Source organism: Ostrea edulis, chromosome 5 (genome assembly GCF_947568905.1).
Source record: "Ostrea edulis chromosome 5, xbOstEdul1.1, whole genome shotgun sequence".
In the NCBI taxonomy this organism is placed as follows: Eukaryota; Metazoa; Mollusca; class Bivalvia; order Ostreida; family Ostreidae; genus Ostrea; species Ostrea edulis.
In genome coordinates, this window is record NC_079168.1 from 80,110,404 (window position 1) to 80,171,351 (window position 60,948).

The following is a 60,948-nucleotide window of genomic DNA, read 5'->3' on the forward strand; positions in this document are numbered from 1 at the left end:
TTTATGACTACAAGTATATGTTTAATTTATTTAGTACTACATGTATATGTATGGTTTATTTAGGGCTATATGTATGGGTTTTTTTACGACTACATATATATATATGATTTATTTAGGACTAGATGTATATGTATGATTTATTTAGGACTACATGTATATGTATGGTTTATTTAGGACTACATGTATATGTATGGTTTACTTAGGGCTACATGTATATGTATGATTTATTTGGTTTATTTAGGACTACATGTATATGTATGATTTATTTAGGACTATATGTATATGTATGGTTCATTTAGGACTACATGTATATGTATGGTTTATTTAGGACTACATGTATATGTATGATTTATTTAGGACTACATGTATATGTATGATTTATTTGGTTTATTTAGGACTACATGTATATGTATGATTTATTTAGGACTACATGTATATGTATGATTTATTTGGTTTATTTAGGACTACATGTATATGTATGGTTTATTTAGGAGTACATGTATATGTATGATTTATTTCGTTTATTTAGGACTACATTATATGTATGGTTTATTTAAGACTATATGTATATGTATGATTTATTTTCGACTACATGTATATGTATGATTTATTTGGTTTATTTAGGACTACATGTATATGTATGATTTATTTGGTTTATTTAGGAGTAAACGTATATGTATGGTTTATTTAGGAGTACATGTATATGTATGATTTATTTAGGACTACATGTATATGTATGATTTATTTAGGACTACATGTATATGTATGATTTATTTGGTTTATTTAGGACTACATGTATATGTATGGTTTATTTAGGAGTACATGTATATGTATGATTTATTTGGTTTATTAAGGAGTACATGTATATGTATGATTTATTTGGTTTATTTAGGACTACATGTATATGTATGGTTTATTTAGGACTACATGTATATGTATGATTTATTTGGTTATTTAGGACTACATGTATATGTATGATTTATTTAGGACTACATGTATATTATGATTTATTTATGACTACATGTACATGTATGTGTATGATTTATTTAGGACTACATGTATGTGTATGATTTATTTAGGACTACACGTATATGTATGGTTTATTTAGGACTACATGTATATGTATGATTTATTTAGGACTACATGTATATGTATGGTTTATTTAGGACTACATGTATATGTATGATTTATTTAGGACTACATGTATATGTATGGTTTATTTAGGACTACATGTATATGTATGATTTATTTAGGACTGCATGTATATGTATGATTTATTTAGAACTATATGTATGTGTATGATTTATTTAGGACTACACGTATATGTATGGTTTATTTAGGACTACATGTATATGTATGATTTATTTAGGACTACATGTATATGTATGGTTTATTTAGGACTACATGTATATGTATGGTTTATTTAGGACTACATGTATATGTATGGTTTATTTAGGACTACATGTATATGTATGATTTATTTAGGACTGCATGTATATGTATGGTTTATTTAGGACTACATGTATATGTATGATTTATTTGGTTTATTTAGGACTACATGTATATGTATGATTTATTTCGTTTATTTAGGACTACATGTATATGTATGGTTTATTTAGGACTACATGTATATGTATGATTTATTTAGGACTACATGTATATGTATGGTTTATTTAGGACTACATGTATATGTATGGTTTACTTAGGGCTACATGTATATGTATGATTTATTTGGTTTATTTCGGACTACATGTAGATGTATGGTTTATTTATGACTACAAGTATATGTTTCATTTATTTAGGACTACATGTATATGTATGGTTTATTTAGGGCTATATGTATATGTATGGTTTTTTTTACGACTACATATATATGTATGGTTTATTTAGGACTACATGTATATCTATGGTTTATTTAGGACTACATGTATATGTATGGTTTATTTAGGACTACATGTATATGTATGATTTATTTAGGACTACATGTATATGTATGGTTTATTTAGGACTACATGTATATGTATGATTTATTTAGGACTGCATGTATATGTATGGTTTATTTAGGACTACATGTATATGTATGATTTATTTGGTTTATTTAGGACTACATGTATATGTATGATTTATTTCGTTTATTTAGGACTACATGTATATGTATGGTTTATTTAGGAGTAGATGTATATGTATGATTTATTTGGTTTATTTAGGACTACATGTATATGTATGGTTTATTTAGGGCTATATGTATATGTATGGTTTTTTTTACGACTACATATATATGTATGGTTTATTTAGGACTACATGTATATGTATGGTTTATTTAGGACTACATGTATATGTATGGTTTATTTAGGACTACATGTATATGTATGATTTATTTAGGACTACATGTATATGTATGGTTTATTTAGGACTACATGTATATGTATGGTTTATTTAGGGCTATATGTATATGTATGGGTTTTTTTACGACTACATATATATGTATGGTTTATTTAGGACTACATGTATATGTATGGTTTATTTAGGACTACATGTATATGTATGGTTTATTTAGGACTACATGTATATGTATGGTTTATTTAGGACTACATATATATCTAGGGTTTATTTAGGACTACATGTATATGTATGATTTATTTAGGACTACATGTATATGTATGGTTTATTTAGGACTACATGTATATGTATGATTTATTTAGGACTGCATGTATATGTATGGTTTATTTAGGACTACATGTATATGTATGATTTATTTGGTTTATTTAGGACTACATGTATATGTATGATTTATTTCGTTTATTTAGGACTACATGTATATGTATGATTTATTTGGTTTATTTAGGACTACATGTATATGTATGGTTTATTTAGGACTACATGTATATGTATGGTTTACTTAGGGCTACATGTATATGTATGATTTATTTGGTTTATTTCGGACTACATGTATATGTATGATTTATTTGGTTTATTTAGGACTACATGTATATGTATGATTTATTTAGGACAACATGTAAATGTATTATTTATTTAGGACTACATGTATTTCGGATTTCAAACATTTTGGTTGAGCATCACTGAAGAGACATTATTTGTCGAAATGCGCATCTGGTGCATCAAAATTGGTACCGTATAAGTTCTACATGTATATGTATGATTTATTTGGTTTATTTAGGACTACATGTATATGTATGATTTATTTAGGACTACATGTATATGAAAGATTTATTTAGGACTACATGTATATCTATGGTTTATTTAGGACTATATGTATATGTATGGTTTATTTAGGAGTACATGTATATGTATGATTTATTTAGGACTACATGTATATGTATGGTTTATTTAGGACTACATGTATATCTATGGTTTATTTAGGACTACATGTATATGTATGGTTGATTTTGGACAACATGTATATGTATGATTTATTTTTGACTACATGTATATGTATGATTTATTTAGAACTACATGTATATCTATGGTGCATTTAGGACTTCATGTATATGTATGGTTTATTTAGGACTACATGTATATGTATGGTTTATTTAGGACTACATGTATATGTATGGTGCATTTAGGAGTACATGTATATGTATGATTTATTTAGAACTATATGTATATGTATGATTTATTTAGGACTACATGTATATGTATGGTTTATTGAGGACTACCTGTATATGTATGATATATTTGGTTTATTTAGGACTACATGTATATGTATGGTTTATTTAGGACTACATGTACATGTATGATTTATTTGGTTTATTTAGGACTACATGTATATGTATGATTTATTTAGGACTACATGTATATGTATGATTTATTTAGGACTACATGTATATGTATGATTTATTTCGGACTACATGTATATGTATGATTTATTTAGGACTACATGTATATGTATGGTTTATTTAGGACTACATGTATATGTATGATTTATTTGGTTTATTTAGGACTACATGTATATGTATGATTTATTTAGGACTACATGTATATGTATGATTTATTTGGTTTATTTAGGACTACATGTATATGTATGATTTATTTAGGTCTACATGTATATGTATGATTTATTTAGGACTACATGTATATGTATGATTTATTTAGGACTACATGTATATGTATGATTTATTTGGTTTATTTAGGACTACATCTATATGTATGGTTTATTTAGGACTACATGTATATGTATGGTTTATTTAGGACTACATGTATATGTATGGTTTATTTAGGACTACATGTATATGTATGGTTTACTTAGGGCTACATGTCTATGTATGATTTATTTGGTTTATTTAGGACTACATGTAGATGTATGGTTTATTTATGACTACAAGTATATGTTTCATTTATTTAGGACTACATGTATATGTATGGTTTATTTAGGGCTATATGTATATGTATGGGTTTTTTTACGACTACATATATATGTATGATTAATTTAGGACTACATGTATATGTATGGTTTATTTAGGACTATATGTATATATATGGTTTATTTAGGACTACATGTATATGTATGGTTTATTTAGGACTACATGTATATGTATGATTTATTTAGGACTACATGTATATGTATGATTTATTTGGTTTATTTAGGACTACATGTGTATGTATGGTTTATTTAGGACTACATATATATCTATGATTTATTTGGTTTAATTAGGACTACATGTATATGTATGATTTATTTAGGACTACATGTATATTATGATTTATTTATGACTACATGTACATGTATGCTTTATTTAGGACTACATGTATATGTATGATTTATTTAGGACTACATGTATATGTATGGTTTATTTAGGACTACATGTATATGTATGATTTATTTAGGACTACATGTATATGTATGATTTATTTGGTTTATTTAGGACTACATGTAGATGTATGATTTATTTAGGACTACATGTATATGTATGATTTATTTAGGACTACATGTATATGTATGGTTTATTTAGGACTACATGTATATGTATGATTTATTTGGTTTATTTAGGACTACATGTAGATGTATGATTTATTTAGGACTACATGTATATGTATGGTTTATTTAGGACTACATGTATATGTATGATTTATTTGGTTTATTTAGGACTACATGTATATGTACGATTTATTTAGGACTACATGTATATGTATGATTTATTTAGGACTACATGTATATATATGGTTTATTTAGGAGTACATGTATATGTATGATTTATTTAGGACTACATGTATATGTATGATTTATTTGGTTTATTTAGGACTACATGTATATGTATGATTTATTTATGACTACAAGTATATGTTTAATTTATTTAGTACTACATGTATATGTATGGTTTATTTAGGGCTATATGTATGGGTTTTTTTACGACTACATATATATATATGATTTATTTAGGACTAGATGTATATGTATGATTTATTTAGGACTACATGTATATGTATGGTTTATTTAGGACTACATGTATATGTATGGTTTACTTAGGGCTACATGTATATGTATGATTTATTTGGTTTATTTAGGACTACATGTATATGTATGATTTATTTAGGACTATATGTATATGTATGGTTCATTTAGGACTACATGTATATGTATGGTTTATTTAGGACTACATGTATATGTATGATTTATTTAGGACTACATGTATATGTATGATTTATTTGGTTTATTTAGGACTACATGTATATGTATGATTTATTTAGGACTACATGTATATGTATGATTTATTTGGTTTATTTAGGACTACATGTATATGTATGGTTTATTTAGGAGTACATGTATATGTATGATTTATTTCGTTTATTTAGGACTACATTATATGTATGGTTTATTTAAGACTATATGTATATGTATGATTTATTTTCGACTACATGTATATGTATGATTTATTTAGGACTACATGTATATGTATGGTTTATTTAGGACTACATGTATATATATGGGGCATTTAGGAGTACATGTATATGTATGATTTATTTAGGACTACATGTATCTGAATGGTTTATTTAGGACTACATGTATATGTATGGTTTATTTGGTTTATTTAGGAGTAGATGTATATGTATGATTTATTTGGTTTATTTAGGACTACATGTATATGTATGATTTATTTAGGACTACATGTAAATGTATTATTTATTTAGGACTACATGTATTTTGGATTTCAAACATTTTGGTTGAGCATCACTGAAGAGACATTATTTGTCGAAATGAGCATCTGGTGCATCAAAATTGGTACCCTATAAGTTCTACATGTATATGTATGATTTATTTGGTTTATTTAGGACTACATGTATATCTATGGTTTATTTAGGACTATATGTATATGTATGGTTTATTTAGGACTATATGTATATGTATGGTTTATTTAGGACAACATGTATATGTATGATTTATTTGGTTTATTTAGGAGTAAATGTATATGTATGGTTTATTTAGGAGTACATGTATATGTATGATTTATTTAGGACAACATGTATATGTATGATTTATTTAGGACTACATGTATATGTATGATTTATTTGGTTTATTTAGGACTACATGTATATGTATGGTTTATTTAGGAGTACATGTATATGTATGATTTATTTGGTTTATTTAGGACTACATGTATATATATGATTTATTTGGTTTATTTAGGACTACATGTATATGTATGATTTATTTGGTTTATTTAGGACTACATGTATATGTATGATTTATTTGGTTTATTTAGGAGTAAACGTATATGTATGGTTTATTTAGGAGTACATGTATATGTATGATTTATTTAGGACTACATGTATATGTATGATTTATTTAGGACTACATGTATATGTATGATTTATTTGGTTTATTTAGGACTACATGTATATGTATGGTTTATTTAGGAGTACATGTATATGTATGATTTATTTGGTTTATTTAGGACTACATGTATATATATGATTTATTTGGTTTATTTAGGACTACATGTATATGTATGATTTATTTGGTTTATTTAGGACTACATGTATATGTATGATTTATTTGGTTTATTTAGGAGTAAACGTATATGTATGGTTTATTTAGGAGTACATGTATATGTATGATTTATTTAGGACTACATGTATATGTATGATTTATTTAGGACTACATGTATATGTATGATTTATTTGGTTTATTTAGGACTACATGTATATGTATGGTTTATTTAGGAGTACATGTATATGTATGATTTATTTGGTTTATTAAGGAGTACATGTATATGTATGATTTATTTGGTTTATTTAGGACTACATGTATATGTATGGTTTATTTAGGACTACATGTATATGTATGATTTATTTGGTTATTTAGGACTACATGTATATGTATGATTTATTTAGGACTACATGTATATTATGATTTATTTATGACTACATGTACATGTATGTGTATGATTTATTTAGGACTACATGTATGTGTATGATTTATTTAGGACTACACGTATATGTATGGTTTATTTAGGACTACATGTATATGTATGATTTATTTAGGACTACATGTATATGTATGGTTTATTTAGGACTACATGTATATGTATGATTTATTTAGGACTACATGTATATGTATGGTTTATTTAGGACTACATGTATATGTATGATTTATTTAGGACTGCATGTATATGTATGATTTATTTAGAACTATATGTATGTGTATGATTTATTTAGGACTACACGTATATGTATGGTTTATTTAGGACTACATGTATATGTATGATTTATTTAGGACTACATGTATATGTATGGTTTATTTAGGACTACATGTATATGTATGGTTTATTTAGGACTACATGTATATGTATGGTTTATTTAGGACTACATGTATATGTATGATTTATTTAGGACTGCATGTATATGTATGGTTTATTTAGGACTACATGTATATGTATGATTTATTTGGTTTATTTAGGACTACATGTATATGTATGATTTATTTCGTTTATTTAGGACTACATGTATATGTATGGTTTATTTAGGACTACATGTATATGTATGATTTATTTAGGACTACATGTATATGTATGGTTTATTTAGGACTACATGTATATGTATGGTTTACTTAGGGCTACATGTATATGTATGATTTATTTGGTTTATTTCGGACTACATGTAGATGTATGGTTTATTTATGACTACAAGTATATGTTTCATTTATTTAGGACTACATGTATATGTATGGTTTATTTAGGGCTATATGTATATGTATGGTTTTTTTTACGACTACATATATATGTATGGTTTATTTAGGACTACATGTATATCTATGGTTTATTTAGGACTACATGTATATGTATGGTTTATTTAGGACTACATGTATATGTATGATTTATTTAGGACTACATGTATATGTATGGTTTATTTAGGACTACATGTATATGTATGATTTATTTAGGACTGCATGTATATGTATGGTTTATTTAGGACTACATGTATATGTATGATTTATTTGGTTTATTTAGGACTACATGTATATGTATGATTTATTTCGTTTATTTAGGACTACATGTATATGTATGGTTTATTTAGGAGTAGATGTATATGTATGATTTATTTGGTTTATTTAGGACTACATGTATATGTATGGTTTATTTAGGGCTATATGTATATGTATGGTTTTTTTTACGACTACATATATATGTATGGTTTATTTAGGACTACATGTATATGTATGGTTTATTTAGGACTACATGTATATGTATGGTTTATTTAGGACTACATGTATATGTATGATTTATTTAGGACTACATGTATATGTATGGTTTATTTAGGACTACATGTATATGTATGGTTTATTTAGGGCTATATGTATATGTATGGGTTTTTTTACGACTACATATATATGTATGGTTTATTTAGGACTACATGTATATGTATGGTTTATTTAGGACTACATGTATATGTATGGTTTATTTAGGACTACATGTATATGTATGGTTTATTTAGGACTACATATATATCTAGGGTTTATTTAGGACTACATGTATATGTATGATTTATTTAGGACTACATGTATATGTATGGTTTATTTAGGACTACATGTATATGTATGATTTATTTAGGACTGCATGTATATGTATGGTTTATTTAGGACTACATGTATATGTATGATTTATTTGGTTTATTTAGGACTACATGTATATGTATGATTTATTTCGTTTATTTAGGACTACATGTATATGTATGGTTTATTTAGGAGTAGATGTATATGTATGATTTATTTGGTTTATTTAGGACTACATGTATATGTATGGTGTATTTAGGACTACATGTATATGTATGATTTATTTAAGACTACATGTATGTGTATGGTTTATTTAGGACTACATGTATCTGAATGGTTTATTTAGGACTACATGTATATGAATGGTTTATTTAGGACTACATGTATATGTATGATATATTTAGGACTGCATGTATATGTATGGTTTATTTAGGACTACATGTATATGTATGATTTATTTGGTTTATTTAGGACTACATGTATCTGAATGGTTTATTTAGGACTACATGTATATGTATGATTTATTTAGGACTACATGTATATGTATGGTTTATTTAGGACTACATGTATATGTATGGTGTATTTTGGACTACATGTATATGTATGATTTATTTAGGACTACATGTATATGTATGGTTTATTTAGGACTACATGAATATGTATGATTTATTTAGGACTACATGTATATGTATGATTTATTTAGGACTACATGTATATGTATGGTTACTGTTTACATATGGAGCTATGTGTTTCCTCACTAACTTTACAAATGAAAAGTTGAATATAACGTAGTGATCAATCTCATAACTCCTATAAAGGTGAATAGAACCAACGGTGATCAATCTCTTAACTCTATAAAGAACTCATAATCTAGAGTAGGGCAAACATGTACCCCTGGATATACCAGATGTGAGTTCAGGTACCTCGGATGAAAAAGCATCCCCTGTCGACGGTCACATCCCTCGTGAGCCCTGTGTCTTGATCAGGTAAACGAAGCAATCCGTATTCAAGATCATTGTGTAAAGAATTACCTAACAATATGGTATGAGACACGTCAGACAGCAGTTGACCCAATGACAGGTTACATTGTTAAACTAGATCGTTGTAACGACCATAAAATTTGCGAAATCCTGATATTAAACGAGACTGTTGAAACCCCTGTAACATCTGCTTGTTTGTCAGTAGTCTGCTTCAATTGAAAAACTAATCATACACAGTGCAAGCTCTGTTGTATTGAATACATAAACATGGGAAGTTGACGATGGAGATGCTGAAATCATCCCGTTTGTCATACAAAGTTGAGTTGTTACTTTGCTATTAAAATCTATGTTCAATAAAGTATCGAAGTGCGAAGCAGATGTGATATATCTAAATGTTGAGTTGAAGGCCAAAGGATGATTTTTATCTGATGTAGAAACGTTTGAATGGATTCTGCTTTATAGGAATATAAAACAGGTCAGCTAATAAAGGAGCACTATTCGTGCCCATGGGAATTCGAAGAGAATGTTTGAAGATCTGATCACCAAAGATTACGAAAATATTGTCAATGAGGAACTCCAGCATATTTTCAATATCAACTTCAGAGTACCTGTGCACAGAATCAGAGTGGTGTTTAAGAAAGTAATTTTTGAAAGATATATTTTTTTCCCATTTCTATTGACGAAGCAAAATTCTAAGATGTCATAAAGTATATGGTTTGATGCATAGTGAGGAATGGTGGTAGAAATAGTTGAAAAATCATACATTTTAAAACGTTGATTTGAGAAAAGCAATTACTAAGAATAATTAGAATTCCCATTTGATTTACACTACTCCTGGCATATGTCGTTGCACCGTACGTTTGAAGTTTCTCTTTCACAGCAGTTATTTTCGTGAGGAGAAAAATATGGACTTGATAAAACATTTATTGTATCCAGCAATGTATCTATGTTTGTAAATTAGGATTCAAGTATAAATTCGGTAACTCATATTCACCCGTCCCATTGACTGGGATGTTAAACGTGTTGAAAACTGAAACAAGAATTTCATCTTTTGAGAGGGAAGTTGGAGTATAATCAGGCTTATCAAATGTGGAATTAATGCCAAGATCGTTTAATTTGAGTGGTTTGATTGTTCTGGTAATAGATGTATAATTGTTATATATGTCGTTGGAGGTAAGGTCTTCCAACAGTCTGTTACGAATATCCATGGGCACAAATTGTGCTCCTTTATTAGCTGACCTGTTTTTGTATTTTTATGAGGCAGTATTTATTCAAAAGCTTTTACATAAGAAGATGTAATATCTTACTGTGGTCGTCAATTCGATATTCAGATACATCTACGATATTTTTTTCTACCTACAATTCATTCAAATGTCGATTCCATATACATGTATCTAAGTCATCCTGAAATAAGACACCATATGGTATTCCATATCTGCTTCATATTTGGATATTTTACTGAACATAGACGTTCACGACAAACTAATAACTGAATGTTGTTAGTCGTTTTCAATTTATCAAATCTAATATTCTTTTTTGTTGTTATCTACCTCCTTATGTAACTTCCAGTCAGCGTTGCATTACTTTGTTTACATCGTCTGCTGTTTACATCGGATAAAAAAGAAAACCCAGAACATTTGTTATTAAGGAAAAATCCATTTTTTAAAAAAGTTTCACTATGGTCACACAAAAAAGAACGAAATAAATTTAAAGGAAATATTTCTTATTTTATTACCATTTTTCTGTTTTCATTTTCATCCTGGTGTTTTGGCGCGGCCACTTATAAATTTCATTATGTATGTGACATCGATTTCCGGAATATAAGTCAGAATCAAAGAGGGATAACTCTTTACAACAATCAGAATGAGGTATATGGATACTATGCACAATCCAATTACTATATTTTTTCAATGAAATACATGTATAACGGAATGAACTTAAAATATGTTTTAAAATTGGAAAAATAATTGGGAATATAGACCTGTTTGATGTCCCTTGCTCTTTTATTGAATACAAACTGCCATTATGTCAAATACTGTCTGACTTTTTTTCATACTTAACATTTTGCTGTTCTTTACGTACTGATATTGAGTACGGATTACTCTGTTTACCTTCTTAAGATATAGGACTCGTGGCGAAAGCGACCGGTCAAAATGGGATGCTTAGTCCTTTTAGGCTCCTGATTCATCAAGAGTTTCCAGAAGTTTGTGTACTAGTATATTTGCCCTACCCTAAATTTTGTATTCGTTTATAGGATTTATGAGATTGATCACAATTCATTACCTTCATTATCCCCTCGGAGATCATAGCGAGAGGGGATATAGTAACAGGAACACCAATCGATCTACTGCACAACCGAAAGTTGTGAAAAAAACTGCATGATCGACATCCGGTTGAGCAGTAAACCCCTCCCCCCTTGATTCAGTTGTGTAGGGGGTAAGTTGACCCATACAACTTTTAAAGATTGGGCATTAAATCGATAAAATAAGAATGTGATGTTCTGGGCAATTTAATATCCGATACACGATGATGGCTCGTTTGACGCTTGAAATTGTTTTGACGTTTGAGTTGGTAGTGAGTTTTTACCAATAAAGTTGAACTTTTGAACGAAAAAAACCCAGTCTCCATCTTATTCTATATAAAATTGCAAATACGATGTTTTTCACACCGCCTTCAGCTATAATGTCTTGTAAAGGGTAACAAGAATTGTCACTTGTTTTTCAAGAAATTTTATATAAATAAAATGATTATGCACGTTTGCATAGGAGATTTTTGGTTGTGCAGTAGATCAATGAGAAGAAATCATATTAACCTCCTGAATTCCAGTATTTGGAATTTATATATTTTGTAAGAATGTTTTGTTGAAATTTCACATTATACTATTATATGATCGATAAATTCTGTCATTTGGGTGTTCTTGTATTTATGTTCTTGCATTCTATCAATATAATATTCAGTGAGAACACAGTTTAACAGCAGATATTCTTGATTACGGTATTTTGATACGCATGTTGGTGTTGTGGGGTGAAATGAAGGAACATGCTCACTTGAATCCTGAGATAATAAAGAAAAGGTAAAAATAGGGTGGGATCATTTCCCTCTGAAGAACTACTGGGATAGAAAAGTTAAAACTTGCATAAAAGCTTCCTAATATAGTGTAGATTCAAGTTTGTTCAAATCATAGTTCATGGGAATAAGTTGAGACTACAATAGAGGATCCAAGATTTGCATGGGATTTATAGGAAAAATCTTTAAACAAATTCTTCTCAAGAGCCACTGGGCCAGAAAAATTGAAATTCACACGAAAGCTTTCTGACATAGTGTAGATCTAAGATTGTTCAAGTCATGGCCCCCGAGGGTAGAGCGAGACCACAACATGCAAGTATATAGGAAAACTCTTTGAAAATATTATAAAGAACAACAGGGCTATGAATAGTCATTTTGGCATGCAAACATCCAGTGCAGATTCACATTTGTTCAAATTGTGCCCCCCCCCCCCCCGAAAGTAGGGTGGGGACACAAAAGGGAATCAATATTTTACATAGGAAATGAGAAATAGAATTTTTTTCTTGTCAAGAACAGCAGGGTCATTATTAGTTGTACATGTATTTGATATGCAAGTGCAAGCATCTCAAGTCAGTCCAGAGTCTAGTTTATTCAACTCATGGCCCCTGGAGATAGAATGTGGCAACTTTAGGGGATCAAAATTTTACGAAACATCCTTAAATATCTTCATCCCAACAACAACAGGGTCATGGTTTGTCATGTTAATATGCAAGCTTTTACTGGAAGCTCAAATTAAAGTTTGTTCAATTCAGGGGTAAGATGGAGCCACAATAGACGGTTTAAGGTATTCATTGTATAACGAAAGGATAATGAACAATTTTGAAGGATTTAAATCAACATAAATGTTTAATAATGATGAAAGTGAAGGAGATGAAATTCACATGACTGGTACATGATTAGAAGCCGACCTTTTTGCACTTGAGATTGTTTTTGAAGAGTTGTCTGCCATTTGTAAAAATAAGAAAACTTAAATTTTCTAAAAATGTGTGTGGTAAATGATTAATTTTATTTTATATTGTCATAAAGAGAACGTGTAAGTAACTTTCTACCAAGATATTTGAATGAAAATATGACTTCAATGTTAAATTCTAGGTGGAATAAATCAAGCAGTAAACAAAAATTCCTATGGTGGGTTATCTTTATTTGATGAACACTTCAAAATGACACCATGACTACAAAATTCCCACCATCCATTTACTAGATATGACATATGGTTGTTATGCATTGAATACCTTAAGTTGTATATGGGATTATGAGGAAAATTAATTAAAACAATTTCTTTTCAAGAGTAACAGGGTCACACTAAATCATATCCAAATACAAATGTTTCCAAGTTGTATCAATTCAAGGTTTTCAAATAACTCTGTGACTAAAGTTGGGGGCTCATTGTTTTTGTGTCTGGCTGTCTGTTTGTCTAAGATTTTAACCTTGCTTATACTTTTAAATGGTGAGTGATATGATTTTTGATAATCTTTGGGAAATGATTTCTATCGAAAAAGTTTTTACCCTATGACCTTGATCTTAGCCTGCTTTTAAGAAAACCTCACCTATTCAATATCTCTAGAACTACATGTATTTAAAGTAGAGCTTTCATATTTTGTATATAGATGTCTTATGACAAAACCTTTCATTTCATCTCTGACCATGACCTTCTCCAAAAAAAAACCAACAACCACAAAGTACTATTGGAATTGAGGCATTCCCATGTTGTATGAATTCAGTTTTGGTTACTACGATGTCGTAAAATTTGGGGCCACAATATGGGGTCAATTTTTTTTCATGGGAATGGAAATTCAAAACATTTCTTTGAAAAATCTCAACAGCAGGACCAAGGTGTCTCAGGTGAGCGATATGGTCCATGGGTCTCTAGCTTTCCTTTGAAATCCTTGATGAGCATTAAGAATATTGCAAAGAAATATCACCAATGTTTTAACTTACATCTTCCTAAAAAGATATAATTTATTTTACACTCAACTTAGTAGAACTATTTGCAAAGAGAGGCAGTTGTCTTCTAACAATCTTTTGGAATTCCCATGGGCACGAATTGTGTTCCTTTGTTAGTTGACCTGTTTTTATATTCTTATTCAAAAAGTTTGAGAAAAAACAATCTCTTGCTGTGGCTTCATATTCGACATTTAGATATATCGACGTTTTATCTGGTGTGTCCAGGGGTCCGTGTTTGCCCAACTATCTATTTTGTATTGCTTGTAAGAGTTATGAGATTGATCACTATTCGTTATCTTCACGTTGCATCTAGGAGATGCTTACTCCTCCTATGCACTTGATCCCACCTTTGGTATATCCAGGGGTCCGTGTTTGCCCAATTCTCTATTTACTATTGCTTATAGGAGTTGTGAGATTGACCAATGTTCGTTATCTTCACCTTTCCTTTTGTTAAAGGTGTAGTGGAGGCAATTTCTATCAAAGAGAACACTATTGAGATTGCTGTTGCCACACACGGAACAAGGCTTCAACATTTCAAACTACATTATTTGCTTAGGAATGCAAGAAGTTTTGACAATTATAGAAACCGAACTTGTTGAGCTCTTATTAGTCATTTTTCAAACGGGGCTACATGTTTGCTTGTTGTTTAAAAAAAAGGACTGCGTATTTGATTACTCATAATTGTGTGCAATCACAGAGCAAAATACTAAATACATTGTGGAACTCAAACGCACAGTCGTGATGTATTGTCAATCCGTTAACTAACCAGAGAGAGGAGTCTTGAAATTTGGATATAATTTTAGTTTTGCCACGGTATCGTGGTTTCGTTTGAAATATTGTATTAATTTATTCTTTATCCGGATATAAAAAATTAAAAATACTAGTAGTTCGTGCATGCACTATAATTGCTAAAACGTATGTCTATGGTATTCATAGACACTGTGCTCTTATATACTGATCTACAGCAGAACCTTCATAGTCAATGAAACAAAGTGTTGAAATTTGAAACTTTTCACTATGGTCATGTCAATTTCCATGAAATATATATATGTATGTATTCGTAATTGATTTACATCGCGGTAAAAACCCGATAATACTAATTATCTTTCTCTGCGGTTGTTCATTAGAAAACGATATTTTTCTCTCCAATCTGAAACTTCATATTTTTATTAAACACGATGAAAACAGTAGGCGAGTTTCACTTCTGTAGTTCCTACATGTGCATTCATACAGCACGACTTGGCTAAGCTAAACATTAACACTTCATGCTCCAAATCTGACAATATTTTGTATCACAAGACAACATGTAGACTATCTTAAATACTCGGGACCCCCGGTTTTAAGGTCATGTCCGAATGACCCGTGATTCGCACTTCTAAATACCGAGCGTTTGACGAAGGAGCAATGTTTGACGTGACGATGGTACAGTACATGCTAGAACTCACGACCCCCCCCCCCCCCCCCCAACATTCCCCGTCATGAAGTGCTTTACCACCAAGCTACCGCGACCGGTCCCGCTGATGATTAAGGAATGACTTACATTAATCAAGAGGAGACAGATTCAGATTAATGTTTTGCCAATACAGGCATTGTTTTTTCTCTCATTTCAATATTGACATTAACGTGAAAAACATAAAAACCATGTCCTAGTTTTAATAAGAAATATTAAATCGTTTGACTTTACTGCATTTACAAAACATGAGTAACTTTGGGGACAAATATGTCCTACCAACTCTTTTGAAAAGCACTTAGCGTATATTGAAATGTCAGTAATTTTGTTTCCACGGGTCCAACAGCCCAGGGTGACAGGTGTCAGGCTCTACAAAGTCCGCAATGCCCCATATACATGTATGCATGATAAGCAACAGTGTTTCAAATTCAGGGTAACAAAGGAAAAAAACCTGTTAGTCCGGATCTGGATTATTTAGTCTTTATAAAAAGTTCACCCATAATCGTTCTAGATTGTTACCTAAGGCCAAGTAAATGTAATTGATTGTTTTTAAATGGCTTTAGTATGTGGACATATACGTAAATATTTGATAGACCTCTTACAACGATGTACTAGCAGGGTGCATGGTTTTGTTATGTATTTTGAGTTCTATATGATATTTCATATCTTTATAATGGTATATACCCGGTCTTAATGACTTTTAACTAGATTATTGAACGAACATATACTCGTAATTATATAACATATGAAAAAGTGTTGAATATAGGTGTGACGTGAGGTGGATTCGAACCAAGGCAAAAATAATATACTGCCAGCGCTGTTGCTGATTGAGCTTCTCTAAGTACTACTCGTGTCTTATCCTGAACTGATCCTCAAGTAAAGATTGTTACAACAGTATCCGAGTAGTTAAACATATTCAAATATAATAAGGGGCCTACGTGGCGTAGTGATTAGGGCATCGCGCTCAAAATTACACAGCCTCTCACCTCTGTCAGCGCGGGTTCGACTCCCGCTCGCGCCGGTAAGTGAGAAAGTTTCCCAGTTTACTTGCGTAAGGTCGGTGGTCTCTTCCCAGGTACATTGTATCTGGGTTCTCTCTTCCACCAATAAAAACTGGGCGCCACCATATAACTGAAAAATTTATGAGTGTGGCGGAAAACATCAATCAATCAAATATAATACAGGATGCACTTAGCTATCGAGGTCATTCGGATGATTTAACAATAAAGTAAGTCAAACGTTACTACACTCCTCCCCAAAATCATTGTTTTGGGTGTTTCTTCTGATCTGCGCTGCATAGATAGTGAAGTCACAACTCTTCTCGTGTAAACGTAGAAATCCGTAGTCAAAGTCATTATGTAAAATTGGTATGAAACAAGACATCATAAATAAGATCATTATAACGATTAAAGTTATGTTTTAGGTCCGTCCATCACTCAGAGTTCACTGTTAAGTTAACCATTACGTATACAAGAATTTTTCGAATTATATGCAGATGAAAGGTGAAGATAACGAACAGTGTTCAATCTCATAACTCCTATAACCAATACAAAATAGATAGTTAGGCAAACACGGACTCCCGGACACACCTGAGGTGGGATCAGGTGCCTAGGAGGAGTAAGCATCCACTGTTGACCGGTCACACCCGCCGTGAGCCCTGTATCTTGATCAGGTAAACGGAGTTACCTGTAGTCAGAATCAGTGTGCCAAGAACAGCCTAACAATCGGTATGAAACACGTCAGACAGAATTTGACCCAATGATAGTTAAAACGACCATAGAATTTGCGAAATGCTGACTTTAAACGAGGCTGTTGAAACCCCTTTATCATGAACTTGTTTGTCAGTAGCTTGCTCGATTGAAAAACTGACCACACGCATAACAAGCTCTTGCATATCGAATCGGTTGAGAGATATAAACGCCATATGCAGGTGATAATAGAATATTGCTACATAAATTTGGGAAGTTGACGATGGAGAAGCTGAAATCATCCCGTTTGTCATAAAGTTGAGTTGTTAGTTTGCCGTTAATATCTACTTTCAATAAAATATTTAAGTATGAAGCAGAAGTGAACGACTCTGTGGTGTATTTTATTTCGAGTTCACGGGGATATATCGAATCGACATATGAAAGTTAATATTGTTAATAGATAAAACATCGCTGATATATCTAAATGGTGAATTGAAGGCCACAGCAAGAGATTTTTTCTTCTCAAATAGACGTTTTCGAATAAATTCTGCTTCATATGAATATATATAAACAGGTCAGCTAACAAAGGAACACAACTCCAACAGACTGCAGTTTCATTTCTGTGGGGTATTGTTTGTCGCATATATTTGTTGAACAGATGGGGAAAAAACCACAAACCTTTCAAATGTGTTTGACCTTGAAAATGTGATTGATTGACTGACTTTCAAGTCTCGGTGAAATTTTTTCCACTCATATTGAGATGTCACCAGCTGTAGGTGGAGTACCACAAATTTAGACCTATGCTTACCGCGAAGGACCGTAGCAGTGTGGGTTCTTAAACGCACCAACGCCTGCCTCGACACGGGACCTCCGTTGTTAAGGTCATATCCGAAAGACCCGTGATTCTCACTTTGAAGTGTCGAGCGTTTGGCGAAGGAGCAATCACGGTCTAATTAAACGTCTTACATGGAGGTTTGACACGGCCATGGCTCGAACTCACGACCTCCAGGATATGAAGCGAACGCTCTACCACTGAGCTACCGCGACCGGTTTGAGAAAGAGAAGATAACAGAGATCAATCTCATCAATATTATATAGAATTAAGAGTAACACGGACCCCTGGACACACTAGACGTGGTATCAGATCCCTTGGAGGAGTAAGCGTCTCCATCAAAAAATATCAAGAAAATGTCGTGTTATTTGCATTTAAAATGATAAAGAAACATTCTATAATATCGATTTTAAACTCATGTAAAAACATCTCTGCGTCGATGGCATCATCAGAAAAGAAAAATAAAGGATATGTTGTATTCAATATTGGTTTTAATAGTTACGACGCCACCTCGGTAAATGTGTAAACCGTGGTTTATCAACTATTTAAAGTATCCACGTTCCCAAGTTACAGTAGGCGTTGGCGCAATAAAGAACGGCATTAAATGATAATCCCATGTCATGATCACAAGCCCTGAACACGTCCTCTGTCTCTGTGGTATGGGAACAAAAGTAGGACTATTCCTGGTCGCCACAGAGACTCTAAAAACTAAAACAAACATCCACAACACTTTATCAGTTTGTTGTCTAAATATGGATGAAATATTGCCACAGCACAAACTCAGTCAAATCACTAATACGGTTCTGAGCTCCATGTTTCGCAATTCATTATCGGTCGCAGTAGCGGTCAATCTATATGTACATGTAGTTGTGTTAGAAAGTGCGCACGGGGAAGTCTTAAATAATTTTTATAGCTACCTTAGAATAATTCCTAATCGATAACATGCATATACGTTATAAACAAAAGCTTTTTGAAAATATCTAGATATAAGCCTTGATAACTGTAATCACTTCATTTTATTTTATTCATTCTTAAATAAATATTACGAATGTACGATTCTATATAAAGTTTTTACAACTACTCCCTGGAAAGGCAGAGTTTAAAACATAGAAGCAACTGATCATGAATTTCCAGATATCAATTAAATAAATGAATTGATAAAATTAAGTTATTTTGGTTTGAATGTGCTACAGCTGCAAATATATATATATATATATATATATATATATATATATATATATATATGTAAAAAATAAAAATGAAACACGAAGACGTTTAGTAAAGCTTTAGCGCTATCATTTCAAATCTTCAGAAGCTTTACATTTAGTAACATAGCGACGTTACGTCACAAACAGCTGTTTCATTTTTATTTTTTACCTATACTTTTACCGATCATTGCGAAAAGTAACTATTATATATATATGTGTGTGTGTGTGTATTTTAGTTATTGCTTTGTTTAAAAAGCGGCGTGCAAATCAGAGTTGCAGACATGCACAGTATAGTTAGTCCAGCAAATAATATCACCTCTATCATGTGACTTAGTTACGGGATGCCTTGCCACTGTATTCTATTTATAAACTATAAGACACATTAAGCACATTTCTTAAGCATGATTGGTTTCTGCAATCTACTGGAACTCAAAATCAAATAATAGGCATGTTTGCTTCATTTACATACCATCATGATGGTACAAATCGATATTAGATTCTTCAATGCAAATTGCCTTATACTCATGGGCGGATTTATAATTTCAATTTAGAGAGGCGTGAGGAAGGTGTTTGTTGATCCCCAGTTCGCGCTGATGTGGGTCTAGTGGCAAAGTTCCCGGAACGTCCAGTGTTGAACTGTATTTTGATAATGATTGATTGATTGAATATTGTTTTACGTCCCTCTCTAGAATATTTCACTCATATGGAGACGTCACCACTGTCGGTGAAGGGCTGCAAAATTTCGGCCTATGCTCGGCGCTTATAGCCTTTGAGCAGGGAGGGATCTTTATCGTGCCACACCTGCTGTGACACGGGGCCTCGGTTTTTGCGGTCTCATCCGAAGGACCGCCCCATTTAGTCGCCTTCTACGACAAGCAAGGGGTACTAAGGACCTATTCGAACCCGGATCCCCACGGGATTATTTTGATAATGAAATCTAGTGTAAAACTGATAATTTTCAAGTACACATGCTGCAATCTAATTTAGGAATAAATAATGTTTCAGTTTTAAAACTTCCTTCAGTCATGTTTGATAACGCTGTTGGCTGTGTCTAGCGTCGACTTAGTGACTTCCATATATGTTTTCTCTGAACTTCCTCGATATACATGTTGCAGCAATCGTAAGTGTAAGATCCTTTGAGGCGCAACTACTGGTTTTAAAATGATTAATGTTAAGTTCTGCTGCAATTTTAACCGGACACATGGATATTTCATATATTCATCATTTTATTTTTTGAAAACTCTCAAGTGCTCTTGCATTAAGGATAGTACATGTAATGTTTTTTTAACTGAGTATTCAAATTAAATTGGTTTTTTTAAAATTTTGTTTCCAATTTCAAATAAAATATTTCATATTGCAATTTCCGTGTGTTTCATGGAACTAGTTTAGAATATTGAATATTTTAGCGGTCGATTTGATACTTTGCATCAAAATTATCTGTTAACATTTTGTGACGTCTCTCCGAGTAACTAAATCTCGAATAGGACGTGAACGTAAACAAACGAACTAAAGACAAAACCAGAATCTACGGAATACCCACCTATCTAATAACTAAAGGCTATTGCAACAGTGTTTTCGATCTTCCTAGGTCGGCGCGGGTTCGAATCCTGCTCGCGCCGGTAAGTGAGAAAGTTTCCCAGTTTACTTGCGGAAGGTCGGTGGTTTCTTCCCAGGTACATTGTATCTGGGTTCTCTCTTCCACCAATAAAACACTGGGCACCACCAAATAACTGAAAAATTGTTGAGTGTGGCGGAAAACATCAATCAATCAATCCTAGTAGGAATTACAGCGAAAAGGACAATCTCTACACAGTTGTCGTTCCTTACACCTCTAGCAACGTCGATTCAAGACTTGTATTATTACATAATCTCTGAAATAACATGACAAGTATGTTGATATATACTGTACCATGAAGAGCATGTCAGTGATAAACAAAGTAAGAAGAAGTTTCAGAATGTTTAACAGTGTGTATAGCTTACAAAACACAACTCTGGGGAGAGATGAGAGATCTCACTGCGGGTGTGACGGGTCAACAGGAGATGCTTATTCCTACTACACATTGGTGTTTCTAGGGTTCCGAGTTTGACCTACTCTCAATTTGGTATTTTTCAGATGGAGCTTGTGAGTTATAAGATTTGATCACTGTTCGTTATCTTCACCATTTTTTCATGTTCAATATCACTCCAGTTCCCAAAGGGAAATTGTGTCTGTATTTTAATTACTAACGAAAAGTAATCTGTATCACTATTTTGATATAATATGTGTATGACTGCGGGGAAAACAAGACAAAAATGAAATGCCAGTACAAACATTATAGAATAAATGAAAGTTTCAAAATAATTATTTTCACAAACAGAAAGCAGGACAGCACTGTAAATTGGTTGCATGATCCGGGCTACTTTAACGCCCACTCGTAATAAAGAGGCCGATTAAGACTAAGATTTGATAAAGTAGGTAAAAACACGTGAGTAGAGAGCCAATAGATAAGAAACGATCGTAGATTATATTTAATGACCGTTATACAAGAAATAATTCTGCTAACAACAATATTTTAGACATATATATGCCTCCCGTGTAGCAATGTTGAAAAGGGTTAACTTAAAAATCTTAAAAGTATGGCTGAAGGTCTTAAAGTCGTGCGTGCCCGGTCGTCGTGCGCCATTTTGTCTGTTGTCATTGTCGGGGCGCGTGCTTAAATATTACGTCACGAACAGCTGATTTTCCAAGAAAATAGAAGAGAACGTCTGTATTTCTACACAGATTGATGTATGCGAAACAAACAGGTAGGAATGATAACAATACAATTATACACCCAAAATACCCGCCTTTTTCTCCTGTCTGTGAAAGTATATGTCGACATACCAAGCACATGGTTAATTAGCATAACCCAATTTTAAGGTTACTATGTAGTTTCGATTGTTTATGAGGCCAAGCATTTTAACTTATGGTGTATTGAAAAGTTGTTTGTTTTGGGAATTAGTGTGTAGTAATTGTGATTAAAGAATGGTGATTTAATTCATAATTGCCAACGAATTAATCTACATATATGTAATAGTATGATCTAGCAATGTACATCAATCTACCATGTGTATTTAAATATTGTTATACCTATGAATAAATCAAACCTTTAAATGTAGGAGTATTGATGATTGGTTGTTTCACGTCCCGTCGAGAATTTTTCACTCATATTGAGACGTCACCAGCTGTAGGTGAAGTACCACATTTAGACCTATGCCTAGCGCTCAGGGCCGTAGCAGTAAGGGTTCTTTAGCGTGCCAACGCCTGTCGCGACACGGGACCACCGTTTTTTAATGCCATATCCGAAAGACCGGTGATTCTCACTTTTAAATGCCGAGGGTTTGGCGAAGGAACAATCACTACCTATTTTAACGTCTTGGGTTTGACGCGGCGGGGCTCGAACTCACGACCTCCCGGTTACGAGCGAAAGCTACCGTTCTTGGAGTATCTTGATTAAAATCATTAAAGATTTTGTAACCAGGTGAAATGATATTTTTTAATTTGAGGTTAGTCATATATGTGAAGTAATAAAGTCATCACTTTTAGTGCTTTTTAGACTTCAAAGAAAAAATCCCATATGTTAGGTTGATACAATACAATTCTAGTCGACTTATGAATGTCTATATCTGGCTGTCAGGGAATATGGGTTCTATTGTCCGTAAGGCAGGAAAAAAATATAATGTCCCCGTCCAAACACTACTTGACCGTGAGAAAGGGAAAGTTGGTATGGAGAAGGTCACTATAGGACCAACACCTTTATTAGGACAGGGAGAGGAAGCCATGCTAGTGTCCCACTAGAAGGAAATTGTAGCACTGGAGTATGGATACATACGACAAGAAGTAAAGAACATTGCATCGGACTAGGCCATTCAACTTGGGGGAAACTGGACAACAGAAACCCTCACACATAAATGGTTTACAGGATTGATGAAGCGGTGGCCAGATTTGAAGGTTGTAAAGCCAAGAGCCTTAGAGTACCAACGAGCAAAATCAGCAAATCCAGGAAATGTGAAAAAGTACTTTGACGAACTTTCAACTATTCTCAACAGATGCAGCTTCTTGAACAAACCACATAGAATTTTCAACATTGATGAGAAAGGAATTACCCTTAATCATGTACCTCCTCATGTGGTACCTGGCACCGCACAAACTCCACAGGCAGTTACAACAGGAAACTCCTCTACAGTCACTATATTGGGATGTGAAACTCCTCTACAGTCACTATATTGGGATGTGAAACTCCTCTACAGTCACTATATTGGAATGTGGTAGTGCCTCAGGGGTTGCCATTCCACCATATTTTGTACTTTCCGGAATGCGCATGATGACAGAGTTGATGGAAGGCGCAACACCTGGAGCAACTGGTGATGTATCAAAGAGTGGTTGGTCCAACTCCGTTATTTTCCTGCAATACTTACAGCACCACTTCTATCAACATGTTCTCGATGGGCTGAATGAACCAGTTTTGGATGGACACAAGTCCCATGTTTCTGTTGCTACAGTGGAATGGGCCAAGGAACACAATGTCATACCGTATGTACTACCAGCACACACGGGGCATATTCTTCAACCCATCCCCTCAAGAAAGTTTATAACAATTTGTGTCATAAACAGATGAGAGAAACATCAACAGTGATAATGAAGCAGGAGACCTGCTCACCGGCATGTCGTGCATATACCAAAGCTCGATCTCAGCAGAATCCCTTCAGTCTGCCCTCCTTAAGTGTGGGATATATCCATATAATGCTGATGTAGTCCCAGCAGAAGCCATAACACCTTCATGATATAAGTGTACCAAGTTTGATGTTTGTCGTAGACAGGGTTCACAAGACATTGAGCAGACAAAATAGTTTCCTACGTCCAGATTAGTTTCACCCTTGACCATGTGATCTTTAAAATCAATAGGGACATCTACTACTTAGGATGTATTAATGTACCAAGTTTGATGTCTATCAAGCAGAGGGTTCTCAAGACAATATATTCCTATGCCCAGAACAGTTTGACCTTGTGGCCTTAAATCAATAGGGTTCATCTTCTCCTTGGGTATAAGTGTACCAAGTTCGATATATATATAAAGCAAGGGATTCTCAAGATATTCAATCTCATTAAAATTAGATGTTAGATCTGCTCACATACTCGTTTGTGTAGTGATTATGTGAGCGGATCGAATTTTAATTAGATTGCAAGATATTAAGCAGATAATATCTTACTTTGTCCATTTTCATCCTCGACCTCGTGACCTTAATTTTATTAAGATAAATCTACTCTTTGGGGGATACCAGTATAACAAGTCTGATGTCTGCCAAGCAAAAGGTTCTAAAGCACTAAGTTGACAACGCTTGGTCTATACGTTTTGCAAGAGGGAATAAATAGTTTGCCAATACAACCTATCCTTAGGTCAAAAGCTGTCCGACTTGTTTCATACCGATTGTTAGGCCGTTCTTGGCACACTGATTTTGACTACGGATAACTCCGTTTACCTGATCAAGATATAGGGCTCACGGCGGATGCGACCTCTGGTATATATTTTGACTACGGATAACTCCGCTTACCTGATCAAGATAAAGAGCTCACGGTGGGTGTGACCTCTGGTATATCCAGGAGTCCGTGTTTGTCCAACTCTCTATTTTTGTAATTGCTTATAGGAATTACGAGATTGATCACGGTTTGTTATCTTCACCTTTCATTCAACACTGCACCAATACAAAATTGTATGATGCCAAGGACAGACAATGGACAAAGTGATCCATAAGTGTCATTAAGCTTCATGGGCGGCACAAATTTCAAACTGATCTTCCACCAAAATTTTGTACCGTTCGCGGTGGTTTTGTGGTTTTTGAAATAGGCCGCTCAATTAGCATCCGGGATCGATTCCCGACCCCGCGTCAAACCTAAGACGTCTTAACATAGGTAATAATAATCTCAAACAAGATTCGTCGAGGCTGGATATTTGGACTGATGAGGCGCCTCTTCTTAATCTCGTACCAGTGTCATACAAAGTGATTCGGGAAATCTTGCCGAAACTTCGGCCGCTTAATGCAATTAAAATGGATTAAATTGAATTTCTCAGTTAGTGAGAAAGTTTCCTAGTTTACTTTCGGTTGGTCGGTGGTCTCTTCCCAGGTACATTGTATCTGGGGTCTTTCTTCCACCAATAAAAACTGGGAGCCACCAGATAACTGAAAAATTGTTGAGAGTGACGGAAAACATCAATCAATCGGCGCCGCCACACGATGTCACGCATGACCGCCACTCTGAATGAAGCGATCTTATAACTCTTGTAAAGTTCACGGTCTACAAGTTCGTAGGTTCATTACTTCGACGACCCACATGACCGAAGGTCCAGTAGTTCGATTGCCTATTAGGAACAAAATGTAACATGAATGAATTTATATGCATATTTTCAATGTTTTATTATATATATTTACCTGTCTCTGACATTGTACTACCTTCTTTTAGTTGTTTATTTACACGCAAGTCTTATTTGACAGTTCATGCATACCCACGTGTTCAATCATCCAAACAATCTTTAACTCTCGTAAACTTAATTCTCATTGGATAATTATCCCGAAATACATAATTTAACCTCTATGGGTGGTACTAAAATACAGGTAAAGTGCATACCCTTAGTATTATATTCAATATATTCAAAGTTATGATTTTCTATTGTCCCAATTTAGTATTTCCCAGAATTTCGTTAGTCAGTTGGGGGACTTAGAAAGCATTAACTTGCTGTAAGTATCTCACTTTAGATTCAGGCTTATTAGGTATGTAGCAGGTTGCACCAGTCCTTGTCTTTCTCTGATGGTCCCTGCTAAATTATTGTAGACACCAAAACTAATAGTTAGGAGTTAAATAAATACATGATTTAAATAGGGTTTTAATCAGACTGCATTACAGCTGACTCAAGGTATGAAATACGGCAGATATTAACATACTCGAAAATAAGATCAAACATAATTCAAATGTAAAAGAACCTGGGAAATAATCAAAATGTAGGTGCATGTGACCAGTTATATATCAAAAAGTGTCAAAATGGTCAAACCCTCCTATTACAAAAAGTGGTGTCGTTAGGTACCGAGGATTTAATTCTATTACAAAAAGTATTGTGATAAGGTATTTCCACCCTCCTGTGACGTCATAAGATTTTTGCAAAGTCAATGATTTAATAAGATTTATGCATGACAGGAACATAAATTTTGTTGGAGTCTTTTTCAATAGTCATTGTAAAAAAGCTTGTTAACCATAAAATATTTCAAAAGTCTAAGTTATATATGAATAATCAATTATATGTTTCAAAATATTGAATCCAAGGGCAATAACTTTGTTTTTATTAAATTATTTATCAATTCCATTATGCGATAGATTTCCTTTATTTTTACACAAATATTTTGTAAATGTTTTCAAGAAACAGTTTTATGAATACTATTATATTGTTACAAAACTAGATTTTCTGAAATTGTTATGATGCTGTTTAGAAAAATTGCAATTTTCTGACGTTAAAAACAGGTATATTGTGCTAATTGATTTTTTTTTTTTTGTTAATACCGCAACATATTTTATCATTTTTATTTGTTACTAAGATATATCATTTGAAGAATCAACAATCAAATATGAGATTGAGGCTATAATTCTAGACGGGTGGAATTACCATAAAGGCCCATTGGAACATCTTGGTTTCGTTAAATTCTAGATTTCGGAATAGTGGACTTTCTACTGAGTGAAGCTTTCAAAAAGGTGATGGTAACGAATCCTAAATCCTGTAAAGAAGCTGGACAAAACTGTTAGATGTTCAGACTAGTGGACCTTCGGATTAGTGGGTGGTCACCTTTGTGAATAGTTTTGTTTGTTTAAGTACCTTGGAGAAATTTTCGCGGATTGAAAGAAGATTTGTAGGTGAAATATCACAAATTTAGACCTATGTTTAACACTCAGGGCTGTAGTAGTGAGTGTTCTTAAACGTACCAACGCCTGTCGCGAAACGAGACCTCCGTTTTTTAGGTCATATTTGAAAGACCCGTGATTCTCACTTCTAAATGTCCTGTGGAGATCCGGGTTAGAATAGTTCCTCAGTACCCCTTGCTTGTCGTAAGAGGTGACTAAATGGGGCGGTCCTTCGGATGAGACCGTAAACACCGAGGTCCCGTGTCACAGCAGGTGTGACACGATAAAGATCCCTCCCTGCTCAAAGGCCGTAAGCGCCGAGTATAGGCCTAAATTTTGCAGCCCTTCACCGGCAATGGTGACGTCTCCATATGAGTGAAGTATTTTCGAGAGGGACGTTACACAATCAATCAATCACTTCTAAATGCCAAGAGTTTGGCGAAGGAGCAATCACTACTTAAAGAGGGTGTTGCACCGAAGCGGGAACTTCCCCTAATCGGAGTTCCGTGCCAGCACTCGTGACGTAGAATGACCCTCATCCATATTTATATGCAGTTTAAATATATGTGTACTTGTAGAATAAGATGATATGTATTCCAGTAGCAAATTGCTATGGCGAATCAATGTTTTCAGGTGTATATATTTTGTAGTCAGAGTCATGTACAGATGTTTGTTGAAAATAATACATACTAGTATAAAGGTTTTAGGCTGTAGTAGCATAGACTATTAAATATCTGCATACTCAGAAGAAAAGAAAGACAATTTAATGTTCATGATTTCAAACATGGTGTGACCGGTCGACAGGATTTGCTTACTCCTGCTAGCCACCTGATCCCACCTCTGGTATATCCAGTGATCTGCGTTTGCCTAACTCTCTATTTTGTATTGCTTATAGGAGTTATGAGATTGATCACTGTTCGTCATCTTCATCTTTCATTATGTCTAGACTACATGTATAATGTTTTGACACTTAAATGTATTCAGGTTGACAGACGTCAAACTTGGTACATCTTAAGGAGTAGATGACCCCTATTGATTTCGAGGTCACATGGTCAAGGGTCAAACTGGACATAAGAATATACTGACCACTCGGTGTTTAGAGAACCCTTGATAGACATGAAACTTGGTACACTGTACTTCAGGAGAAGATTACCCCTACTGAATTTGAGGTAACATGGTCAAGGGTCACACTGGACATAGGAACATATTGTCCATTCATTATCTTGAAAACCCTTTGCTTAACAGACATCAAACTTGGTACACTGGTACATGTTCGGGAAATGACCCCGATTGATTTTGAGGTCACATGGTCAACGATCAAGGGTTAAACTGGACATAGTAATGTATTGTTTTCTATATTTTAAGAATTGATTGCTTGATTGACACCTAACTTGGTACACTGGTACAACATAAGGAGTAGATGACCCCTATTGGTTTTTAGGTCACTTGGTCAATCCACTCTTGACATAGGAAGATTTTGTCTGCTCAATATTTTGAATTGGTGATACTACTATCAATTACATGATGCATGTGTATAGTCCTTTCCAATTTTGCACGAAGGGGGGGGGGGGCATATATAGTTTTCAAACATCTCTTGTTGTGTCTGGATCACACTGCATCCCGTGGGGATCCGGGTTAGAATAGGTCCTCAGTACCCCTTACTTGTCGTAAGAAGCGACTAAATGGGGCGGCCCTTCGGGTGAGACTGCAAAAACCGAGGCCTCGTGTCACAGCAGGTGTGGCAAAATAAAGTTCCAACCCTGCTCAAAGGCCGTAAGCACCGAGCATAGGCCTAAATTTTACAGCCCGTCGCCGCTAATGGTGACGTCTCTATATGAGTGAAAGATTTTCGAGAGGGACGTTAAACAATATACAATCAATCAATCACACTGTACATATGACCTTGAAGGAAGGACATTTGCCCAGTGAACGTCGTGGTCAAAACAGTAATGTAGAAGCCCATTTTGCCACAAAGTTTCTTTAAGGAATCACCGTATAGTTTGTTCGGTACCTGAGGTTATTAACTACAAATGGAAAATGTGATATTAACTTGTATAACGACTACCACGCGTATCATTGTAGTTAGAATACAGATACCATTAAACTAGACTGATTCCTTGTATGAAAACATAAAATCAGCATGTCCAAAATATACCCCGATACTCCTAGGCACCAGATCCCATATCTGGTATATCCAGGGGTCCATGTTTGCCCAACTCTCTATTTTGTATTCCTTAAAGAAGTAATGAGATTGATCACTGTTCCTTATCTTCACCTTTCATATTGAAATGCACTGGACATTCCAAGTTGATTTCCCCATTCATTTGCATGAACTGAGAAATTTAAATTTGTAACTTGTAGAAAAATTAACACATTGGCACTTCAAAGGGATATCACAGAGAAAACAGATGAAAGTGTAAATATTTTTGAACAAGCAGTGTGTTATGAACCATGGTCATGATCTCTAACTTGCCCCATCTCGGGGGTATCTATTAAAAATTGTAGGTGTTATGTTCATTTTATATACACACCTAATTCTGGAGTCAACACAATATTAAAAAGCCCATGCAGTATACCAGGGATCCCCCTAAGCTATTGTACATTCATTACACGTGAATTACATTTTCAGTGGGTTTTGTTTTCAGAAAAGAAAAGGTCACATCGAAGATATTGCACTTCAGACTTCTCGTTCTTGTATCAATACACGTGGAGTAGTAAGTAGGTTGGGCAAGCTGATGACGTTTTAATTAAATGGAAAAAAAACCCACTATTGACGTCGAATCCTATATCCAATATTTTTGAAGTTTCATTCTAATACACCGTATACAACACCACATTTCGGGGTGCGGAATTGTGACCTTAGGGGGTACGGAATTCGAAGCGTGTTGAGATATTTAGCTTGGTTACAGCTATAGAGATAAAACTAGTCTTATATTAACATACGACGGAACACAGTGATGTCCCCGCTTACTCTTACTTGTTTCCCACCTTGCAGTTTGTGCTAGAAATAGGTGAACACTTCAACAATATTCGGCAACTACACGGAAGGATGTAAATTTGATCAATATTTGGCAAAATTTTCAATTATGCTGCCACTCCACATAATATAACTAATGCGCATGGTTTCTGCACATAACGCTGTAGCAGATACTTCCATGATTTCCGAAATTTCACGTCAAATAAACGGTGAAAACTTCAATTTTAGTGTGTGCCACTAGGGGGTACAGATTTCGGTGGAGGTAGGGGGCAATGAACCAATCGTAATGTGATGAGTTTAAGAAAGTGTGATTTGGATTTGAGATTGATATCAAATCATCTTTGCGATGTAGTCATTCTTTGATTTGAAATGTCGCTTGTATATAAAAGGCAGTGGGTACATTAACATTTCTGATCAGAGAATTAGTTGCTATGTTCTTATATCATCAAGATGTTCAAAAATCGGTTTTCAAAACTGACGTCATCTAAGAAGAAGGAAATTGTTTTGGGTTACGATTATTGTGTCGTTGTCACGGAAAAGATATTTCACTGTATTTACATGTTAAAAGATTTGATATATGTAAATGAGAATATCAACGAGTAGCAAACTTTACTGATTAAAATTTACTTTGTTGTTTGTGATATTCAGACTTGGAATTTAATTTAGACTGTCAGTTCAATTATATTTGATTTTACTAGTAACTGCAGGGTGATGGCATGAAGAAAAAGCAAACTCTGTTTACACCTGCCGAAAAGAAAGTTACAACATACACGTACACCAAATTAAAAAAAAAAAAAAAAAAAAAGGCTTCAGTGGGCAATACAACCAAAATTTGCAATCAACAAAATGGGAATGGGCACTCGTCTTTATACAACTGAAAAAGATGTAGAGTGTTTGCACCAAAAGCCAGTCACAGTTTGCATGGAATACATATTTCTAATAATACATATCTCCTGTGACGTCATAACATTTCGCAAAGTCAATGATTTAATACGATTTATGCATGACAGGAACATAAATTTTGTTGGAGTCTTTTTTAAATGGTTATTGTAAAAAATCTTGTTAACCATAAAATATTTCAAAGGTGTAAGTTATATTAATAATCAATTATATCTTTCAAAATATTGAATCCAAGGGCAATAACCCTGTTTTCATTGAATTATTTATCAAGTCCATTATGCGATAAATTTCTTCTTCTTTTTTCACAAACATTTTGTATATTGTTTAATGAAACAGTTTCATTAAATTGTTATGAATACTATTATATCTTTTAACCAGTTTTTGTGAAATTTTGATAATACTGTTTAATGAAAATTGCAATTTCCTGACGTTGATAACAGATATATGTGTACTTATTAATAAAAAATTATTAATACCGCAACATACTTATTTTATCACTTTTATTTGTTACTAAGATACATTATTTGAAAAATGAACAATCAAATATAAGAGGGGTGAATTACCTTAACCCCTTCTCTACCGTACCGGTCAATTTGACCGGTGGCGCGTAAAAACGGGACAGCGCAAAAGGAGTGCCTCTAAATCTTTCAAACTACGGTCATAAGATATATGATCTATATATCATATTTTTGGAAATTTTCTCTATTTTTTAACTATGTAAAAATCAGTTAAGTAAATAAAGCTATTAAATTAATAAAAGCATTTAAAGCGAAAGATGGCTTCGTCTAAATATGACGCAACACTTTGTCGCAAGGCCATTTTCCCCCTCGATACGATTTTTTTAATCTCCCGTATGAATACACTATTTTTTTTTTATATTTTTGAAAAGCATATATTCCCTGCTTTCAGAACATATAAAAATTATTTCTAATGCCTGGCAAAGTTACAAGAAAATAGCTATTTTTTGCACATGTACGCTTTCTTACAATTTTATTTCTCAATGTTTAAACAGATCGGCGTTTTACCAATATTCATATATGGAAATAGGGAAAAGTAAATACAGCCTGTAAAAGTACAGGAAATTTTCTTTTTGATGGGCCCTTATTCGTGTTGTAATTCTTGTTAGTTTTTATATTACGATAAAATGAAATTGGGACATGCTGCGCGGTTTTCTTTAAAATTAGCGATAAAACGTCGGTGCTGAAAGCGATCGACGCGCATCGCACAATAAAGTAGTGAAAACTATTTGTATTGTCCTCTGTTGGTAATATGAGTACTTTTTGATACACTAAAACAATATACATATATGTATGAAATAATCAGCCAGGTATTCTCTGCTTTAAAAAAAAAAAGAAGTATAAAAACCATTATTGGTAAATAACAGTTACACCACCTACTTGTATTGTAACTTCATAAAACATCTAATGAGAATGTTACGTCGGTAGAGTGAATAAATAAATACTTCAAATTCAGATATAAACGTTATGTAATATTTATTCGGTATAGAAATAATTTTTTTCTGCCAAACAAAGAAAACAAAAAGACCAGTCTGCATATTGTATATATAATACTTAGAAAACACAATCTGTTAGGAAAGCATATATTGCATTATTGTATTATCGTAATAATAGAATTTACTACCGTAATTTGAGGTTTTTCTTCATATTGTAACAGAAATAAAAACAAAATGTGTGTTTGGGACAAAAGGTGTGGGGGGGGGGGGGGGGGTAACATCAATCAAAATCTGGTTATGACAGGCTATTGAAAAAGCATTTAATTATATGATCCATACATGCTGGTGTGCTATGAGCTGATGGGCATGTGCCCACTTCTTGCTTAGATTTTCTCTAATTTCGAGTAAATCCACACCCCATCAGAGTAGTACCATGCCAGGGGATTTAGACACTGTGTACAATGAAGAACCAATTCAATTCTACTTTAAATCTGGGGCCATTCAATTTCCCTCAGAGGCACAATATTTTCGCTGGACACTGTATATTTTAATCTGAATTTCTTCAGTATTTGCTCCCATTGTATATGTTGGGCATAATGCTAACACCTCCATGATGTATAGTGGGTTTTTTTCAATACGCACTCTGCTACACTCGCAAAGAATAATAAAATATTCCATTCATTTGATTTCTAACATATGTATGTAAAACTTATACGGTACCAATTTTGATGCACCAGATGCGCATTTCGACAAATAATGTCTCTTCAGTGATGCTCAACCGAAATCTTTGAAATCCGAAATAACTATGTATGTAATCCTTTACCAAATAGCACTTCAAATATAGGACATCTCTATCTTTAAATAAATATGATCAGTACTTTCGTGCGAAACCGTCCCTTACTATCATGAAGTTTATATTCTGCTTTAAAACACAAACCAATAATTCTTAATTGTATTTTTTCATCTTTAAAAAGGTTATTGACATCCCAATATTTAGTGGGAAGCTTCCGGGTATCTTCCACTAGTGACAGTCTACTGGCAAATCCAGACATGCATTGGAAGTATGTTGATGTGGAGTACAAAGGGACACCTGATCCAAGAACTGTGGCATTTCATTCGGAGTGACAACCTGGCATGCAGTTGGTATGACTCTTTGAGGTTGAATATAGGGTTAAATCCGTATACATTTAGTTAACATTCAAATGAATCCAGATAATACATTCACAAATGGAATCATGGCATTATGGTACACTAATATGCGTGTACCATTTTACTGTTTATCGTTGTATTACTAGGTATCACATGCATACAAAAAGAGACAAAACACGGAAAATCATTATTCTTTTTCTAATTATAAGGTATGATAAGTGTTTTAAATGCTGACAAATAAGGTATGATGGCCAATACTGATTTTATTTGCATTTTTATTTTCAGATATGGGACCTGATTATTCAGAGAATTGCAGATTTTATGAAGCTGTTTTTTGACAGAAGATTTGGTTTTCTCCATCTGTGTTGCCACCAACCATTATGCTGTGATGGTCATATCTAGGGGGAAGGATTGTCATATGCTTCCCAAGGAAGTTCGAAGCCTCTCACTGAAGAGGAACTGTACAGGTATTACTAGTTTTAAAGTACCTATATTGTGACAGTGATTTCCAGTTTAAAACGAATAATAAAATGCATTTTATAAGATTACCTTTACCAAAATTAATCTGGCTGTGCATCTAACGCATTTATTAAATGTGTATTACAATTACCCCAGATAAAATTTTACAAGTAATTAAACGCATAATTTTCAGAGGGCGTTGATTATAGAAAACATTTACAGAGCCAATTGAGTATTCAAGAGCTCTGAGAATACATCAGTATATTGGGGCTAAGTATAAACACTCTTTCTCTTTTTCTTCAGATTTTTTGGGCATTATCTTATACATGTCTGCTGAGAAGTTCCAGTCGATAGACAGATATTGGTCAACGCACGCCCCTATCGGAACAACCTAGTATCAAGAATTATGTCTAGAAATATGTTTTAAGAGGTTGAATATAAGAAGAACAATTTTTATTAAATATAATGCAAGTACATTTAAATTTAGTGATTGAAAGTAAGTACTTGAACATTCGTATACATGTACAATGAACTTGGGGAGGAAAAACGGGCATTATTTTCTCATAGCATTTGATATCATAATGGTGTTGTTGCCTAGCAACCAAATATATTTGAGTATAAAAAATTGATTTTTTTTAGATTTTGTTTTAATGTTGCAATATTTATACTATTTAGTGGGATACAATGGCAAAACGTCATATTATTAGAAAATGATGAATATGTATATGAAGTACGAAATTTTCATTTTATGACCTTTGACCTTAATTCTCTTCATTATATTTTTTGTTAAAAACCTTTTAAAATGATTAAGATCTAGTCAAAGATTATATTTTTAAAATAGTGTGACATTTACTAATCATCATGCAATGTAATTATGTTTGAATTGTGTCGAATGGATGTAGAAAGGCAAATTATGGTCGAAATTACACCATGAGTGTTGTTACTTAGCAACCAAAAATATTTGTTTGTCAATAAAATTGATTAATTTGATTGTGATGTTTTTGTAGTATTTCAAAAGACATATCAGCTCATACATTTAGAATTTCCTATTTTTGACTCGAATCCAGTGAGAGGGGTCGTAATATATATATTCCAGAGAAAAAAGATTGCAAAAATGTGCACTTAAATGACCTTTGACCCCGTAGAACTCTTTGGGGCATGGGATAACATGACAAACTTTATGAAAAAAATGTTCCCTGTCCAATTCGTAACAAAATTATATATCACATGCCTACCTAAAATCGTGATACATGCAGATGAAACTCGATTTAAAAATATTGTCATTTAGTCTTTAAAAACCTCTAAAATGTGCCGGTAGAGAAAGGGTTAAGTGGTAATTTAAGAGAATGTAAACAGAAAACATAACGGTAGGTATGACGTTGGAATAAATTCATTGCTGTGATACATATGTATTCTTTAGAAATAATTGAAATTTCATTAATAACCAATAACTTAGAGATTGGTTCATTGCCCCCTACCTCCACTGAAAGCTGTACCCCCTAGTGACACACACTAAAATTGAAGTTTTTATCGTTTATTTGACGTGAAATTTCGGAAATCATAGAAGTATCTGCTACAGCGTTATGTGCAGAAACCATTAGTTATATTATGTGGAGTGGCAGCATAATTGTAAATTTCACCAAAATATTGATCAAATTTACATCCTTCCGTGTAGTTTCCGAATATTGTTGAAGTGTTCACCTATTTCTAGCACAAACTGCAAGGTGGGAAACAAGTAAGAGTAAGCGGGGACATCACTGTGTTCCGTCGTATGTTAATATAAGACTAGTTTTATTTCTATAGCTGTAACCAAGCTAAATATGTCAACTTATCTAGTAAAACACGCTTCGAATTCCGTGCCCCCTAAGATCACAATTCCGCACCCCCAAATGTGGGCTTGTACACGGTGTATTATCAAAACTGCATCTGATATCAATCTATATTGCCACATACACTGATCTGACTTTTTATACGCCCGTCTTTAGACACTATACACGACCACTCCTCACGATAAATTAAAGACTAGACTTTTTGACATCATAGACAGTTGCTTCTTCAACAAAAACGGAAAACGGAAATATTCATATCTAGTGATCAGTCATTCAAAAACTTACTTTGTTAAACACCACTCTGATTCCACGCACAAGTACTCTGAAGTTGAAATAAAAAATATGTTAGAGTTCCTCATTGACAATATCTTCGTGGTCTTTGGTGGTCAGGTCTTCCAACAGTCTGTTGGAATTCCCATGGGCACGAATTGTGTTCCTTTATTAGCTGACCTGTTTTTATATTCATATGAAGCAGAATTTATTCAAAAACTTCTACTCGAGAAGAAAACAGCTCTCGCTGTGACCTTCAATTCGACTTTTAGATATATCGATGACGTTTTGTCTATTAACAATGATAGCTTTCATTCATATGTCGATTTGATATATCCCTGTGAGCTCGAAATAAAGGACACCACAGAGTCGTCCACTTCTGCTTCATACTTAGATATTTTATTGAAAGTAGACATTAACTGCAAACTAACAACTCAACTGTATGACAAACGGGATGATTTCAGCTTCTCCATCGTCAACTTCCCACATTTATGTAGCAATATTCCATTATCACCTGCATATGGTGTTTATATATCTCAACTGATTCGATATGCAAGAGCTTGTTCTGGGTATAGTCAGGTTTTGAATCGAGGTAAGCTACTGACAAACAAGTTGATGGTACAGGGATTTCAACAGTCTCGATTGAAGTCAGCATTTCGCAAATTCTATGGTCGTTATAACGATCTAGTTCGTCAATACGGCCTCGCATTGGGTCAAATGCTGTCTGACGTGTTTCATACCGATTGTTAAGACGTTCTTGGCACACTGATTTTGACTGCGGATAACTCCGTTTACCTGATCAGGATATGGGGCTCACGGCGGGTGTGACCGGTCAACAGGGGATGCTTACTCCTCCTAGGCACCTGATCCCACCTCTGGTGTGTCCAGGGGTCCGTGTTTGCCCAATTATCTATTTTGTATTGCTTGTAGGAGTTATGAGATTGATCACTGTTCGTTATCTTCACCTTGCATGGTACAGCGATGTCCGTCCATCCGTTCGAGGTTTTCTGTTTCTAATTTCATTTCTCCGTCACATGTCAAGCTGAAACTTGCTATGTAGCCTATTTGTATATCACTCCAGATAATCTTGTATTTTTTATCCATCTCTCCCCCTCTTTTAGGCGTTTTGCCCCTTTATTTGGTAATTATTATGTGCATGTGGCGAGAATTTTGATTTTCTTCAAATTTTGAGAAAATTACAGGTTGTTGAACATAGTTCGTTTTGAGGAAATATTACATAGAGAGTGCATCATTAATTTTGTCTGTTTTTCCTTCCACAGTTTTCAAGTGAGGACAGAGTATTTGTACATGTGGCAAGGATTCTCATTTCTTTAAATTTTTAAAGAAAACTGCAGGTTGTTGAACTTAGTCCATTTTGGGGAAACATTATATTAAATAAAGGACATGGTTTATCCTTGCAACTCCTCATAGTTTAGAAGCTAGGGTATTTGTAAATAATCTGAAGATGTGCATGTGGCAAGGATTTTGATTCTCAACAATTGCTATTTTTCTTTGACATTTTGAATATTTACAGGTTGTTGAATTTGGTCGAATTTGGGGAAATATTTTACACACAGAACTCTTGGTTTGTCTATCTACCTCTTGTCACAGCTTTAAGCTAAGACCCTTTATTTATACAAAGCAAAGAAAGTATGTCACAGCTTGATGATGGCTGGTACTACCTGAAGCAAAGTTCTACAAATTATGGCTTAAGAAAAACACTATGTAAGCATTTACACGGGCGTATCATGTACTTGTTAAGGGGTTACTACAGATAGCAGTGTCGGGTGTTTTAGAGGGGTAGGAGGTTTCAATGATCCCAATTTGTTTTATTTTTAAGGTGGTTCACTACACCCTGAAAGAGTTTATCAAATCGGCACGAAATTATGTCATCATGAATGATATGATGGTAAAAAAATACATAATTATGTGAATCGGCAAAAAAATATATATGCATTTTTGGAAGAAAAAACGTGATTCTCAAACATTTATTTCCATTAAAGGGACTGATTCACGATTTTCCCCAAAAATTTATTTTTCATTTTTAATGATCAAAATCTACTGTCTAATCTGTTTAAAAGATTTCACATAAAAAATAAGGTTATACATTATCACAGAAGCTCATTTTATAGAGTTAATTATTTGTTTTGTAAACAAAGATTGCGGTATGTTATTATTTACGAAATTTTAAAAAGAAATGGAAATCGATCTAAGTTTATTATAATTTTCACATTTCAAGCATTCTTCGGGTAAAATGTGTCATCTAAAAGTTAAAATGTGCAACTATGCAAAATTAAGATGCTTTATATTACAAAATTGATGTTTCACTGGTTTGTTTGTATACATAAAAAGACTCGAATCTTTGTTTACATAACACATTGATTGATTGATGGTTTCCGCCACACTCAACAATATTTCAGTTATCTGGTGGCGCCCAGTTTTTAACATAACATAACACATATTTAAGGCTAACATATATATTTTATTCTTGCATTCAGAAGGTCAACATGTTGGTTATCAACATTAATTGAGTTATACTTTTAATATTTAACATAAAAAATATTTTGTTCAAAAATCGTGAACCAGTCCCTTTAATATAAACAAAAGACACTGACGGATTTGAACAGATACTGGAGTTCAGTAACCCAATACCTTATTCACCAAATGCACGGTTAAAAGAATATCGTCTGATCAGTTTAATCAATTTTGGGTTGCGGGGATTGAAAATTATAAAATGTTTAAAGAATGTCAAAAATTTGAGGACTATATAGACATGTTAAATAATATTGATAGAATAAATCTAGCGAAATTTAGAACACGAAATCGTCGTTTAGGAAACTGGATCTTGGTCTTCTGTTTTTCATGAGAATAGGTTATGTCATTTGTGCAATTCCAATATTGCATTCCATATCTTTTTAGAATGTAAAATGTTTAAAAAAAAAATGAAAGGAACGAATTTTCATCTTCGTTCGGCGTCGTCCGTTAACAATTCTACGTTTTTAAATTCTTGAAAATTACAAGGCCAATCATACCATTCATATGTGGGTTTGTTATGAGTAGAAGAGGAATCCTATCGATTTTCGGGTCAAGAGTAAATCCACTCTGGACATAGGAAGACACTGTCCGCTCAATATATTGAGAACCCTTAGCTTGACAGACATCAAGCTTGGTACACTGGTACATCCTAAAAAGATTACCCCTATTGATTTTGAGGTGTCATGGTCAAAGGTCAAAATGGACATAGGAACATAGTGACCGCTCAATATCTAGAGAACCTTTTGCTTGACATACATTAAACTTGGTACACTGGTATGTCCCAAGGAGTAAATGACCCCTATTGGTTTTGAGGTCATATGGTCAAAGAACAAACTGGACATAGGAATATACTGTCCTCTCAATACCTTGAGAACCCTTTGTTTGATAGACATAAAACTTGGTACACTGATACTTCTTCAGGAGAAGATAATCCCTATTGATTTTGAGGTCGCATGATCAAAGGTCAAACTGGACATAGGTATATACTGTCCGCTCAATATCTTGAGAACCCTTTAATTGACAGACATAAAACTTAGTACACTGGTACATCTTCAGGAGAAGATGACCTTTGTTGATTTTGAGGTCACATGGGCAAGGGTCAAACTGGACTTAGGAATATAATGATTGGACAAGTATATTTTAAAAAATTCATGAAGAGATTTAATTGATTTAAACGTTGTGAATACATCGTTTTTAGATTGAAGTTATGCATTTCTTATTTTGAATTAGAATATTTAAAGTATTTGAAAGGTATGCTAATTTATATTTTTATAAAGGGGGGGGTCTCTTTATCTGGAGAAGACTGCAAAAACAAATTAAAAGGTGTGAATCAGACCTTTTACATACATTTTAGTCCTCCTACCGACGAAGTTGAATGGGACTTTAGGTTTGTGCTCCGTCCGTCTGTCTGTCCGTCAGTCCTGCAAATCAGTTTTCTGGGCATTTTTTACGTGCTTCCAGATATTCATTTGATATTTTGTACACTGCTTTGCCATAACAAGTTACAGATCAAATTCGAATTTAGTCTCGGTCCGTTGATTTTTCACTAAGTTATGGCCCTTGGACTTAGAAAAATAATATGAATTATCAGTTTTCTGAACTTTTTTGTATTCATTTGTTATTTGGTACATCTCTTTGCCATAACAAGTTACAGATAAAGTTCGAATTTCATCTCGGTCCGTTGATTTTTCACCAAGTTATGGCCCTTGGACTTAGAAAAATAGCATGAATTATCAGCTCTCTTTTGTTGTGCTTGCAGATATTCATTTGATATTTTGTACACTGCTTTGCCATAACAAGTTACAGGTGAAGTTCGAATTTCGTCTCGGTCCATTGATTTTTCACAAACTTGAATCTGCACTTTGTCAGGAAGCTTTTATATAAATCTCAGCTCTTCTGGCTCATTGGTTCTCGAGAAGATTTTCCCTATATATTTGTATGTAAAACTTTGATCCCCTATTGTGGCCCCAGTCTACCCCCGGGGGCCATGATTTGAACAAACTTGAATCTGCACTATGTCAGAAAGCTTTCATGTAAATATCAGCTCTTCTGGCTCAATGGATATAAGTTATGGCCGTTGGACTTAGAAAAATAGCATGAATTGTCAGTTTTCCTAATTTGTTTGTTGTTGTGCTTACAGATATTCATTTGATATTCAGTACATCATGATGATTGCTTTGCCATAACAAGTTACAGATCGATTTTGAAGTTTTCCTGGTCTAGTCTTTGTACCTGTATAGTGTTGATTTCCAACCATTCCTATCCTGCTTTCCCAATTTCCCCCTTTACATCATCATCATCGGCATTTTGATTAACGTGCAGGATTAGGTGCATCTTCCACAGCAGTGGGCTCCCTTCCAGGTAACTGGCTTGCTGCACGCATGGCAGACCTAACATTTGACTTCCAGGCATCTCTGTACAATGGGTCGACATCACCATCCGCACCCTTATGGGCAGAAAAGGTACAAAATTACGTCACCCTTATAAAGCATCTGGATCCGCCCCAGGGAAGTCTAATCCCATTGATAATTAAGGTGCGGTGGTTCCATTCTGGTTATGGTTGTGCATCATGTAGTGTGGGAGCTAAAATTCCAGGAATACAGAAGATTTGGAATAAAATCCCAATACAAAACTAATTAACCCCGCGCTAGGGCCGCGACCCCTGACTGAATTCAGCCCAACCCTAAAAGTCTCGAACTGGGACCATGAATTCCATGATTTTGATGGATACCCCGGTACTCATTTACATGCACCACTATGCGCTCAAATTGTTTACACGGTAAGGAGTGTACTGTTTGGAGATTTAACTCCCCCCCCCCCCCCCCCGATAAGACCCCGAACTGGCGTGGATCTTGAGATTCACTTTATGTATCACCTCTATGATCATATATTTTATTGCAAAATTGATAAAACTTGAGTTTGTAATGTATAGAGAGACATACAATATGTTCAAATGTTTTCAAAAGACGGCGAACGAGAACGGATCGAAATAACCTAGAAACTTGGGAAATATCAGTGATGAGGATGCACCAGGTCATGCTTGGCATAAATGTTGCTTATGACCACATAGTATGTCATCAACCTTTAACAATGTTATTCAGCCTAGGTGAAGGTCATCAGAAAAAAGTGTTAAAATTATGTGACCCACGCCATGACTTTGTAACTGCGAAGTTGCTTACGGCCAACCGGTAAGTTGGCACCTTGAACTATAATCATCTAATCAAGATAACGACCTAAAAGAAATAATTGTGTAAGATGAAATTTTGTTGTGGAATAGTTTATAATTCTTATAGAAAATATAAGATTTCAGAAGAGTATGGCAAACACAGAATACTGGCCACATCATAGAAGGGATCCGGTTTTTAGGAGGAGTAAGCAGCCCTTGTTCACCGGTCACACATGCTGTGAGTCCTATCTTGATCAGATAAACAGAGTTATGTAAGGTTGTGGTATAATCAGGTGACCCTTAAGGCCCTAGAGCCTCTTGTTACATGTGCTTGGCTAGCAAATAATTTCCACCATCATCATTCCACTATTTATTTGATGAATGAAAATATTACACATGTCGAGAGCTCACATTCCATGCACATGCGGTTTTTGTCTGTAGTAGACTTCTAGTTCTTACAGTCTAAGGAATGCGTCGCAGCCTTCACAATATCAAGTATTTAGGAAATAAAAGCCAAGTTTCTATTAACCCAAGGTTAAACAGATTAAATCCTGATTCATGAGCATTAAAACTTATGAAGACAAAGAATGCACGACCAGCACATTCCATCATTCGCCTACAACATCCATATGGAGAAAACGCCATTCCAAGAGTTCTATTGTCCTAATATGGAAAATACCTTTTGCTGCTTTTCGGAAAATTATTTCTTGTGGCAAGACACTTGATAATGTGTAGTGTTTTGTTGAGAAATAATCCTTTTTTCATTTCAATAAGTCATTGAGACACTTCAAATTGATCGCAAGTTTCAACGGAAGACGTCATAATTTGTTTTTTGTTCCTTGTAATACCGATTGCTTTTCTTCCTGAATTTGAGAGGCAGTATATCATAACTTGACTAGATTGAGCACGGGGGCAAGAAACGTTTCTTTAAAGTGAATGATCAAATCTAATTTCTAGTTCGAGTGGATGTTTTAATGAATGCTCCAGGGCAGTCGACAGGGGGCACGTCAATATAGAATGTTGGTCATTTTTCACAAGTAACTAGAGTTTTTAATTCAATTACTCTATTTACTCGGAAGAACGCCAAAACAAGGAAAACAACAACAAAACTACTGTAGATAACTATAATCTTTCTGTCGTAAAATAATCAATGCTCTCTCTCTCTCTCTCTGATTTATTATAGTAATGACTTTGATGCAGTGACTACGTAGTAACACTGTACATGTAGCACGTCTAGTAGTAAAAGATGAGATTTTTTTCCTCTCTTTCTGTATACATTTGTACTATTAAGTATCATTCTTAAACAAAGGGGAAGCCACATACCATGTGCGCTATGTAACGGTCTTTTAGTTCAAGAACGATAATTTATTATTATAATGATGTATATCATATACAGATGAATTATGAGACAGTCTCTGTAGTTCGTACAATATGTCAATTGTATGAAAATTTGATTGAATATTGTTTTCAACACCTCTCTTTGTCTCTCTCTCGATCGAGAATATTTCACTCATATGGAGACGTCACTAATGCCGGTGAAGGGCTGCAAAATTTCGGCCTATGATCGGCGCTTATGGCCATTGAGCAGGGAGAGATCTTTATCGTGCCACACCTGCTGTAACACGGGACCTCGGTTTTCGCGGTCTCATCCGAAGGACCACCCCATTTAGTCGCCTCTTGCGACAAGCAAGGGGGTACTGAGGATCTATTCTATCCCGGATCCCCACGGAATTAAAGTTTAAGTAATTACATAACATGATATATTTCATTAAATATCAATATGATATTTCAAAGGGTTTAATTTATCGTTCAACATAGTCTTTGAATTTATGGATCACCCTGCATAAAAATAAACCATGATGGCTCATAGCATCGGATACCGCGTAGCTATGTTACAAATAATGGTTATTTAGAGTAACCAGAAATACGTCCTTGGAGCAATCGTAATTACAATATATGAAAGGTGAAGATAACGAAATGATCAATCTCATAACCCCTACAAGCAATACAAAATAGATAGTTGGGCAAACACGGACCCCTGGACATACCAGAGGTGGGATCAGGTGCCTAGGAGGAGTAAGCATCCCCTGTTGACCGGTCACACCCGCCATGAGGCCTATATCCTAATCAGGTAAACGGAGTTATCCGTAGTCAAAATCAGCGTGCCAAGAACGACTTAATAACAATCGGTATGAAACACGTCAGATAGCATTTGACCCAATGATAGGTTGTATTGACGAACTAGATCGTTATAACGACCGTAGAATTTGCGAAATGCTGACTTCAGTCGAGACTGTTCAAACCCCTGTACCATTAACTTGTTTGTCAGTAGCTTACCTCGATTTAAAAACTGACTATACGCAGAACAAGCTCTTGCATATCGAATCATGACCTTTTTGGCTGCCAGTGGAAGAGAAGACACCCTGTCCGATCAATGCACGTAAGATAGTGTCAAATAAAAGAGATGAGATGGGTTTTGAGGTGAAGAGACTGTAATTACTTGGAAAATGTGCCCCGAAACGGGGACACCTTGTTTAGGCCAATTCAACTTAATTAGTAGATTGCCGTCCAGGGTCACCAAGAATTATGGGGCGGGTGGGAGGATTTTATGTTTTTTATTTTTATTTCCTGAGAAAAATATTAATGACAAATGGGTTTTTGTCAACAGAAGTGCATCATTTAATGCCAGATGGATATCAATCTATACTTATTTCGCAGACGAATTCAAGGTCAAGCTTTAATTTCAAACAACAACAAAACATACGAAACTTCTTCAAGATATTTAGATAACTTTAACCTTGCAATTAACTTTTGAACTTTTTGTGCTAGAGCTTTGATATTCCACATGAGTATTCCTTGTGACAAGACTATTCCGTGGGTACCAACATTTTTTACCTTTGACCTAGGAGTTTGGCCTACCTTTTGAAAACTTTAACATTGCTAATAACTTTTGGACAGTAAGTGACGGAGCTTTCATATTTCACATGAGTATTTCTTTTGAGAAGACCCTCCGTGTGTACCAAAATGTTTGACCCTTGACCTTGGAGTTTGACCTTTTTAAAAAATTGATATTGGTCATAACTTCTTAATGGTTAATTTATATTAAAGCTTTCATATTGCACATGAGCATTTCTTGTGGCAAGACCTTGTGACATTGGCCATTATCAGGGGCATTTGTGTTTCACAAACACATCTTGTTTCAGATTACTTTCTTACTAAAATTATTTCTTGACTAAATAATATATATGATATAAATTTAAAACGTTTCAGCATCAAAATATCATTGTATGCAAGGTGAAGATAACGAACAGTGATATATCGTCCAAATTCCATCCATTTTATACCGCCGCGGGGTCTAGAGGTAGAGCGTTCGACCCGCATGCGGAAGGTGGGGGCTCGAATCCCAGCCGCGACAGACCTAAGTCGTTTTTTAAAAAAGTAGTGACAGTTCCATAGCCAAACGCTCGACATCAGGTGTGAATGTCACGGGTCCTCGGAGCTGACCTTAAAACGGATGTCTCGTGTCACAGTAGGTGTGGCACGCTAAAGAACCCTCACTGCTCAATGGCCGTACATGTAAGCGCCGAGTATAGGCCTAAAAGCCCTTCACCTGTCTTGGTGACGTCTCCTTATAAGTGAAAAATTCTCGAGAGGAAGTTAAAAAGATACAATCAATCAACCACCCATATTAGATTTCTCTGACCAGTGTGTTAATCCTCCTTAGCGTGTGGCTACCAAAATACCAAATAAAGTAAAATTTAATGATTTCTATTTCAGTATAATATTGTATATATTCAGCATTTTCCACTGATTCAGTTTTCTCTGGATTCTTATTCATCTTTTTATTTTGTGGGTTAGAATAGGTCCTCAGTACCCCATGCTTGTAAAAGGCGACTAAATGGGGCGGTCCTTCAGATGAGACCTCTAAAACCGAGGCCCCGTGTCACAGCAGGTGTGGCACGATAAAGATCTCTCCACTGTTCGATGGCCACAAGCGCCGAGCATAGGCCTGCACTGTATCTCCATTCTCGAGAGGGACATTCAACAATATACAATCAATCAATCAATATTCAAGTTGTAATGGATAGAGAACAGATAAGGTCGGGCTGGTGAACCGCAGATCTCGAGTTCAAATCCCCCAGAGTTTTTATTCATATTGTGTTGAAACAATTTTTTTTGGAAAATCATATTTTCATCCCAATTTGTATATTTTTTGGCATATATATTCATCGTATATCATCATATCTTTTATAATTAAATCAATTCGTACTGATTTGAGAAACTATTTTTGGGTGTAGTGAGCCACCTTAATAGAACTATCGATAACCGATATCCTCAGGAGTTATGAGATTGATAACTTAGTTATTTTCACCTTTTCACAAGTTTCTAAATGGCTTGTGCTGAATATGTCACAGTTTTTTTTTTTTATAGAACTGACGAGTGATAAATTCACACCGGGACTGTTTGTTATAAAGCTCATAAATGACGAATTCACTCTGGGACCGTTACAATTGGGCGTTGATCTCATTTTAGAATCTCTTTTTCAATAATAAGGGTTAGAATACATTATGCTCTTCTGATGGATGTGAACTCCCTAAAGAATGCTCTCACTATATAGTAATATAGTTTTACAAACCCACTGATATTATTCCAGTGTATGCTTTCTTCATAGGCGTAAAACTAAGTATCTTTTTATGATTTTAAGTGCTGTTGCATAATGTTACAGAAGAGGATGGGTTACCGTGTACCTCGCCGCCCTAGTAACCAGACCCGACGTTTGATATAAAAAATATTTCTCACACTGTGACACATCATACAGATCATTCACAAGTTCATTCATCCACGACTGAAGCGCTGCCTACCGCCAGTTAATTCACAAATTCCAATCTGGTGACTGAGCTGTCCCAAATTAAGATTGAAGACTAAGTCTTTGTTGTGGTTTTTTGTTATTTTTAATATACATACTTCCCATGTTCCCATTACGCTGGATACGAAAACGAACTCGCGGTCCCCAAAGAATGTCGCCGTTTTAATTTTATATTATTAATTATTTACTTGTTTGCCCATCCGCCAGAAAGTACATCGAAATAATTCCCATGTTACTCGACAACGTTCGATTTTGATCGTAGGTGTATGTGCCTTGTCAATGCACGCACCTGCCAGATGGTACAAACGAGTTCGAAACGCTCCCATGACGATTTCAAAACGAACCAATATCTCTTAATTCTCTTTGGTAATCTTGCAAAGCAAAGAAATCATTGCTACAAATTTCATGGAATAAAAAAAAACCAGCATTTACAATAAATCGGAACTCAACGAGTGTTCAATTAAGCGTGGTAGATGAGGGCTGGGATAGTCCTTGGTCCTATACCGAGTTAAGCCTACCACGGCTTCTTAAAGTCCCGAGTCTCTCTTCTTTAATGCCGATATCTCCGCAAACGAGTAGCGAGAACTGTTTCTTGTCTAGATGTATCAAAATGATTCTAGAACATGGAACTGAATGTATTTCATTCTACTGAAATCTTTAAACCCCCAATATATTTTATTGTATTACCTAATTTATTTTTAAAGTATAAACACTTTCCAGCTGTTAAGGGAACGATTATTGTTTATTTTTCATTCACGCACAAACAGACAGTGCAAAGACCATTGTATGACGATGTGCTGTTTTGAATCAAATTTATAGTTTGAAAATGTCAATTACTGGTAACAACTTAGCTGACATGAAATGGTGTACAATTTAACATAAAACACCACATCGTCATGCCTGGGCTTATCGCGGGGGTCTAGTGGTTTCACATGCGGTAGATCTCGGCTCGATTCCCGATCCTTGTAGCCCCGTCAAACGAAGGACGTTCACCAAACACCCGGCAGTCCTACATCAGAAGCGACAGTTAGCGTGTCTTTCGAATTGGACCTTAAAATCACGTGATAAGATGAATTATTTTACATAAAGTCGGGCTTAACTAAATATTATATCTTATCACGGGGTTTCATAGCAAACGTTGGCACGATAAAGAGCCCCTGGAGCGTCATGCATAGGTCTAGATTTGTGGTAATAATAATAATAATAATGTCTTTTATTTAAACAGGATAACACAATTAGTTTAAAACTAGTTTACATTGTGGTCCTGAAAACATATATACAGACAGTAGTATTATACAGATACAATATAAAATAGTATATGAAGGTATGTTGTATATTAAACAGGCAGAAATCGGAAATATGCCATCAGCTGGACAGTCTATCTGTAATACAACCAATCATTGAACAAAACGGAGGCTCCTATTTTCACACTAAAACTGCTATCTATTAACACACAATATTATGCTGATTTGGTATTTCCCATTCAGCATGGCTTCATTAGCGGGTGTGGCATATCTCCTTAAACGGTTAGCCCGAGAATTTAATATCAATACCCAACAAAATAGCTCCACAATGGACGATAGCTTTACATGAACTACCTTACATTGTTGAACATCCAATATCATTTTTTGTCTATTGAAAAAGTGAACCGCTCATCATCCTCTGACGAGCATAGGAGAAAACTTCGATAAGGCATTGTCAGTTTTACCAAAGCTGTCATCTGAAAAAAGACGGCTGTGGCAAATAACCCACTGTACCTGATAATTGCCATAATGTATTAATAATTAAAGTTTTACTGATGATGCTTCATAAATCAAGTCCAGAAAAAACTGGCTTTCTCGTTTATTTAAACATAGTAAAACGTACAGTGAATAATGAAAGGATCATTCATGTACAATGTACGTGTTGCTCGATAAAGAATGAAAACAATATACCATTTTGTTAAAAAGAAAGAAGAGAAATTCCCTGATGTTTGGTTAATGTTTAAATTAAGAGCGGGGGATTCTCTGTGACGTAGTCCGCTCACATCTCCCCGTGTATATATGCTCATGCTATGCCGAGAGAATTGCAGTGTTCTTATGTTTTACAAAACATCGACATCTTAAAACAGAAGAGTCAGGTATTACTGCTCGTTGATTGGTGCTAACGTGAGCCGACCCGCGAACGCCGATAATAAAAAGGTGTTGGAATAAAAATTGTATTATTGTATTCGAGGCGAACGTTGAAGGAAGTGTAATTTAGTGAGAGAAAAAAACTTAAGAATATACTTGGTGAGTGAATATACTTACTGTGTGGAGTACTTGACCCAATTGAGATTTGATTGGTCGCGCAAGTTATAGGAGTATAAAGACTGCGACAATTTGTTTCGTTATGTAAAAGCGGGGTCATCATGCTACAACTGCCATTATGGATTCTATGCTGATGTGCTTCATAGTTTTCTTGATGCTCCTGGCCGTCCAAGTGAGTACTGTTCCCGTGCGGGGTTCCGCCTTTGGACACAAGACAATGCGGCACAGTTTTAACGGCCAAACCCCAGTGGTACGAACAAAAATACCAGGAGCCAGTGCAACGGTGTCTAAAAACATGGGATATTTCAGGGAGCAGCAGAGAGACCCTTATGTGTACAACCACGTGCAATTCACGTTACCGTCTTCCTCAGAGAAAAACTCAGATCAAACCCATTCAAACGTACGGACAAAATCTCTCCGGAGAATCCGACGGTCTTTTTTCCCGTTAAAAGCCCCAGTTGTGATACAAGAAATTCGGAACAGTCATTTAACGAACTGCAATGAGTGGGAGGACAGACATTACTGTCATAATGATGGGAAATGTGCATATATCCCCCAGCTGGACCTTAAAACATGCAGGTCAGTGACTTTGTGTTTTGCCACATCGTAAGTGTATATATTCTATGTTTGCCACATCGTAAATTATATCATTCTCTGTTTGCCACATCGTAAGTGTATATATTCTCTGTTTGCCACATCGTAAGTGTATATATTCTATGTTTGCCACATCGTAAGTGTATATATTCTATGTTTGCCACATCGTAAATTATATCATTCTCTGTTTGCCACATCGTAAGTGTATATATTCTCTGTTTGCCACATCGTAAGTGTATATATTCTCTGTTTGCCACATCGTAAGTGTATATATTCTCTGGTTGTCACATCGTAAGTGTATATATTCTCTGGTTGTCACATCGTAAGTGTATATATTCTCTGGTTGTCACATCGTAAGTGTATATATTCTCTGGTTGTCACATCGTAAGTGTATATATTCTCTGGTTGTCACATTGTAAGTTATATTGTTCTCTGGTGGCCAAGCGCATACTGTAAGTCAGTCAATTCGCGGGTCTAGTTTGAATTCAGGGTTACATGACCCCTCTTAGAATTTTCAACACTTTTGAGTTTTGATTTTCATTTCGATATTATTACAAAATTGTTATTGAACACCCCAGATAAAAAAAACCATTTCCGTATATCCGCGTATGAAATCCGGCATAGTCTTTGAAACGATTTATTGTATCTTGTTTTAACGTCTCTTCCGAGAAAACTATTTATAAAATAACCCAATGAACGAAAGGCAACTTAAAAGTATGCAACTTTATTCTGATTATAGCAATATTCAGCATAGTTCACTGACGGCATTTTTTCCTTGTAATAATTTACTGCTCGGTTTTATAAACTCCATATATCCATTATACGTCATTATTGTAATTAGTAAAATTCACAGCTTCCTGGAGGTAGGGTCCTTGTGATGTGACTTGTCTGTTAACATCTTATTATATCTGTAACATGTCATCGTCATTAATGGAACAACCATCTAGTAATGTATCCTTGTCAAGACTAAAAAGGGCTTCAGAAGAAACCCGGAGTGACATGCATTTTCACATTCAGCGATTCAATTCACTTTGGTTTGAAAATAAAAGCAGTGTGAAACATCAAAAGAAAATGGGGTGCTGAAATATGTATATCTCAATATGATGGAGTACCCTTGTGTATAGCAGGGGAATCTAAACACGTTGACTATGAATGTCATGAAACTATGAATGCCGTCTATTATACTTTACGTGATTTTTATACACGTAACAATGAATATATACACGTAGCTAGCGTTTATTTCTTTTAGCATTGATTTACCACTATAAGATCATAGATGTTTCTGTGTTCAAAATATACCTTCAAAAATATTTGTGGAGATTGCAAGTGTACCGATAATCAAAAAGTTTGCTACGATCAGATGACAATCGTCATTCCACTTGTTTACAAACATCGACTATATTCACTTATGCACTAGAAACAAAGACTTTTTAGTTGTTAAAATTAAGCACGTGGCCTACAACAAGTATGAGACATTTAATCCAGCTCATTCTTTCTGCTCTAATGACTACTGATCTCTATAAGATTTGCTACATACGAAACAGCACGTACGAAGAATTATATATATGCAGTTTGCTACATAATCGTTATTGTGATCTACATAATAAAACATTGTTCAAATTAAATATCATGTTTGCAAATACAATATATTCAGATTTTACATCTAAGGCCTTGAATGATATACCTTGTTTTCACAATTTATTACAAATTAGGAAAAAGAATACCCATGAAACATTTAGTACTTTGAAAAACAAAAATCTAGTGAGAATTAGAAATTTCCGGATTGCGCAAGGGAAACGTTCAAAACTCTTTCAAGTTGTGGTCATCATCATAGACATAGTATGTAACTTAATATGAAAAATGAAAATAGCCACGCAAACGGAGACATGAAAATTAACGATATGTTTATTGATTTAGGTCTCCTGAAAAAGTGTAGCGTAAGCATTTAATTACAAGCAATAAATAACAAACTGTTCTGTACAGACAATATGATTTAGAATAGAATAAAAACACACAACGATGGCCAGGAATGAATTCTTGAAATTATGACTAAACTGCAATTGTTGTTCCATGACTGTTTTACGTGGGGGAGGTTTTCTTTAAGTGTCCCAGGCGCAAATTGCACGACAAGTAGAGGGACTCTCCAGCTTAGATCAAAAGAAGTCAGCTGTTTGTCCATATGTTAGTGGTAGTGTGTGGCTGTTTACTACATAAGTAATTCTTTAATCTTTTAGAAAAACAGATAATGGATAAAGTGGGACAAAAAAAGTTCACGGTCATGGTCCGTTTTAAGCACATACAACTTCATGTATTAGTGATTTATACTAAAAGCTGCAACGTTGCATTTTGATGAACCCTAATGTAATAACTTTATATGTCACAGACACCACGACCACTCCAGGAGAATGATATATTGTCGACTTATTAAATAAAAACAAAGCTAATTTTGATCACCATTCATAACATGAAGTTATAACATATTGGTGACATAATCATAATCACCGTGGGATGTACTACACACTCAACATGAATGGTAGACTGAGGAAAGTTGAAAGGGGCCACATGGACCGTATTTGTAGACTGATAAGGTTGAAAGGGGGCCACATGGATAGCATAAGTCGAGGCGGGTATAGTCTTGGGTATAGCTGCAAGAAGCTCAAAGCAAGAGACGAAAAATGTTCAAAGTTGTCACACGAGAAAATCGCGTTTTAATTCAATGACTGTGATATAACTATAAAATGGCGTATGGAATCATGCTGATGTGCAAGTTTCACTCGAAATCTTCCTGTATCAAGATTTTCTTGCGTTAATCTAACAGTTTGTTTCTAAAGCTGTTAAAATTATCAGCAGAGATGCATGGGAAATTGAAGTACACGGATTCCAGTAATCGTTGTCCCCGGCCTTTGGCGGATGCTGGAGTTTGTACAATATGCATTTTGACATAGCAGGCGTGCTTCCTGTATACCGCTGTTACATAACGTGCCAGTCACTCAAAATATCCGTCTGCTATCAGCCGCTAACTTGACGTTGATAAATAGGTTGCTGCCGATTTTTCAATTTTCCCTTGTGTTTTTCTGTTCAGATTAATTAATACCCAACTTATTTAGGACCTCAGTATAGAAATCTGTATAACTAAATCTTAACGTGGCGAGGCAGGGTGGAGGGCGACACGCTTCATCCAATGATTTAACCGAATCAAATAAGGACGAACTGGTTAATTACTTCCCTTTGTCATCAATTTCACGCACTTTGCATTCATTTTATAACCCTCTGCAAAAAGTCGGGTTCCCTCGGTGGTAGGGCCTGTTCTAATGACGTCATAGCAAAATGTGAACACAAAGCAAAACCGATATCAGAAGTGTGTTCGGATGATACCACTTCCCATCATAAAATAATGACTACTCGTTACGCCTGTGGTGAAGTTTAACTGGCTTCTTTAATTCTTCTGGAACACGAGGTTAAGCTGCTTGTCGGTAAGACAGGACATTTTTTGCCCCTGATACTGTTATCAAAGAGATCCAAACCTACGATTACTTCTTCCAATTTGCTTCCACTCTTCTGACATATGGTTCCCTTAAGCCAGATTTTTTTTTTCATTATTTCTGTTAAACACATGGAGAGGAGAATTCATTTGGGAATGTGTATTCGATGTGTATTGAATATAACATGCCCTTTGTAATGAATGTTATCACAAGGGGGATGAGTTTAATACTCTACTTTGTGCTAAGACAAATGCACTATGCTTGCAGCAAGCACCCCCTCCTTTCAATTCAAATAAATTCCTAGTTTATCGCTAAAAGGGTATGATAGCGTTACGATGTTTATTATAGGACAATTGTAATAGTGTGTTTGCGTGACTAATAAAATCACTAAGTGAACCTAATCCTTCACTATCAATTTTATGGGTGGTCATTTTAATTAAACCCAATATGTTCAGCGCAAGTCGAATTCTGCATCAAAGCGTACGATTAATCATTATCAGCAAAGCAATCTATAGGCTCTTAAACATTTTAACTGCAATCAAGCTGCAAGTCATCAAGACGGCAGAAAAAGGGGTTATTAATATCCCGTAATAATATTATTATCATGATTGCATGCGGTTTTTATGTCTCCTTTGGATCGTAAAAGAAATTCCGTATTTTAGGTCCCCCGACCTGACGTGTCACTGTATCTGTTATCATCAGGCCTCTGACACACCGGGGATTCGAACTGACTTCCACCCCCTGATATGACAAGTTCCACAAGCACACCTTGCCCCCGAGTTTATCAAAATACGACACTGGGTTATGTAAGAACAATCACAACCAGGACCCGCTGCATACCTTATATCATTACATAGATTAGTGAAATTCCAAACATTTCATCGAGTTCAAAGGTCAAGCTCCCCGACGAGTGATGAAGTTTTTTGAACCCTTTGATAAGAACTGTCGCAAGTGCAGTGCAATTTGTGGATAATAATTGAATTCAAAGTTACATTGTAGCCCACAGATAAGACGTCTACTTCACTGCGAAAACAGCGCTTTGTAGGTATTAGTAAAGAATGCTTATTTTAAATCTTCGACCAAAAAATGCCACATCATGTCCGTAAAATGAAGCTATTGATCATCGATATTAACATCAATCTTAATTAAGTACCCGGATGTTTAGTGGACTATTTTGATAATATTTTGTACAACGTTTCAGGAATATCTCCCAAATTCGTAACTTCTCGGGAGTTTCCCTTACCCCAGAGTCGTCGGACAGGTCCTATAATACATATGCATGTAGTTGCGATTGGCGCCAATGAATGCGTGATTGATGACGGTCAACTGTGATACTTCAGTTCATTCCAATTACTAGTGAGGAAGACGTTTAAGTATATAACTATAGGGTCGCACGAGGTAATGATCCGATAGCAGCGTATTCTCGCTAACTTCAGGAAGGGGAGCTCGTATCTGCACCTTGATAATTAGTTGTAATATGCACGTACAACAGCGACTCGACACAGAATAGCGTCAACTTCACCAACAATATTTCTAGTACTTAATTTCGGGGTCAATTGCCAGTCTAATAATATTAAGAGTAAAGTCATGACGATCGTTTGATTAACTAAAACAACAGTGTGTATAAGACCAAGGGGGGGGGGGGGGGGGGGGTTCTCGTTTGTAATCCACTATTTTTTACTATGGGTAGTTAGAGATAGGAAAAACATTTGTTTTCTAGGTAAAAAAACAAAACAAAGTAAAATAGTGACATTCCATTGAGCCGGGTTCGTTGAAAAGAGGAAACAAACAAAATTCATTTAGAATGATGTATGGAAAAATTTCGCTTAAATATTCATATATACATGTATATATAATGCTGTTTACAACATCATTGTATAAGGTTAACGTAAAAATAGATTCAGATGTATCAATCACCAATTTAATAAATGAAAAGTAGCGAGTACAAATCAGAACTTCGAACATGTTGTAAAGAAATTCAAAAATATTTAAAACTTAAAAATTTTAAAAAGTACTAGCACCCTGAATATAAATCGCATGAAAATGAGCAATCATATATGTACAAATAAACAATCAAAGGATAAAATGTACAAATATCCAACGGTGTGGCTGATAGGTGTAAAACCTTACTCACATAATCTGTTAAAAATTGAATCATCAGTATGAATTTGATAAAAATGATGAGCAAGGATTCCTTGTTTCAAAGAGTCCTCTTAGTCACGCAAAATCAACAGGGGTCTCTTTAAATGCTGGTAATTGGGTGACTAAGGCAGAAGAACTCGTAGAGATCACACGAAATCAAAGCTTCGTCTTAAACTCCCAACAGATGGGCATGGCTGTACTAAGCAAACAGCTACAAAAATTAAACATTTCTGAGAAATTCGCTCAGTTTCCAAATATAACTCTCTTCAGTTATTCATCCATGATTTGATACACCCTAATTAAACTGATTTGTTTAGATTATCCTGCTTATGTGAATAAGCATGGTTTATTACCACCAGTAGTTCAGTATTCGATGAACTCGTACTTGTGCATGCCGTTTGTATTATGAAGGAACTGGTCAACAAAGCCAAGAAGCGATTTTTATAGCACTTTAGAAGTGATAACTTTCAGAACTTTGGTATGCTTTAGTGGTTTGAAGAATAATTATTATTTTATTGATTTATTCAATGATTCATGCATTTTGAGCTAAAGTTTATTACATCATTACCATGGCTGAATGCTTTTCATGACGTTTTGGTTTTGCTTGAACTGTCTTCATGATGTTTTTATTTCCAGAAAAATTACGTATTATTGAAAAACGTCGCTTATGACCTTAAGAATTTTTTTGTTTATTTGCAGGTGCCCTATGCAGTTCACGGGATCCCGCTGTGGATTATTGGACTTGCAGTACTTGATGAGTCACATGACTGCCTTCAATGTACGTATTAATTAAACACAGTATGTCCATTATACAGTCATCACGACTCCCGTAGGAAAATTTACACGTGTATACGATTAAACAAAAAAAAATATCGCGACAGTAAAATTTTCGCCATATTCACAGTAACAAAAAATGGACGTAATCGCGTTAAAAATGGTTTGATTCTTTTCTCTGTATTACATACTTTTTAATGATATGACACTACGCAATGTCAGAGCGGATATGCGCATTGTTTTCGCTAACGCATTAACTAATAGTATTGTTGACATTTTCCAGTTTGAAAATCTCTCTTTCTCTCTCATATTCTTTTGTTTAAATTTCTAGTAATCTATAAAATGGGGTTGTTTTGAGCTTTACAGAGATTGGTACATTAAAGTGTTTACAATGTTTTATCAACATAATTCAAAAAGTAATAAACCAGTTTTTTTTTTACTTAGATGACGTAAATGCGAAGAATATTATCACTGGGTTAACATTTAGATTGAAAATGAATATGGCACAATCGAAATAAGTGTGCAATTCACCTGAATCATGTCGTCAAAGAGATGGACTAAAAGTGATAAAGGTTGGGTCATTGGCAGCGAGTCTAAATCTCAGTAGGATGGATTAATTACACTCGCAAGCATAATTAGTTTTTTTATTCAGCTTGCGTTGGATACTCTGTATTTTAGTTTTTTTATTTTTATTAGTTTTTTTGTCCGTAGATTCCTTAGCATCATTTACAATACATGGAAACCTTTAAAACACTATTTGTGTTCGTAAATACTACATGCTTAATTCACAAAACGGTGTGATAATGAACAGTAGGGCGATAATTAATTCTGTTGTGAACGTTGATCAATGAACACATGTCCCGCCTTCTATATAACGGTTATGGCGTCATAGGGACCAATGCGTGGACAAAGTTTAATATATTGTACGTCATCAATAACAGATGACAACAGTTAATGATTAAACCTAAACCCATTTGCTTTTCCAGGCATATTTGATGTCAATTAAAAAAAATTTGCATAAGTTTACGGAACAATTACTTTGTTTTAAATGTCTCTCTTTTCCATGGTTTCAGCATATGATGATGAATGGTTAAAGAGAAGACGAAACAGCGGCCAAGTTGTGATGGCTCTGGTATAATCTGAAATCAAAGCACACAAAGTGCAGGTGCGCCTGTCCATCACCAAAACTAGGTCACTCTAAATCGAACATGGCCAGCCAAAAGAAAAATCAACAGGCAAACCAATGAGCGGGACAGTGACCAATCTTCCATTTTTTCCTCGCCATAAACTTTGTGTATTTTCCATATGTAAGCCACTGTGGAAATAAAACCACGTGCAAAGCATTAACTTCAAAGTGTTTTGCAAGGAGGAACACAGGCAAACAGACATTAGGTTCGTGCAAGTTGAACCAAAAATCGGCATGTGTGCTTCAGTGGTTTAGTGGTGGCATGTCATTAACCTGGCTTGTACGAGAACAGGAAAATTCTAATTAGCTAAAACAAAACAGATACTTCAATCGCAAACAATAAACTCTTCAAAATCCAAAGAAGATTGCCGACGATGCTGTTACTATATTGCTTCGCCTGTTAATCCGACTAGAACTACGTACAAGCTATTAAGTCAAGAAGATACTAATAAGAAAACCAAATGGCCGTTGGAGTCAACGCTTTGGATATTATGATTTATTGAAATAGAAGAAATTAGTTTTTTTGGCAAGATATACAAAGCAAGGAGCATTTCTGAGCGAAACTGTTTCATCCCGAAGCAGACATTAATTCACTCCTGTTGTTTACTCGTTTCCAATGGAATTGACTTTGGCGGCGGAGTTCAAAGGGCATCAAGCATACGGTTACAAGACTTTAGTTGGTTACAAAACTTGAGTCTATTATCAGATTAAAAAGTTGGCTATAAGACTAAGTCTGTTATAAGATTTAAAAGTATATTACAAGACTTAACAGTTTTCAAGATATTTAATCAGGAAATAACAATCTTGAACATAATGAAGTTTTAATTTCACTTCTTACCTGCTTGAATTTTATTTTATTAGAATTCATTTGTTTGAATTCGAACACTATTATAGGGGGTGTTCGAATGGTCATTTTTAATGTCTGTGATAAATCCCTAAAAAGAATGTAAAAAAAAAAATGATGTGTGATTGATAGTGTTTCATATTCGTCCCCAATGTATGCAGATTCCAACATTCATTTCATTGAAAATAAACCCTTTACTTGAACGAATCTGAACCATACACCTCTACAAAGTTCCATTATAAAGTTTCAAAACGTAGAAGACGGAGCAGAAATTCTATGACAAACCCGGTGTAAATTAATGTTAAATATTTATTGTATAGGGCACATACTTTAGAGGTCATCCCTCCTTAAATGTCTGCTTTATGATTATTTCTTTACTTTTAATTAAAACAAAACTTTTTAAAGTTTTTACGACATTGTCCAGTCGGGCATTCAACACATTGTACGAATATTAAAGTACAATTAATTGAGAATTAAAAAAAAATGTTTACTATCAAATTCTTCTTGAATTTACTAACAATATACTGAGCAAAGTGGCATTTAAAAAACGCTGAAATACATATATTGATATTGATAGATTCCATCATCAAACGAAGTTTTAAGTGAAAAAAAACAATGATTTTGATAAATAAAATATAATCATTTATTTAAGGTGACATTAATTTATCACACTTATAGATTTGCCCCAGTAATTCATCATGTACCTTTCTATTTATTAATTACCCATTTATTGATGTTTCATTCACCCAATATGGTCTGGCGTAATACACGCCTGGCAATATTGCACACATCATGGAAACAGATGTTGATACGAGTCTTATACGGAACGATTGTTTGTGTGTTATTTATTGTATATAATTTATTGAGGATGCGTGTGATTGATGCGACAGATACATCTGTTATTGTTCCCGATTCTTTGTTGATTTTGTGAATTATAACTCAGCATAGCTGGAAAACTCGATATTATGAGCAAATTGACTTAATAAAGGATAGTTTATAATGTATTCTATGTCTCCGGGTTTTTTATGGGGTAAAGGAGCTATTCACTCATAATAACAATAACAGTTTTTCAGGTCTTTCCGAAAAGCTCGGGAACAAACAACTCGAATGTATTACATTCGTCGGATGTACAAAATTAGTACAAAACGGATGCTTCCGACCACTGTGTAAGTTTTTCTAACAAATATTTAGTGTAAAAAGACAATCGATAAGCTTTTATAGTCATATTTTGATTTAATATAAAACTGGAGTTTATTGTAATGGTTTCGATATTATGTTTACGCTTGCCGGAACTGCCCACGATTGTTGTAGTTACACTGGCAGACGCGTTGCATTTTCAGACTCCTTATAATTTGATATATTTCAATAAATGATTCTGAGAAAAAATTCATTTTATATGATACTTATTTCCGAAAAAACGGAATAGTCATTACCAGGGCGTCACATTTGGTTACCCAAACGAACCAATCAAATTGTGTTTTACAAGTGGAATTAAATTATTGAAAAATAAAGCATGTTGCTCAGGTCAATCCAACTGCATGTTACAAACGAAATTAAATTTGCATGTATAAAAATAAACTATAAGAATAAATTATGACGACACACTAGCTAGTGGTAGAAATGTCGTTTTGAATTTTTTGACGTCATACAGCCGGACGTAGATTGTAAAGTTGCAGTACAAGTAACGTATCATTTATGGTTTTAAAATTCAGAATATCAAATAAGAAACGACGCTTACATTTTCTCTCATTTGATCTGGATATCAACCGAAAAATTGGACGGAAAACTTATGCATCAACGTGTTAAGACTATTCATGGGTTGTTTGTTTTTTTCCGTCTAACTTCTTGGTCATTAAAAACAAGATGACAACGACAACGGGGAAAAAGAGATAACAATTCACTTTTCAAATCAACATAGACTTGGTAATTTTAAATGGCGGATCTAGAAATTTTCA

General features: G+C 34.5%; 1 protein-coding gene, 1 long non-coding RNA gene and 1 pseudogene across 5 annotated transcripts; all 3 read left to right on the plus strand.

Moving 5' to 3' along the window:
* The first annotated feature begins 22,076 nt into the window (after positions 1-22,076).
* On the plus strand, positions 22,077-36,006 carry LOC130055079 (uncharacterized). 4 transcript variants are annotated; one of them, XR_008803309.1, is made up of 4 exons: positions 22,077-22,959; positions 34,383-34,551; positions 34,843-35,024; positions 35,320-36,006. It is a non-coding gene; the product is annotated as an uncharacterized LOC130055079 (long non-coding RNA). The 4 variants fall into 4 exon arrangements; XR_008803310.1 differs by having other exon boundaries at positions 22,149-22,297; XR_008803311.1 differs by having other exon boundaries at positions 22,178-22,277.
* LOC125650738 (uncharacterized) lies at positions 22,966-25,710 on the plus strand (annotated as a pseudogene).
* A 13,664-nt stretch (positions 36,007-49,670) lies between the features above and the next one.
* Positions 49,671-59,997, plus strand: LOC125650748 (uncharacterized). Its single transcript, XM_048879277.2, has 3 exons — positions 49,671-50,550; positions 56,889-56,967; positions 58,037-59,997. Exons 1-3 carry the CDS (start codon positions 50,090-50,092, stop codon positions 58,055-58,057), a joined length of 561 nt encoding a protein of 186 aa, XP_048735234.2. The 5' UTR covers positions 49,671-50,089; the 3' UTR covers positions 58,058-59,997.
* Positions 59,998-60,948: the final 951 nt, after the last annotated feature.

Coding starts and splice junctions, on each gene's coding strand:
- LOC125650748 (XM_048879277.2), top strand. CDS start 50,090: ATGGATTCTATGCTGATGTGCTTCATAGTTTTCTTGATGCTCCTGGCC. Junction 50,551..56,888: donor CTGGACCTTAAAACATGCAG/GTCAGTGACTTT, acceptor GTTTATTTGCAG/GTGCCCTATGCAGTTCACGG. Junction 56,968..58,036: donor GTCACATGACTGCCTTCAAT/GTACGTATTAAT, acceptor CCATGGTTTCAG/CATATGATGATGAATGGTTA.